This window comes from Pan paniscus, chromosome 6 (assembly GCF_029289425.2).
Source record: "Pan paniscus chromosome 6, NHGRI_mPanPan1-v2.0_pri, whole genome shotgun sequence".
Lineage (NCBI taxonomy): Eukaryota > Metazoa > Chordata > Mammalia > Primates > Hominidae > Pan > Pan paniscus.
The window spans coordinates 162,072,211-162,144,299 of NC_073255.2; the positions used below are offsets into that span (position 1 = coordinate 162,072,211).

Here is a 72,089-nt window from a genome sequence, read left to right on the forward strand (position 1 = left end):
AAAGTGGCAAGACAGTTGAGAGGATAGGCAAGTGAGGGATTTTAAATTTGGTTATAAATTTCAAGCTATAGAAATGGGATAATGACATGAATAGTGTGAGTGCTTGTGAAAATTCAGTAAGATAAATGGATTGTAATTCTGGATGGGGCGGAAGAAATGGGGAGGAGGACTAGAGAGCTTGAGCTGCAAAGATAGAAAGTGATGACTGGAGAGTGGTAGGTTTGAAACAGAGACTATGGGGTTGGGTTACTTTGATTAGTAAAGACAATGTTTACAATATGAATATGGTAGTGAGTGACTGTGGTGGAGTTAGAAAAAATTATCTTGGAAATTAAGAGGCCAATATATGAAGAAAATTATCTTCGTGATTTGATATCAACAGAAAAAAGTAGAGGAGTAGTTTTAAAGACAGTAATTGTGAGTCAGGTGTCAAATCTTCAAGGGATGAGGAGCAAATGACTTGTGTCATTTGAACTTAGGGTCTTTAGAAAGAAAGAGAAGATAATATATTAGAATTGACAATTAGAATAAGATGAATATCTACTACATCTCCAGGCCCAGTAGTTAGAGGTGGTAAGAAAGGAGACAAACAGCAGGTACGTGAGCTGTGTGAGAAGCCAGAGGGCAGTAGAGCAGGAAAATGGCAGGAATACTCAGAAAAGTTTGAGAATATAGTGAGGTCTAGAGACCAAAAAATAGAAAGGCTTCAAGAGTTGGGAAAGGGAGAAAAAATAGATAGAAAAGAGGAATTAGAATCTGGGGTATGAGGAATAACCTGGAGACCTGAGATTGCTGGTGATTAAGATAAAAAGAGACAAAGTTTAATTATTCTCATACGGCAATCCAATTTTCTCAGCATCATTTGTTGATAAGGTGTCCTTTCCTAGTGTACGGTTTTTTGATTTTGTCAAAAATCAGTTGGCTGCAAGTATGCAGCTTATTTCTGGGTTCTCTATTTTATTATGTTGATCTATGTATCCATTTTTGTATCAGTACCATGGCGTTTTGGTTACTATAGGCTTGCAGTTGAAATCAGGTAGGTGGGTATGTAAACTAGTATAACTTCTATGGAAAGAAGTATGAAGAGTTCTCAGAGAACTAAAAATTAAACTACTATTTGATCCAGTAATCCCACTGCTGGGTATTTACCCAAAGAAAAATAAGTCATTATATCAAAAAGTTATCTGCACTTATATTTTTATCACAGCCCTATTTACAATAGCAAAGATATGGGCTCAGCCTGTGTCCATCAATGGATGACTGGAAAAAGAAAATGTGGTATACAATGGAATACTGTTCAGCCATAAAAAAGAATGAAATAATGTCTTTTGCAGCAACATGGATGTACCTGGAAACCATTATCTAAAGAAAAAAGTCAGACACAGAAAGACAAATACTGCATGTTCTCACTTATAGGCAGATGCCAAGTAACACATGGACATAAAGTATGAAATGATACTGTATATTCAGAAGGTTGGGGGTCTCTGAGGGAGCGGATTATGAGAAATTACTTAATGGATACGATGTACATCATCCCAGTTTGAATATGCTAAGAGCCCAGATGTCACCCATGATCTGGTTTGCTGTGTCCCCACCCAAATTTCATCTTGAATTCCCACGTGTTATTGGAGAGACCTGGTGGGAGGTAATTGAATCATGAAAGCAGGTCTTTCCCATGCTGTTCTCGTGATAGTAAATAAGTATCACAAGATCTGATGGTTTTACAAAGGGAAGTTTCCCTGCACAAGCTCTCCTCTCTTGTCTGCTGCCATGTGAGATGTGATTTCCACCTCCCACCATGATTGTGAGGCTTCCCCAGCCACATGGAACTGTAAGTCCATTAAACCTCTTTTCTTTTGTAAATTTCCCAGTCTCAGGTATGTCTTTATCAGCAGCATGAAAATGGACTAATACAACCCCTTAACAAAATTGGACTTAATACCCTTAAATTTATACAGATAGAAAACAGTGATAAAGGTTATAATTAGTTTGGGCCCAATGATTCCAAATAGATAGCGATGAAATTCAGAGAAAGAGGAAATGGCCTCACACCTGTAATCCCAGCACTCTGGGAGGCCGAGGCAGGTGGATCGCAAGGTCAGGAGATCGAGACCATCCTGGCCAACAAGGTGAAACCCCGTCTCTACTAAAAATACAAAAAATTAACCGGGCATGGTGGCAGGAGCCTGTAATCCCAGCTACTCGGGAGGCTGAGGCAGGAGAATGGCGTGAACCCGGGAGGTGGAGCTTGCAGTGAGTCAAGATTGTGCCACTTGCACTCCAGCCTGGGCGACAGAGCGAGACTCTGTCTCAAAAAAAAAAAAAAAGAAAGAAAGAGGAAATGGCATTAGAGGTTGGTTCATATAAGAGGAAGTTCTGGACTGGTCCTCTCTAGTGGAGGTCTACAGAGGGTAAGTCTAACTTTGAGTGTGTCCAGGAAATTCATGAAGGAAATGAAATAATGTACCTGGCATGAGAAAGAGAATTTAAGTAATGCACAATTCAGAAACCCTTCATATTGTACTCACACTATATAAATTACACATCTTTCAGTTTATATTTAATATATTTTCTTTACATAGGTGAATATTATATTTCATTAAGTAATTATATTTTCTAAATGTGGCTAATTTATAACACGTATAATTTAATTTATAACATTTTATAAATTATTTTATAACATTTGTGGATGATTTTGAAAATGATATGATGTTTCTAAAGATATGTAATCTTGTGTAAAATATAGGCTGAAACTCTTCCACAACCTAAATCATAGCTGATCCATCAGTGTCTGCTGTGTAAGTTGGTTATTAAAAAATAAATAAATCATAAATTCTATGAGCAAAGTTAATAACAAATATGAGGGCTGTGGCAGGAGCCAGACCAGCCTCTCTTCTTCTGATTAAATGAGAGAGATTGATTTAAAATTTATACTATCAAGCAAAAGGCAATTTCTGTATTATCCTCAGGCAGTTAGTTACACATTGGTGAGAACACAGCCATGTTCCAAGTCTCTCCATTATATACACTTACTTTGAAATTGTTAGTTCATTTCATCATCAATCACCTACACTTTCATTCAGGAAACATAAACTAGCAATGCAGTTCATTTGTGGAACACTTTTCATACTTTGCAAAATGTGAAACTGAATTCTTCACATTGTTAAATTCAGCTTTATTTTTCACAAGGGAATTGTAAACACGTGTTAAGGAGAATCACCAAAGCGCTGAGGCAGAGGGTGAACATAGAAATTATTTTCTTGATTCTTCTCTAAGCACAGTACTCTGAAATGATGATATTTAGTTGTAAACTGTCTTTTTCTTTTCTCCTAATGTAAATGAGAAACTGTGGTTAAAACCAGATTTTCTAAGCATTTAAGACAATGAACTTAATATACTGCAAAAAAAAAAAGCAATCTCTCATTTCCTCTTTATCATTTGTAACTGCTTCTTTATTCAGTTTTTTTTTTGTTTGTTTTTTGTTTTTTTTTGTTTTTGTTTTTACAGAGTGTTGCTCTGCCACTAGGCTGGGGTGCAGTGGTGCGATCTTGGCTCACTGCAACCTTCACTTCCTGGGTTCAAGCGATTCCCCTGCCTCAGCCTCCCGAGTAGCTGGGACTACAGGCGTGTGCCACCATGCCCAGCTATTTTTTCTGTATTTTAGCAGAGACAAGGTTTCACCATGTTGGCCAGGATGGTCTCCATCTCCTGATCTCATGATCCAGCCCCCTCAGCCTCCCAAAGTGCTAGGATTACAGGCGTGAGCCACAGCGCCTGGCCTATTCAGTTTTTTAACAAGGATTTCCGAAGCACACAGCACATAGCACACAGACAAAATGAAAGCTTATGTAAATTCTAGAACACTCAAATAAAAGGTAGAATATTTTAATTATGTAAAACACTTTCTATCATTTAGAGGCTTGACTTTTCCCATTATTAATTTAGATTAGTTTTAAAAATATTCCAAATAATTTATATACTTATAAGTTTAATAATCAGTTTGACAAAATTTGAAAAAGAATACATTCAAGTCATACTTGGGTATGTAGGGGGAAATGTTTCCAAAGAATCAACTGAGGAGATTTTTTTCTCTTTAACAATTGCTTTATATTGAAATTTTTTCCTCTATTGCATTTTTTTTTCTTTGCACTGCTGATCTAACTGTTTGCTGGCATATCCATTATCTTTTATAGTCACTTCAAATAGCAAAAGCATTAGTTGCATATAATTTTCATCACTTCTTCTCCTGGACTTGAAACCAGTTCCCCCGATTGCTTCATTTTAATAGCCTACACATTACACTAGAATGCTCCAACATCACATTGGTGCAAGGTGACTGTGACCAATGCAGAAGGCAAATTAAAGACCTTGAAAATGACACTGTGTACATAAGAGAAAACTACTTCCCTTGGTGGAGAAGCATGAACAAACAAAGTCACAAACATCTGGAAAATAGAAAGGTATTATAGGGAGAAAAAAAAGAACAGAAATGTTTTTATTGAGACCCATGCCTTTATTGCAAACTTCCAAAGTTAGTTTGTCAGCCACATTTGTGAGATTACAAAACATATTTTCAAGGGCAGAAAAACGCTTTTATTGGCATACCTTTCTATTTGAATAGAATATATATCAGCAGTCACATCTTCCATTATTCTAAATTATAGTCTAGTGACACTTTTGAGGATAATAATCACATTAACATAATCCTAAATTCATTTTAAAAATACACCACCCTCAATGAAATATGTCTTTGTGAAAGCAACACAAATGTTTTATTTTTATTTTTTTTAAGACTGAATAAATAAGGCTGTTTGATCCTGTGCAGACATGAGCAAAATGCTGTTGTTGGGTTATTTTTCTCCTTTTTCTTTTTCTTTCTTACTTTTATTTTTCAAAAATGTCATATATTCTTTCCTTAAGTGACTTGGATGGTTCTATGGCTCAAAAGAATACATCAGCTTTATTTGCAAGCAAAATGCCTAAACTCTGGCTATGTCCACTGGAAGTCAAAGGGTATAACAAATATTCAAAGTTAAATTTTTTTGCTTCTCAACAATTCCATGAAAACCTTAGAATTTCTATTTGATTATTCAAAACAGGAGGCAGAGCATTTAATGGTGGGATCTATTGTTAAAGCAAGATCAGTAACTTTTCAGCCCTGACTGCCAGAAGAAAACCAAAAGTATAGTTGGAGGAGGAAGAGAAAAAAGAATGAAAACAAAATCAGAAAAAGGAAAGTAAGACAGTAAGAGAAGTAGAAAAAGTAAATGACTTTTTCAGTATGTTAATAAGTGAATGACACAAAGGTATCATGAAGGAACATGAAAGAGTGCCACTGAGATCACTTCAATCATTTGTACGTGATACCAGCTCATTCACCCACAAACTTTTATGGTGGGACCAGTATTAGCAGACTGCTGCATCAATAGAAGGAGCTTGGTTTCTAGGCTTTTAAGCTTCTACTTGATAAACAACCACACAAACAAACAAAATGTCCTAAGGTAGGCAAGAACAGAGCTTAAAACAAGTAAAAATGCAATTGACATCAATGACTGAAAATCTAATTAGAGTAAAAGTTAAAAAAGACACAACTGGGAGCTGGAAAAGTTAAAATCTGGAATGCAACTAGCAAAAATGACAGAAGATTGAGTTTGAAAAGCATAGTGAAACAAATAAGCACTCTTTAAGATGGAATGACTACTTTGAACAAAGCATGGGTTAGCATAGAAAGTCAGTTGTCAAAGCTGAAATTTATCACTCATATTTCATCAGCAACTAATTCTCACAAGGAACTAGAGAACTTTAAATAAATTAAAAAAAAACACACACTTAATGTGAGGGAAGTGCAGAATTCATTGGTCTTTCTGAAGTCATAATATCCAATGGCTTAGGTGATCAGGAAAAGGAACATGTCAGTTTAAAAATTTGCAAAACAATGAATTACTTGATATATTTGGGGGAAAAGTGACAAATCTTTTCTAATTCAATTTTTAAAAGTTTTTTTTTTTCAATTCAAGCAAGGATCACTTTTAGGTTACCATTAAGAATTATTTGATATGGCATAATAGTACAATTTACTGGAAAACAAAAAATAAGCTAATTCAATTTTTCAATTAAGTATGTACTAAATATCTACTGTATAATTGACTTTTTCCTTAGAAGTATAAAATAAACTATATTCCTAAACTCAAAGAAAGAGTAATAGGAGATACATAATTTGGTTTACTGTAAAAGTGAGTCAAATATTTTGAAAACAAGTTAAAATCTCTTTTGGTTAGATTTTTAAAACTCAAGGAGAAAATTTTGAAAATCAATAAAAATCTATAAACATTAAAAATCATTATGTTCAATTATTTCAGATAAATTAATCATAATTGAGGCCTTTACTATATTTGCAATTTTTTTATGTGACATAAAGTTTTAAAGAATTAAGAAATGGCATGAGTAAGATATAAAATCTCCATACTTATCCTTTCAAATGGACAATAGACAATGTGCAAAGCTATTGTTGAATGATAATATTAACTTTAGAGGGCATGCATTAAGGCAGTTGTCATACTTGGAAGAATTTGAAAATTATTTTATCCTACCTACACATAAAATATCTCCCATGTACAATTCCAAGCACTCCAAAGCTTACCAGGCAAAAGAGCATGGTGTTTAAGTATGGTAGATATGCTATACTCATGTTAGGTGGATTCCCTGTTTTGCTTATTTTTCTCTTCTCATTTGTCTCATTTATGGAGTTTGAATCACAAAAGAGCTCTCCTCATAGACTTATTGTAATGACTAAATGAATAAATCTATAGCTCAAATCATGAGCAAAGAAAGTTCATTACAAACATTTAGATATTATGTGAAGTATTATAGCTACACTATGAAGATAAAGGGAATTTTGCAAAATTTGCACTGCTTTACTATATTGCCACTTATAAGTTCTCCATCACATGATATATAAGAGTTTTTATTTTTCTTTATCTGTCTTGGAATACAGACAATTCTGGTGTAAATTTATTTTAATTTAGTCTTGAGAGTCATCCCTGTGGCTGCAAATTTCCTTTCCATTTGCATCAAATGTATGGAGATTTAGGTTGTCATTTCCTACTTTTCTTCCTTGTGCATTTTGTAATACCCAGTCAGCAGCGTGGTCACTTATGGGTAGTTTTCACTTCAAGTCATTCAATCCCATGAGAACAAATATTTTTATAATCTTTAGCTCCTACTGTTAACAAATGTTCATGGGAATACACTATAGCAGATTAGAATGATTTGCATATGTTGAGAAGATGCTAAGTTAAAACCATTAAATTATTATTTTAAGCAAAAAATAGCCAGCATGGGACTTAGTCCTGTCCTTTATGTAAACGTATAATTAAATTGTTAAAATTTTTTAGTGACTGTGTTCATGACTATGTTCAAATGTGACAATTTCTCAAACCGCTTTTATACTTCCACTCACAAACCTTAACTTTAGTAACATATTTAGAAAGACTAGAATTAATCCACATTCCCTCATAAGTCAACCAGGATCCTTATCTCTCACATAAATGTTGATGTGAACTATTTATCTGATATCCGTAACTTTGATTTTTTTAAAGGCACAAGGAAGGTAAGAAGATTCATAAATAAACACAGCAAACTTAAAAGAGAAGTTTATAAAGAAAAAAATGTACTCAATAGACATAGTTTGATCATGTGTTGGTTAATAGTTTTGATAAGGATCACTTACGGTGAGAAATTTCTACATAGTCTGAAATATATTTGCTATTAGATTACAGTTGTATTAATTCCCTCAAAATGCCTATAATGCATTCTAAAAGAGTGTTACTGAAAATTCTTGGATTTTAGAAGTATTAAGCAAACTTAGATTGGTGGTGAGTTGTTTGGCACAGAAACTGACCCTGGAAATCTATTTTTGAATTCACACATAATTAATTTGGACCTTAATGATGTGTAACATAGCATGACATCTGTTTTCAGCAGTGCTGCTGGCTTAGTGTCAGGACTATCATTAAATATTTAATAATATTATATATCTATGAATACAAAATCTAATCCTGATTCTTAACTCATTTTACAAAATGCCTGCTCAGAATGCTGCTCACTTTAACTCTACATGAATCAACTATCTAAAATATTCAAAGGTCCTTGTGCAAGATGGCTGACTAGAAGCAGCTGGTGAGCACCTCTCTCACAGAAAGAAATCAAGATAGCAAGTAAATATTAACACTTCAAGTAGATCACCTAAGAGAGCACATGGAATTCAACAGAGAAGTGATGGGAATCATGGAAAGCAGAGGAGAGCAAAGCCAGGCAGCCTGCTGACATGGGACCAGCCTGAAGCTGGGAGAGGCTCCCTGATGCAGGGAAGGGATGAATGGTGTATTGGGCTGAGTGAAGAGGTTCCACCCTGAAGTCACTCCCACGGAGAACCATGGGACAGGTGTTTTCCGCGGGTCTCAGATACATTGTGGCCATGAGATAGATGACAGTGTATGTCTGAATTGACAGTCATGAGCCTTGGGACAGGGATGTAATAGAGAAACAGATCACATTCATGCCTGTCTAAGAAGTGAAGCTACTGCGGCCATCTCACCTCCTGCAGAGACCTTGGCACATTTCAGCAGGAGATCCCCAGCCACTCCCATCAGGAATTGTGCCCATGCTCAATATTAGAGTATTTGTGGGGAAGCCAGGTGGTCCAACTCTGCCTAGCTTCCCCACGGCTAAAACTGAACAGGAAACTCAAGCACTGGGCATTCCAATGTCCAGCCCATCACCTGAAACAACAGAGAGCACACAGTAAATAATGATCAAGTACGTACCCATCTGGATTTGTCACAGCCACCTTTTACCCATAAGAACCACCTTACTGGCATGGAGGCTGAACTGCACGACTCAATATAACACCTGCTGACAGAAGTTCATAGGGCTATAGAAGCCAAGCCAAAAGACTGTACTCAACACTGCAATCATCTCTAAGGAAGGAAAAAATTCCATTGAAATGAAAATTAATTCAAAAACAAGGATGTCAGCTTCTCCAGATGAGAAGGAAACAGCATAAAAACTCTGGCACCTTGAAAAACACTATCAAAGTATTATACTTGCTCTCTAGCAATAGACCTTAACCAAAATGGAAATTCTGAAATGAAAGATATGCAGCCAACACAGGAACATGTAGATGCAAAATACAAATACTGTTAGACCTAAAAAACAGACAGCAACATAATAATAGTAGGGGACTTCTATTCTTCTCAACCCATTGAGAGCACTAGACAGATCATTGAGGTAGAAAAGCAACAAAGCAACTTTGGACTTAAACTGAACTCTAGAGCAAATAGACCTAATAGACATTAACAGAACATTTCATCCACAAATCACATACATTTTCCTCATCTGCACATAGAACAATCTCCAAAATTAACCAGATGCTTGGCCGTAAAGCAAGTCTCAATGAATTAAAAAAATAAAAATAATATCAAGTATCTCCTTGGATCACAGCAGAATAAGATTAGAAATCAATACCAAAAGGAACCGTCAAAACCACCTAAATACATGAAAACTAAATAATTTGCTTCTGAATAATATTTGAGTAAACAATAAAATTAAAAAAGAATTAATTTTTTAAATGAATAAAAATACAGACACAGCTTATCTAAACCTTCGGGATTTAGCAAAACCAGTACTAAGAGGAAAGTTTACAGCATTAAATGCCTACATCAAAAACATAGGAAGATCTCAAATTAACAACCTAACATTGCACCTAAAAAAAACCAGAGAAACAAAACCAAACCAAACCCAAAGCTAGCAGAATAAAAGAAATAACAAAGATCCCAGCAGAGCAAAATGAAATTGAGACCAAAAATGTTATCCAAAGGATCAACAAAATAAAAAGTTGTTTCTTTGAAAAGATAAACAGAATTGATAGACCAATCACTAGATTAACCAAGAAAACGAGAGAGGCATCAAATAAGCACAATCGGAAATGGTAAAGGTGATTTTACAATGAATATCACAGAAATACAAAAGGTCATCAGAGACTACTATGAACATCTCTTTGTGTACAAACTAGAAAACCTAGAGAAAATGGATACATTCCAGGAAACATACAAGCTCCCAAAAGTGAGCCAGGAAGAAATAAAAATCCTGAAGTTCCCAAAAATGAGTAACAAAATGGAAGCAGTAATTAAATTCTCCTTCCTTCCCCCCAAAAATAAGCTCAGGAAAAAATAGATTCACAGTTGAATTTTATCAAATGTACAATGAAGAGCTGATACCAATCTTTCTGAAATAATTTCAAAAAACTGAGGAGGAATGATTCCTCTCTAACTTATCCTGTGAAACCAGTATCACCCAGACACCAAAATCAGGGAAGGCCACAATAAAAGGGATAACTACTGTCCAATATCCTTAATGTACATAGATGCAAAAATTCTCAACAAAATACTAGCAAACTGAATCCAACAGCACATCAAAACATAATACATCATGATCAAGTGGGTTTTATTTTAGGGATACAAGGATGATTCAACATATGCAAATCAATAAATGTGATTCACCACATAAAGGGAATTAAAAACAAAACCCATATAATCATTTTAATAGATGCAGAAAAGTATTCAATAAAATCCAATACCCCTTTATGATGACAACCCTCAACAAATTAGGCATCAAAGGAACATATGACAAAATAATAAACACCATCTATGGCAAGTCCACAGCCAACATTACAGTAAATGAGGAAAAGTTGAGAGCATTTCCCCTAAGAAAGGAAGAGGACAAAGATGCCCAATCCCACCACTTCTATTCAACAAAGTACTGGAAGTCCTAGCCAGAGAAATCAGGAAAGAGAAAGAAATAAAAGGCATCCAAATTGGAAAAGAGGAAGTCGAATTATCTCTGTTCATGGATGACATAATCTTATAACTAAAAATCCCCACCTCCTCTCAAAGACTCCTAGTCTTGATAAATGACTTCAGTAAAGTTTCAGGATACAAGACCAACATATAAATTTCAGTAGCATATCTATACACTCATAATATTCAAACTGAGAACCAAATCAAGATTTCAATTTTATTTATAATAACCACAAATACACACAAAGAATCTAGGAATACATTTAACCAAGGAGGTAAAAGATATCTACAAGGGCAACTACAAAACACAGATGAAAGGCATTATAGATGACACAAACAAATAGAAAAACATTCTATGCTCATAGATTGGAGGCATTAGTATCATTAGCCAGAAGTGAACAATCTGTAAAAGAAATTTTAAAAATCCCATTTACAATAGCCACAAAAAATTAAATACCTAGGAATTAACTTAATCAAAAACATGAAAGATCTCTACAATAAAAACTATAAAATACTGATAAAAGAAATTGAAAAGGATCCAAAAAATAAAAAAGATATTCCATATTCATAGTTTGGAAGAATCAATATTGTTAAAATGTTTATACTGCCCAAAGCATCTACAGAGTCAATACAATTTTTATCAAAATACCAATGACATTCCTCACAGAAATAGAAAAACAATCCTAAAATTTATATGGAAGCAGCACAAAAGACCCATAATAGCCAAAGCAATTCTAAGTAATAAGAACAAAACTGGACAAACCACATTACCTGATTTCTAATTATACCACAGAGCTATAATAATCAGAACAGCATGGTACTGCCATAAAAATAGACACATAGACGAATGAAACAGTATAGGAGAACCTAGGAACAAATCCACAAACCTACAGTGAACTCATTTTTGACAAAGGTGTTATGCACATTCACTGGGGAAAAGACAATCTCTTTGGTGATTGGTGCTGGGAAAACTAAATATTCATGTGAAGAAGAATGAAACTAATTCCCTATCTTTTGCCAGATACAAAAATCAAATCAACGTCAATTAAAGATTTAAATCTAAAACCTCAAACTATGAAACTGCTACAATAAAACTTTGGGGAAAATCTCTAGGACATTGGTCTGGGCAAAAAATTATTGAGCAATACCTCACAAGCACAGGCAACCAAAGCAAAAATGGACAAATGGAATCCCATCAAGTTAAAAAGACTCTGCACAGCAAAGGAAATAATCAACACGGTGAAGAGACAACATACAGAACAGGAGAAAAATATTTGCAAACTACCCATCTGACAAGGGATTAATATCAGAATATAGAAGGAGCTTAAACAGCTCTTAAGAAAAAGATAACAGTCTGATCAAAAAATGGGCAAAAGATTTGAATAGACATTTCTCAAAAGAAGATATATAAACAGAAAACAGAAATATGAAAAATTGATTAACATAATCATCAGAGCAATGCAAATCAAAATTACAATGAGATATTATCTCACCCTACTTAAAATGACCTCTATCAAAAAGACAGGCAATAGCAAATGCTGGCAAGGATGTGGAGAAAAGGGAACCCTCATACACTGCTGGTGGGAATATAAATTAGTAGCACTAATTAGTAAATTAGTAACACTATGGAAAAGAGTTTAGAGGTTCTTCAAAACACTAAAAATTGAGCTACCACATGATCCAGCAAGCCCACTATTGAATATATACTAAAAAGAAAGAATATTAGTATATCAAAGGGACATCTGCACTCTCATGTTTGTTGCAGCACTGTTTACCATAGCTTAGATGTGGAAGCAATCTAAGTGTCCATCAATAGATGAATTGATAAGGAAAATGTAGTACATATACACAATGGAGTACTATTGAACCATAAAAAGATTTGAAACTAAAAATTCTAGAAGAAAATCTAGGATGTTCTTTTTTCAATATTAACCTAGGCAAATAATTTGTATTAAGACCTCAAGTGCAAATCCAATAAAAACAAAAATATATGATACTTCATTAAACTAAAAAGCTTCTGCATAGTAAAAGAATCAACATAATAAATAAACACTTTACACAATGGGAGAAAATTTTGTAAACAATGCGTTGGACAAATGGCTAATGTCCAGAATTTACAAGGAATTAACTAGAAAAAAACAAATAATTCCATTTAAAAAATGGGCAAAGGACATGAACAGACATGTCTCAAAGGAAGGCATACAAGCAGGCAACATATATATGTACGAAAAAATGCTCAACATCACTTGTCTTCAGATAAATGCAAATTAAAACCACAATGAGATACTATCTTACACCAATCAGAAAGGCTATTATTAAAAGGACTAAAAATTAATAGAGATTTGCAGATAAAATGGAATGCTTATACACCATTGGTGGGAATGTAAATTACTACAACCTCTTTGGAAAATAGTATGGCGATTTCTTAAAGAACTAAAAACAGAACTACCATTTGATCCAGCAATACCAGTACTATCTACCAAGGGAAAGGACATCATTATGTCAAAAGGATACCTGCACTCATAATTCTCACAACACTATTCACAATAGCAAAGACATTGAATCAAAGTGTCCATCGATGGAAGATTGAATAAAGAAAATGTTTTGTATATACACCATGGAATACTATGCAGGCATAAAAAGAATGAAATAATGTCTTTAGTATCACAGCATCAAGGAAGAAGTGAGCCTTTCCCTGAACTGCTGTAATGTATGAGCCTTGTCAGCTCTCAGGGCATCATGAGCTCCTTTCTAGCTCTTGCTAGTGCCATGTTTCATGTAGTGGGTCTTGGCCCAGTTCCAGCTTACTGGCAAATACAATATCACCTGTGATACAGGGTACTTGATAATCACAGCTGAGCAAGTTAAAATAGCATGTCCTCTAAAAATACATGGCTTCCATATTCTTTAGACTAATCTTGTACAACAATCTCTGAAAGAATAGTTGCCAAATGAATTCCTTTCCTCTAAGTTCTTATAAAGGGTCCCATTTTGATATCCAAATACAATGAAATCTTGTTTTAAAACTCATCCTAGAATGGAATTCAGAATAAGTCAGATCCATCTAAAGCTTCACAGAAATAATTTTAAATATAAAAATATTAAAATAATCTCATTGTGTTTCTTCTATATCGATGTAATTCAGAACAGATTACTCAGGGCATTACATTATAGAAGGTCCATTATTTTGTTGTGGCACAAGTTTGCTGATAGTCTTGACTATGCTTGCTGAGAGAGCCCCAAATTATCTGTATCTGTGATTTATGTGAATTTATTTGAATCCAGAATACAAGCAAAGTGAAACTCAAAGCTGTAATGAGGTTGACGAAAAATAATAATAAAAGCAATTGTTCTCAGTTTGAATTGTACTTGATTAGTTTGTTAACTTAAAAGAATACCTGGGTCACATTTTGAAGCATTAGCAGTGAAAATCCATAACTGAACTACATAAATTACAAATTGATTTAGATGAACCAGGTCTGGCTCTAATGTCTAGCATACATGATGTGCTAAAGGTGTTTAATGATCCATGCACAGATGCAGCAGTGAGAGAATTTAACAAAATTGGCATTGGCTTTTATTAGATCTCACATGGTCAAATAGCATTTATCTGATGTGAAGAATGGAGTCAGTGAATTATCAAGTCAACGGATGCTTTTTTTTTTTTTTTGATGTGGTAAACCTCTTTGGATTTATAATAGAATAGCTCATTGGAGAACATTGCAACCTCTAAAATTTTGCTGCAAGGTGAGAAAATACCAGGCAGAGACAAGTTATTAAAAAGAGAAAATACATCACTTTAAACCCTAAACACTTGTTCTTAACACATGATGCCTCTTACAGATGACAGATGTGCATGATTTATAAAACATTTTCTTGTTTAGGAAAACAAAGTGATAAAATTGAGTTGATGGATGTGGTAGCTGGGAGACAAAATCATTCTGTGTCTATGTTAGCCATATGCAATAAAAACTCTAAAATAATGTCCTCTATTTTTTAAACTCAGTAGCAGGTGCTATTTATATTATTCAGTCATTTGGCAAGTAAATCTTCTCTCAATACTCAAAATCTAAATCATCACTGTTGATATTCAGGAAATTGAGAATTATGATTGCTAACTCATAGAAAGGTTTGAATTGTGTTTTTTTTTAAATGTAAACAAAAGTATTGTCATGGTAGGTAGAAAAATGGCCTTCTCAAGATGCCCATGTCCTAATCCCTAAAAACCATTAATATGTTACCTTACATTGCTGAAAGCATTTAGCAGATGTGATTAAATTAAGGGTCTTGAAATGGGGAGATTATCTCGGATTATCTGGGTGAACCTAATGTAATCATAAAGGTTCTGATGAGTGAAAAAGAGATCCAGGAGAGGCAGAGTCAAAGAAAGGATATATGACAACAGAAGCAGAGGTTTGAGTGATTTAATTGCTGCCTTTTACTGAAGATGGAAGGGGCCCATGAGTCCAGGAATAAAGGTAGCCTCTAGAAACTGGAAAAGGCAGGGAAGCTATTTCTCCCCTAGAGCTTCCAGTATGAATGCAACCCTGCTGACACCTTGATTTTGGCCTCATAAGACCCATTTTGAACTTCCAAACTGCAAAATATTTTTTTGCATTGCTTTAAGCCATTATACCACTAGATTTGTGGTAATTTGTTACAATAGAAAAGGGAAACAAATGTAGTCATTTGCCTTATGGCTATTGTGGATTTTGCATAAAGAAGTCTCTTATATTTGTCATCATTGTCCTGCAGCACACTGGAATATGTGGAGAATCACACATATGTACACTTACATGTTTGGAATATCAAGTTTGACATATCAAGTCTAAGGTTAGGCAATGCTTGTATGTGCCATAATATTCTGCTCAGAAAATGCTCAACACTTTGTCTGAACATGCTGTGCAATGCTACCAGGAGGTTCCTTTGTTCTTGCTTCTTGTTTATTTTTTTACATCAATAAATGAAAGACATTCTTTGTGGTCAACAACTGAACTTAAGTTATATACCAACAACATTCTCCAAATTGGCACTGCAACAACAAATAACACCTCTTTCCAATGGATTCATGTTCTTTGAAAAACAAACGAGTATTCTTTCTGCCCATTAAAAAAATCAACTCAAAAGTAACTTTAAAACAACCAAAGGTGTAAGTGTAAATAAATACTTTCTGCAGTTTAAAGATTAGATTGTAATTAATGAGTGAAAATAAAATGTTCTTTTAAAAAATGATTGTATAAGTTTCAAACCACTTGGCAATAAAGATGAAATTCTTTAAAAAAATAATAAGATGAGTGCTCCCCAAAGTTTGCTAAGAGAAATTAGCCCCAGGAAATTCACAAAAAAAAATAAAATGGACTTTATGTATTTGGCAATCAATGCATGCTGGCTTTTCTGTCTTCAACTTTCACAATGGCATAAGAATTCCCTGAAAAGGCCAGAAGTAAAGAATCTTGTTCAAATGTAACTAAGCTTTTCTTTAAGATATTTAAATATGAGACACTTTTATTATTAACTCTAAAAAAGTATTGAGGTAAATGATCATCAAACTATTCTCTGAAACTCATGGTAAATAATATAATGTAGTCATCAACTTGGAATTCAGGCAGACATCCTTAAAATTATTGTGATAGGCATAATAATTTCTATCAGTTCTACCTTGAGATTGTCTTCTTATTTCCATTTTAGAATTGTAAAAACTGAAACACAGGTAGGTTACATACCTCTTCATGATTATCTTATATTTGAATGGTGACGATGGAATCAATGGGAATAAAACCAGTCTATGCCCTTGTGTGCTCTGATACCTTGCTTTTTTTGTCATTTCTAAGTCTCTACTGTCTGTCATCCAATTTTTTTTTTACTTACATGAATGAAAGGCTTTAATTTTATTTTAAAGCAAACAAAATTCCAGGGAAAAGTGAAAAGAACCGTATTGTGTTTCAAGTGGTTTATGTGTCCCCTGCAATTGTCAAAATTCGTCCTTTTCATACCATAAATTAGGGAATGTGATTAATCTGTGGTGGTTTTGCATAGAAAATTTACATAAAAGCAGGCGTTATAATTCATACACTCTAACATAATCGACAATCTGATGGTAAAATTTTCACTATGTGTATTGCAGAGCTGAATTTTCAGTCATACAATTTCAGTGATTTCTAATTCAGCTTTTTGGAATCCTAATCAGTTATTGAGTTAGCATTTTTGACTTCATTCAATTTAATACTTAATTGGTCGAGATATATATATATATATATATAACTTAATAGCTAGTTAGACTCCAAACACTATATGTTCCTGATGTGAAAACCAGCAACTTTTTATATAATTACTTTGCAGATTTTCTGTGGTTCAAGGCAGTGACAGCCATATCCTGCTTGCATGAGGCAAGTATAGACTGCAGCCTTGAATCCGTTTTCATTCAGGTCCATCATCTTGAAGTACCAAAGTATAGTAATGGTTATGACAGTTAAGATTGTTTGGCACCAGGTGACCTTATTATTCTTGCAAATATGAAGCTTAAAATTGTACCATATATAGAAAGTTCAGGTAAATTTGCAATGGTATGATGTAGTACTTGTTAGTCTTAAATTACCATTGGTGTAAGATAATATTATGGTAATGGTTATAACTAAATAATAAAGATACTTTTCATATGAGTTTTTATAAGACTTGTGCTGCCACAAGAATTGCTGAAAGTGACCTCACATGCTCACCTTGTATTGCCTGTATATTAGCAACTTGAAGGTAGGGATTCCCTTACCAAATCATCTTCCCATAGGCCTGAGGCTTCCTCCCCCAACAGAAGGATTTCTTGAGATCCAAGATCTCTAGGTTTTGAAATGTTAGTATTTCCAGAACACCTTTGGAAATAGATGGACCCTAAATCCATCCATTCGTTTATTCCTTCAGTGATGATACTGTTTCCCTATACTTGTTATATGAAAAAGGAAACTCATATTAGAGGGGACTCAATGATTTAACAGGCTCAGAGATTGAGCACATTTCTCTGTGGAATGATAAGAGGATAAGGGGTTCCTAAAACTTCGCTTGCTGACCTTGGGCATACACAGATTTTCCCAATAAAGTGTATTCCTTAACTCATGTTATACATTCTGAAATTTATCCAGACTTCTGCTGCACTACAGGTAAAGACGAAGAAACGATATAATTTGTATGGCAATGCTCTTTGTGATTGTTCAAACTTAAATTATAGTGTCTGTGTTGAAAAATGGCTATACATTGACTTTTAAAAATAAATTTTATTGTGCATATTTAAGGTATAAACACGTTGTGGTATAAATAAAGATAGTAAAGAAATTACTGTAATGAAGCAAATTAGCACATCTATCATCTCAAATATTTACCCACAGTTTTGCTTTTGTGGCAAGAACCACTTAAATCTACTCATTTAACATCAATCTCTTACATGGTACAATTTTATTACCTATGGTCCTCATGCTATACATTAGCTCTCTAGACTTATTTTGTTTTCTTTGTATATTTAATTTTTTTTGGATTCTACATCTAAGTGAGACCATGCACTATTTTTCTTACTGCATCTTGCTTATTTCACTTAGCATATTCTCCAGACTTATCCAGTTGTGGCAAATGGCAAGATCTCATTCTTTATTAGGTGTGAATAATATTACATTGCATATATGTACCGTGGTTTCTTTATCCATTCATCCACTGATGAAAACTTAGGTTGTTTACATATCTTCACTACTGCGAATAATGTTGCAATGAACATGGAAGTGAAGGTATATTTATGAGGTAGTTATTTCATTTCTTTTGGGCATATGCCCAAAGGGAGATTGCTGGGCCATATGGTAGTTCTCTTTTTAATTCCTTTAGAAGTCTCCATACTGTTTTCCATAATGGCTATGCCAATCTATATTCCTATCAATAGTGTGTAAGAGTTCCCTTTTCTTTACACTCTTGCCAACATTTGTTGTCTTTAGGATTTTTCTAATGGGTGTGAGATAGTATCTGACAGTGGTTTTGACTTGCATATTCTTGATGGTTAATAATGATAAGTACCTTTTCGTATAATGGTTGGCTATTTTATGTCTTCCTTAGAGAAATGTTTATTCATGTCTTTTGCCCATTTTTAATCAGGCTATTTGTTTCTTCACTATTTAGTTATATAAATTTTTATAAATTTTGAATATGAACCACATATGAGATATATGGTTTGCAAATATTTTTCCCAATCTGTAGGTAATTCATTCATCTTGTTGATTGTTTCCTTTGCCATACAGAAGTGTTTGGTTTGATGTAGTCTCCTATATTTATTTTTGCTTTTGTGGTCTGAGTTTTTGGTGTAATAGCCAAAAAACTGTTGCCAAAGCCAATACCCAGGAGCTTTTCCCGTATGCTATTTTCCAGGAGTTTCATAGTTTCTTATCTTAAATATTTGGGTCTTTCATCCATTTTGAGTTGATATTTGTTTATGATTTAAGATAAAGATTTAATTTCATTCTTTTGCATGTGGACCTCCAGTTTTCCCAGCACCTTTGTTTGAAGAACTCTCCTCTCCCGGTTGTGTCCTCTTGGTGTCCCTGTCAAAAATGAGTTGACCTTATATGTTTCTGTTTCTGGAGTTTGAATCTGTTTCTGGAGTTTGAATCTATTCTGTTCCACTTGTCTATGTGTCTGTTTTTATGCCAGAAGAATACTCTTTTGATTCCTTTAGCTTTGGAATACACAGTAATTTTAAACCAGGGAGTCTGATGCCTCCAATTGTGTTTTTCTTTCTCAAAATTGTTTTGGCTATTCAGGCCTTTCATGGTTCCACACAAATATTAAGTGTTAAGTGTTTTTTTTTTTTTTTGGAAAGCCTTTTGTTCTGTCCTCCAGGTTGGAGCACAGTGGCGCGATCTCAGCAGCTCACTGCAAGCTCCGCCTCCTGGGTTCACGCCATTCTCCTGCCTCAGCCTCCCGAGTAGCTGGGACTACAGGCGCCCACCACCACGCCTGGCTAATTTTTAGTATTTTTAGTAGAGACAGGTTTCACCGTGTTAACCAGGATGGTCTTGATCTCCTGACCTCGTGATCTGCCTGCCTCGGCCTCCCAAAGTGCTGGGATTACAGGTGTGAGCCAGTGTGCCTGGCCAAATTTTAAGGTTTTTGAAACTTTCTGTGAAGAATACCATTTGATGGGAATTACACTGAATCTGTATATGGCAATATACATGCCTTTGGTAGCATGAATACATGAAGAAAATCAACTCCTCTGATCCACGATCATGGGATAGCTTTCTATTTATTTGTGTCTTCTTCAATTTCTTTAATCAATATTATATGGTTTTCAGTGTACAGATCTTTAATCTCCTTAGTTAAATATATTCCTTCATATCTTATTTTTTGACACTATCATAAATGGGATAATTGTCTTGAATTCCTCTTCAGTTAGGTCATTATTTGTGTATAAAAATGCTACTGATTTGGTATGTTGATTTCATACCCTACAACTTTACTGGATTCACCTACCAGTTCTAACAGTTTTTTATATAAAAATAAATCAATAAAAAACATAGTTCCTCATTTTTTAGCAGTGGGGAAAATGAAGCAGTTGGCCTTAAGTGAAGACCAACATTTAACAATAGCACTTTGTCATATTATTCATCAAAAAAATAAAATGTCATGACAACCGTAGATTCAAACAATTTTATAACATGCTTCCTTTTATTGAATAAAAGCATTCAATATTTTTAAGTAAGTTTTTAAGCCTTGTAAAATCCTCTTCAATGCCTTATATACGTTACTCTAAACCTTATAGATTAAGTCCATAATGCTGGCTATACAAAATTGAAGTCAGATTTTTAAAGCACATTATCCAAAATGCCACTATACTATATGTAAATGACCAAGTGTAATGTGCTGTTTGTTATGAGCAACTGCACATTTTGGTTTGCTTGGGACAGGTCTGGTTTCTGTCTATTGTCCTGGCATCCATCTAGTTTAGCATTTGTCCCAGATTTTCATTTATTAATCAAGATTTTTTTAAAGTAAATAGTTGCTTTAGAATAAATCAGGATAGGTGTGGGAAAACTCAAAGCATCTTATTTCTAGCTTTTGTCATGGTCTCATTGTCTACTTCTAAATTTTGGTTATTTAAGAAGATTGGACACAAAGCTGCAAAGGCTCCATTTATGCATTTATGTATTGTATTATTCCATTTTCACATGCTATAAAGATACTACCTGAGACTGGGTAATTTATAAACAAAACAGGTTTAATTGACTCAGTTCAGCATAGCTGGAAAGACCTTAGGAAACTTACAGTTATGGCAGAATGCGAAAGGGAAGCAAGCACCTTCTTCACAAGGTGGTAGGAAAGAGAGAGAGCACAAGGGAAACTTTCACTTTTAAACCATCGGATCGCATGAGAACTCCCCACTGTCATGAGAACAGCATGGGGAAAACCACCCCCATGATCCAATCACCTCTCACCTGGTCCCTCCCACATCACATGGGGATTACAATTTGAAGTGAGATTTGGGTGGGGGCACAGAGCCAAATCATATCATTCCACCCCTGGCACCTCCCAAATCTCATGTCTTGACATTTCAAAACCAGTCATTGCCTTCCCAAAAGCCCCCAAAGTTTTATCTCATCCAGCATTAACTCAAAAGTCCAAGTCCAAAGTTTCACCTGAGAAAAGACAAGTCCCTTCCACCTATGAGCCTGTAAAATCAATAAGCAGGTGTTAGTTACTTCCAAGACACAGTGAGGGTAGAGTCATTGGGTAAATGCTCCCATTCAAAATGGAAGAAACTGGCCAAAACAAAGGGGCCACAGGCCCCATGCAAGTCTGAAACCCTGCTGGGCAGTCATTAAATTTTAAAGGTCCAAAATCTCCTTTGACTCCATGTCTCACATCCAGGGCATGCTGATGCAAGGAGTGGGCTCCCACAGTTGTGGACAGCTCCATCCTGTGGCTCTACAGCATACAGTCCCCCTCCTGGCTGCTTTTATGGGCTGGTGTTGAGTGTCTGTGGCTTTTCCAGGTGCATGGTGCAAGCTGTAGGTGGATCTACCATTCTGGGGTCTGGAGGATATTGGATTTCTTCTCACAGCTCCATTAGGCAGTGCCCCAGTGGGGACTCTCTGTGGGGTATCCAACCCACACATTTCCCTTCCACACTGCCTTAGCAAAGGTTCTCCATGAGGGCTCTGCCCCTGCAGCACACTTCTGCCTAGACATCCAGGTATTTCCATATATCCTCTGAAATCTAGGTGGAGGTACTCAAACCTCAACTCTTGTCTTCTGTGCATTTGCAGGCTCAACACCACATGGAAGATGTCAACGTTTAGGGCTTCCACCCTTTGAAGCAATGGGCTGAGCTGTACTTTGGCCCTTGTATCCGTGGCTGGAGCTGGAGTGACTGGGATGCAGGATGCCACATCCCAAGGTTAACCCAAGAAACCACTTTTTCCCTCTTAGGCCTCCAGGCCTGTGATGGGAAAAGCTGCCTCTAGGATCTCTGAAATGCCCTGGAGACATTTTCCCCATTGTCTTGGTGATTAACATTTGGTTCCCTGTTACTTATGCAAATTTCTTCAGCTAGCTTGAATTTCTCCCCAGGATTTTTTTTCCCTATTAAGTATAATGGCAAAAACCGCAATTACTTTTGCATCAACCTAAACCAAATGGTCAGACTGCAAAGTTTCCAAACTTTTATGCTCTGCTTTACTTTAAAACATAATGTCTAATTCCAAACCATCTCTTTATGAACACATATGACTATGCTTTCAGGAAAAGCCAGATCACCTCTTGAATGCTTTGCTCCTTGGATATTTCTTTTTCCACATACCCTAAATCATCTCTCTCAAGTTGAAAGTTCCACAGATCTCTATAGGGCAGGGGCAAAATACCTCCAGCTAAAGCATAGCAAGAGTGACCTTTGCTTTAGTTCTCAATAAGTTTCTCATCTCCATCTGAGACCACCTCAGCTTTGTCTATATCATCATCAGCATTTTGGTCAAAACCACTCAACAAGCCTCCAGGAAGCTCCAAACTTTCCCACATATTGCTGTCTTCTGAGCCTTCCAAACTGTTCCAACCTCTGCCTGTTACCCATTTCCAAAGTTGCTTATACATTTTCAGGCTATCTTTATAGCAGTGCCCCTCTCCTTGTACCAATTTCTTGTATTAGTCCATTTTCATGAAGAATGATATGATAGATGTGAAATGTCTTGGCTCCATTTGTGCAAGAGAAACTTCAAAAATAAATTATTCTAGTTTTTTTTTTAATAGTGTTTTCAAATGCTTCTTTTTCCTATATATTCATTGACTGAAAATATGGATGTAGAAGTTCAATTTGTTAAAAGTGAAACAGTTACCATGCTATTGGAATATCAGTAAAAACTGACCGGGAATGATACAAATATTTTAGCCAATTGGCAAGGCAAAGCTTTGTAGTAAAAGGAATATTTTAAATTCCTTTGTAGTAAAAGGAATAAATAAATTAAACCTATGGAGCAGAAGTGTAGCTGGAATTGGTTTTTGGACACACATAAGTTATACTCAAATAAGATGAATGTTCTACTAATGGACATAGAAGCATGAAGTTGTAAACATTTACAATTTTTCTAGTGGTATATAGATACCACTAGAGTAAATAAACTAAAAAACTTATAGCAAAACTGATGTTGAATGAACCCATATATGAAAGCTCAGTATGGTGATACGTGCAGCCTTTCTTTTTACTTTCTATAATACTCATGTTTCAGAAGTAGTTACAACTTGTTGTATGAGTTTTATTTTGTGAAAATATTTATTGAAGGAATATACTCTGATTGGCGATGAAAAGACAATAACTGAAATGTCTTATGCTTAGTAGAAATTTTTTTTTCTCAGCCTCCCAGGGACTTCAGCATGTAGAGAGATTTTCATAATTTAAAAATATGTGAAGACTCTTCAATATAATTTGTTAGCATTTTCCTATTTGTTAACTATAAAATACTATTTTCAGAACAAATATAGGCAGTTTTATAAAAAATATTAAAAATATTAAGAACATATTTAAAATGTATTTATATTAGCATCATTGGCATTGTACTAGAAACAGATACGACTAAGAAACTGAATAAAGTATGTAAATTTATGCCCAGGTGAATTTGTAGTATTTTTAAAGGCTTAGAAAATTAAACACTTTCAAAAATTTTCTTTAATGTAAATAAATATGTGGATATATTTAAACATTTTTAAGAAATATATTAATTTCAAAAATATTTTAAAACATAATTCTGTTAAGGTCTACCAATATAATGAAACCAATAGCTAGTCAATAAAATTTTTTATAAAATTATATTTTATAATTATTTTAGTAACCCCATTCACTGCAAAAATTTCCCAATTTGGATCAGTAAGCTATCTGGTCACCTAATATTGAATTGAATATTCTTTCTTTTCTTTGCAATTGTTCTCAACCAGGATCTGGTAACTTGGTTACAGATTATATTACTGCTTCTTGCATTTTACTTCTCTCCTCTAATTCAATTTGCAATTATTTGTAATTCTTTTAGCAAGTATGTGTTAGGGCTAAACTGTTCCAGTATTTGAAAGAAAATGTGTTTATATCATCTATGCTCCTGAATGATAATTGAACTGAGTATAGAATTCTTAGGTGATATTCATTTTCTCTTAGCACTTTTAAGATATCGTTCTGCTGTCTTTGAGCCTCTTGTTGCTGTCAACAACTGTCAGTCTAATTGTTATTCTTTATAAGTAATTCATCTTTATGGTTATTTTCAACATCTTTTCTTTCTTTCCTTTTTTTTTTTTTTTGAGACAGGTCTTACTTTGTCACCCACCATGGAGTGTGGTGGTGCAAATGCGGCTCACTGCAGCCTCACCCTCCCAGCCTCAACCCTTCAAGTAGCTGGGACTACAGGCACATATCATCACGCCTGGCTCATTTTTTGTATCATCATGTTGCCCAGGCTGGTCTTGAACTTCTGGACTAAAGTGACCTGCCTGCCTCAGCCTCCAAAAGTGTTGGGATTACAGGTGTGAGCCACCGTGACCGGCTTCAATACTTTTTATTTGCTTTTGTGAGGGTTATTTTAACTATTAATTATATATGAACTCTTTTTATTCATTTTGCTTGGGAATAAATGGCATATTTTAATGTGATAATTCATATCTTTACTAAGTGCTGAATGATTTCAGTCATTATTTTTACAAGAATCGGTTCTGTGACATTCCTTCTATACTATGCTGTTGGAGCTCCTACTAATGAATGTGGTGGATTCTACCACTGGCCAGTATACTCCCAGACCTCTTCTTCCTTACACCCTTTCATTAAAAAGACCAGCGCTGCTAAATATTTACTTTTCTAGCCTCTTTTAAAGGCAAGACTTGCCAAGTACAGTTTTAAAGATGAAATGTTAACTGGAATTGTGTTGTTGGAACTTGTGGGAAGTTCTTTCTTTCATGATGAAAAGAGAAACCCAATTGGTGGTATTTCCATTCCTCTTATTCCTGCTACAAACTTAAATACAATGACAAGAGCTTTAGCCTTCATTTGGATTTTAGTAAAAGGTCAAGATAACATCAGGGATGCATCTGTGACATCTCTGAGACAGAGATCTGGTGATTGTTAGCTGCCTCCCTCCAAATTTTTAATTATGTGATAGTGTAACCTCGGTTTCTTTCAACTGAGTGCATGGAAACACCTAAGCGCTAAGACTTTACTTAAGAGAAACACACACAGAGTATATGGGTGATGAAAACACGGCAACAAAGGAAAGGAAGATGCCAAGTAAAATAATGCAATGTATCTCTCTCTGCGTATCTGCTCACCAGGAGGCATAGTAACACAAGAGACAGTACAGTTTTTCACTTGCCACGTAACAATTTTTGAAAACATGGAATGGAGAAATTTTACATCAGAGTAGTTCACTAGAGAGGAAACGGAGGGAGGCTATTTGTCTAGTGCTTTCCTGCCTCCTGCTTCCCATGAGATCACATGATGCAGAACATTTGGAAATAATCACCTCTTTCACTTCTGTGTGATGATGTCCAGCCTCTGGGTGACTGGTCAGTAAGCCATATCCTATAACCTGTAGTATGATATTTCATCCATGTCTAAAAATGGGATGGAAATGAAGTTCTGAGAGGTGGGATATGGACCAGGAGAAAGAGGAAAGGAACTAGTTGGAAGAATATTCCTAACATAGAACCTTTTCATTTAAAATTCCAAACCCTTTTCTGAGACTTCTCATATTTCTTCCCCTTTTTTTTACTTTATATGATAGGACTTAATTCTAGATAATACCATGATACTATATTTATATGGTTTATTTATTTGTAATCTTTTACTCTCTAATAGTTTGTAAGCTAATTCATGAAGGCGGTGAATTTTTTCATAGGATATTAATGAATTGCAGCCTTAGTGCTTTGCCCTACCTTCTTGGATATTAATACGTATTTGAACCAGATTCATCTTTCGGAGATTTGGTCAGCTTGGACTTATTCGTATTGGAGATAATTACAGGTGACAGGGGTGATTTTTATCTAGTATTCTGGTGGTCAGGAGCATTAAATTTAGAGTCTGTCTGAATTCACATTCTCACTCTGACACTTATAGTTGTGTGACATGGTGAAAATTATTGAATAACTTTAAAGTTGTTTTCTCATCTACCAAATGATTCTACTAATATTATCTATATTTATGGTTGTTGTAAGCAATATATGCAACATCATATATAAATCATTTTTATGGTGCCTAGCACCCAGTAAAACTTGCTAGTCATTTTAATCAGTTCAAGGTGCTATAAGAAACTACCATAGATGAGGTGGCTTAAACAACATAAATTTATTTCTTATGGTTTTGGAGACTGAGAAGTCCGAGAGAAGATGCCAAAAGACATGGTGTCTGATTAGGAAGTATTTCTGATATGTATAACACCTTCTTCTCTTTGTGTCCTCGTATGGTGGAGAGGAGAGAAAGAGAGAGAGAGAGAGAGAGAGAGAGAGAAAGACAGAGAGAGCTTTCTTGTCTGTTCTTATAAGGGCGCTAATCCCATTCATAAGGGCTCCACCCTCATGAACTCATTAACTCCCACATACCATCACATTGGGGATTAAGATTTCAACATGTGAATTTTAGGGGAACACAAATATTTGGTTCATAACTATGGTGTTTATATCCTCAGTGTCTAATGAGAAAGACAGTAAACCCTCTGTTTTGATGTATACAGCTTTTTACACAAGTGGTGGAAAAGCTGAAAAAAACTGTGGTGAGGCAATCCATAAATCAGCAACAGCAGGATGCCGCTACCACCTCTAGGCATTCTGGACAAAGATATCAGGCAACATGAGAGCTCAGGGGCAAAGTCACATGATTGGAAGCTGCTGCCTTGAAGGAGATGGAGGCACTGCCTGATCTTGATGACAAGATGGACCACAAATACCCTGCTTTCTCTCATCTTTTCACCTTCTATCCTCCCATTCAAGGAACCTAACCAGAAGTCAAGTGATAAGAGAACCTTAAAAATCCAGCTCATGAAATCAGCTTGCCAGTTGTACAGAGTGTTCAGAGAGAAGGGCAAAGAATGGATCTGAAGGCAAATAGGTCCAAACTCTGGTCCATATTCATTATTATTGTTAGAATTATTATTGCCAAGATTTCAGCCTTTCTCCATTCTATTATTCAATGTAATGCAAAGGCTTTTTCTTATTTCCTTGGGATCACCTACAAATTACTTTTTATACTATTTCATATTAAAGCAGAAACCATACTTACTAGTTTTAGTATAACCCATGTTGCAAAGTGCCTCTCTCATGGAAAATACTTCTGTTACAGGAATAAATTAGATTGAATCTATAAATCCATATTAGTACTTTATAATTAAACCTTGATCAGTTCAGCCACTTAGCAGTTCACCTACATACCTCTAATTTCATTTTATACTTCCCTGTTTTAGAATAAATTACTATTTTTATGCAAAGCAAATGAGTGTTTCATTTCCATTACTGACTCTTCATATCAGAGAAATTGTATGATGAAGGGTTATTGTCATGATAAAAAGTTTCTAACATTTTTTCCCTTTATGCTCTTTAGCAGTTATTATAAATAAATGATTCCTTATATCTAGATACTACTCTTTGTGTGTTTTTTAAAAGCTAATTAATTTTAGCATTAGTGAGTAATATTTTCTGTGAAACATTATCTGATTCTGTTCATCGAACAAATAGGAAGATTTAAGAGTACTTCCCCCTCGAACATTTTCTAATTCATGAAATTTTATGTTGCTTTCAAAAAACAAATCTTATTTTTTAATTTTAAAATGTTTTCGGAGAATTTCCTCAAAAATAATGTATTTTCAAATGCAGTACTATTTGTACATAGGACATTCCACTATAAACCCTCTACCTCTCCAGGTTTTAAATAAAAGCCTGACCTAAAAAAGACACATCTGAATATAATATATTTCTAAAATCCCTCTGCTTTTCATAATGAATACCATTTGTGTGCTTAAAACTTTTACAGATTTAAAACCTAATTCATAATGTTATGATCAACATAGTACACAATCCCTCTGGCATTTAGACCCCCTTTATTTTACTCATTGCACAAATACATTGGTTATAATTGTGAAGCTCTTCTGTTATATACCAGATACAGAATTTCAAGGATAAAGAGGTAAAAATAAATAGCAGTCCCAATTTCTTCTATTAAATTGAAATTTATAGGACTGATTTTTTTAGAACAACTACAACTCATATTTATGCATTTATTATAAGTGAATCACCCTCAAAAGGACTTTTTAAATCCCCTCTTTCTTTCTACTGTGATACTTATAATATGAGGTATATTTTGAATATTTCCAGAAATTTGCTCAGTGTTTCAAACATTACTGGTAATTAGTGATAGACAGTGCAACATCTTTCATCACGCTTTTACCACTTCAATGACCATAGCTATATTTATAGGATAAAGAATAGAGAATCTCACCCGGGCACTGTGGCTCACGCCTGTAATTCCAGCACTTTGGGAGGCCAAGGTGGGGGGATCACCGGAGGTCAGGAGTTCAAGACCAGCCTGGCCAACATGGTGAAACTCATCTCTACTAAAAATATATATTTAAAAAAATTGGCTGGGCATGGTGGCAGGTGCCTGTAATCCCAGCTACTCGGGAGGCTGAGGTAGGAGAATTGCTTGAACCTGGGAGGCGGAGGTTGCAGTGAGCCGAGATCGTGCCATCACACTCCAGCCAGGGGAACAAGAGTAAGACTTCATCTCAAAAAAAAAAAAAAGAATAGAGAATCTGAATATTGCCTAGGTAGAAAACTATGGCTGAGCAAGAGTGTTTCAAGTAAAGCCATGGAGAAAGAAATTAAAGATAAAAATATAAGGTCAAGTCAAGGTCATGGATAGAAAACAGATTTTGGATCGTTTTCTTAAAGTGAAAATGAACTAAGATGGAAAATAATTATATAGAACAGACGTTAAGTCAAGAACTATAACATCTATAGGATGTCCTGGGATATTTCTTTTTTCTGTCCTCAAATTGATTATTATTGTTCTCTCACTGTTTGTTGATCATTTCATGTTGCCAGCTTTTGGCTTTGACTTTCTCTATTTTTTTTTTCCTGTTCTGATGTTTATTGATTTCTGCTGTTATTTCCATGTTTCTTTTTTCCATTTTTTTTTCTCTAGTATGGTGTGGTAGAATCTTAGTTATTTGTTGTTAACTTTTATAAAAGTTATATTCTAGTATTAGCATTTAATAATGTAAGTTGTCTGATAAGTATTGCTTTAACTATGTCCCACAGTTCTATTTGGTTTTCATTAAGTTTAAAGTGCTTTCTAATTTTCATAGTAACATGTTACTCTGACACATGAATTATTTAGAAATGTTTGTTTAATTTTTTAATATTTAGGGGTTTGACAGATAACCTATTGTGGTTAATTTCTATTTTTAATATTTTATGGCCCTAAAATATATTCTGCATAATCACAACCTTTCCAATCTTAATTAATTTTGTTTATGTCTAACATATATATTTTGGTGCATCTGCCATGTGCAGAAGAAAATAATATTTATTCTGCAAATTTAAGGTACAGTGTTATATAAATATTAATTAGATCGTGGTGGGTAGTACTATTCAGATTACTTATTTCTGTATTAATTTTTTGTTTCCTTATTCTACTGTATTTCAGAGAAGGGTATTAAAATCTTTCTTAATGGTAGAATTCTCTATGCCTTTAATTCAAATTATGCTACATGCACGTTGAGGCTCTGTTCTTAGATGTTTATACTTTCACAATTGTTATGTGTTCCTACTGAATTGAACATTTCATCATTAAAAATGTTTCTTGTTATCTTTGCCAATACACTTTTTCTTGAAGTCAATTTTATCTCCAGCTTTGTATTTTATTCTTTGCATGTTTTATCTTTATCCATCTCCTCCTCTACAATGTATCAGTATATTTAGTTGCATTTCCCATAAATAGAATGTTATTTACCTTTATTTCCTTTTTGTTTACCTAATTATTTATTTCATTTACATTTATGATATAATCATAAGTATGGCTGGATTTGTATCTATTATTTTATTTTTATCTTCAGTGTGTTCTCTTTTTTTCTCTCTTCTGTTCCCATCTTTCCTTTTTTATTCTGATTTTGAATTTTTAGCAGTTACATTTCAATTAATGTATTGACTTTTTAAGTATGTATCTTTCCTTCAATTTATAGTAGATATTCTTTAGAATATCTAACTTCCTTTAGGGATTACAAAATGTATCCTTAAATTTTAATCAACTACTGAAATTTAATATTATATTATTTTTCAGAAAGTATAGAAACTTTGCAATCATACAGGTTCATTCATTTCTGCTGCTTCTTCTTCTTTTTTTTTTTTTTTGAGACGGAGTCTCGCTCTATTGCCCATGCTGGAGTGCAGTAGCACGATCGCGGCTCACTGCAGGCTCTGCCTCCCGGGTTCACGCCATTCTCCTGCTTCAGCCTCCCGAGTAGCTGGGACTATAGGCGCCCGCCACCACGGCCAGCTAATTTTGTTTTTGTATTTTTAGTACAGATGGGGTTTCACCATGTTGGCCAGGATGGTCTTGATCTCCTAATCTCGTGTACGCCCTCCTCAGCCTCCCAAAGTGCTGGGATTACAGGCGTGAGCCACTGGGCCTGGCCTGCTTCTTCATTTTTAATGTCGTTTGTTATATATATATAGAGGCATGTCTCATTTTATTGGGCTTTCCTTTATTGTGCTTTGCAGATAATGCATTTTTTTACAAATTGAAAGTTTACGGCAACCCTGCATGGAGCAAGTCTATCTGTGCTATATTTTCAACAGCATATGTTCACTTTGTGTCTTTATGTCACATTTTGATAATTTTCACAATATTTCTATCATTATGCCTGTTGTAGTAATCTATAATCAGCGATCTTTGATCTTATCACTGTATTGTTTTGAGGTTCCACAAACTACATCCATAAGAGATGGCAAATTTAATAAATATTGTGTGTGTTCTGACTGCTCTATCAACAAGTTACTTCTACGTCTCCTTGTAGATGTACAAACTATAGTTGCTTCTACATCACCTATTCCTTGAGAAACAGAAATATTGAAATTAAACCAATTAATAACTTTACAATGTCCTCCAGGCGTTGAAGTGAAGAGCCGCATGTCTCTTACTTTAAATCAAAAGCGAAAAATGATTAAGCATAGGGAGAAAGGCATGTCGAAACGTGAGAAAGGCTGAAATCTAGGCCTTTTGCACCCTATGGTTAGCCAAGTTATGAATACAAAAAAAAGTTATTGAAGAAAATTAAAAGTATGCTACTTCAGTGAACAAACAAATGATAAGGAGGTGAAGTAGCCTTATTGTTGATATGGAGAAAGTTTGAGTGGACTGAATAGAAGATCAAACCATCATTTCCTTAAGACAAAGCCTATTCTAGAACAAGGCCGTAACTCTTTTCAATTCTGTGAAGGCTGAGAGAGGCGAGGAATTTGGAGAATAAGAGTATGAAGTGACCAAAAGTTGATTCATGAGGTTTAAGGAAAGAAGTTGTCTCAATAACATAAAAGCACAAGGTAAAGCAGCAAGTGCTGATGTAAAAGCTAGAGCAAGTTACCCAGAAGATCCAGCTAACAGCAATAATGATGCTGGACACACTAAATAACAGATTTTCAATGCAGTCAAACAGCCTTCCATTGAAAGAAGATGCCTTCTGGGACTTTCATAGCTAGAGAGGAGAAGACAATGATTGGCTTCAAACCTTCAAAGGGCACTGGTACTCTTGTTAGAGTATAATGAAGCTGGTAACTTTAAGTTGAAGCTAACATTCATTTACCATTCTGAAAAACCCTAAGGCTGATAAGAATTACACTAAATTGACACTACCTGTGCTCAGTAAATAGAACAACAAAGCCTGGATGTCAGCACATTGGTTTACAGGATGGTTTTCTAAATATTTTAATCCCACTGTTGAAACCTACTACTCTGTAAAAAAGACTCTTTTCAAAATATTACTGCTCATTAACAATGTGCCTAGTCACCCAAGAGCTTTGATGGATATTTACAAGGCAATCAATTTTCATGTAAGCTAACAAAACATTTATTCTCTAGTCCATGGATCAAAGAGTAATTTTGACTTTCAAATCTTATGATTTAAGAAATACGTTTTGTAAGGCTACAGTTGTCGTAGATAGTCATTCCTGCAGTCAATCTGGGTAGAATAAATTGAAAATCCATTAGAAAGAATGTACTATTCTAGATGCCTTCAAGAACATTCACTATTTGTGTGAGGAGGTCAAAGTATCAACATTAACAGAAGTTTGGAAGAAGTTGATTCTAACCTTCCTAGTTGACTTTGAAGCATTCAAAACTTCAGTGGAGGAAGTAACCGCTGATATGGTAGAAATAGCAAGAGAACTAAAATTAGAAATCGAGTTGATGATGTGACTGAATTACCACAATCTCCTGAAAAAACTTAATGGATGATGAATTATTTCTTATGGATGGGCAAAAAAAGTAGTTTCTTGAGATAGAAACTACTTCTAATGAAGATGCTGTAGCATTGTTAAAATTACAACAAATAATTCAGAATTTTAGATTAATTTAGTTGATAAAGCAGCAGCAAGGTTTGAGAGGATTTACTCTAATTTTGAAAGAAGTTAATACTGTAGGTAAACTGCTATTAAAGAGCATCACATGCTTAGAGAAATCTTTTATGAAATGAGTCAATCAATGCAGCTAATTTTATTGTTTTATTTTAAGAAATTTCTACAGCCACCTCAACTTTCTGCAACCATCACCCTGATTCATCAGCTGTCATTAACTTGAGGCAATACCCTCCACCAGCAAAACTATTTTAACTCACTGAAGACTCGGGTGATGCTTAGCATTTTTAGCAATAAATTATTATTATTTTTATAATTATTAATATTATTTTGAGACAGAGTCTTGCTCTGTTGCCCAGGCTGGAGTGCAGTGGCGTGATCTCAGCTCCCTACAACCTCCGCCTGCCAGGTTGAAGCAATTCTCCTGCCTCAGCCTCCCAAGTAGCTGGGACTACAGGTGCACGCCACCACACCCAGCTAATTTTTGTATTTTTATTAGAGATGGGGTTTTACCATATTGGCCAGGCTGGTCTCGAACTCCTGACCTCGTGATCTGCCCGCCTGGGCCTCCCAAAGTGCTGGGATTATGGGCATGAGCCACTGCACCCAACCCCTAAATTATTCTTTAATTAAGGTATGTACATTGTTTTTAGACACAATGCTATTGCACACTTAATAGATTACACTCTAATATAAACATAATTTATATATACACTAGGAAACCAAAAAGTTTATGTGACTTGCTTCATTGTGATGGTCTGGAACCAAACCTGTGATATCTCTGAGGCATATTCATGTAATAATTACATATATTAGAAACCCAGAGTCAAAGTTATAATTTTTAAGCCATTATATGTATTTTGCATAAAGAAAAATGCTGTTTCATACTCTCACATATTTATGATTTCTGAAATTAATTATTCCTGACCATATGATTTTTCTTTCTAGTAGTCATTTTCTTTTAGTCTGAAGAAATTCATTTAGCCCTGGGGTATTTCACCACATGCTGGTATAGTCTAGTTAATGAGCTTTGAGCCCCCATGGATAATTATTTCAGAATTGTAGGTGCATCATGGAGATGCCAGATTATTTAAGCTGTAAAGCACCCTTAGAATTGAGATAGTTGTCCCACTTTCATGTCATTTAAGGAAAAATTCTCATTTTCCTTATTCATCCAACACCATCCAAGGGTGTTGGATAAATATATACTTATTTGCTGGACTCTCTTTATTTTTCTATATTATTTTTTGATTGTCAGAGGCTCTCTTTAAAACGATCTCATGGCAGATAAATCCCAACTGAACATCAGCTTACACTTTATGTTAGTAATCTTTCAGAATGTTTGTTGAGGATTTTCAGTGTTTGTGTGTGTAGTTTCAATATTAATGTCAATCAATTTTCCTTTGTTTCACTTTCAGTTCTCAAAGTAGGATTTTCTGAGTTTCTAAAAGTATGTTCTTTCAGGTTACTATACTGTTCTATATGTTACACAGATGATTTGCAATTCCGTAGGACAGAAAGTCCACTACATGTTTATGTCCATGATTGGGAGTCATCCCTTTTGCTCACAAGCTCTACTGTATTGTGCTGTGTATTTTACTTTCTGAGTTTCTAGAGATGACCCCGGGGAAAAGTCAAATAAGTGAAGTCTGTCTTCATTTTATACTTATTTCTTGATTTATATTTTCTCTTTTTCCCTTATGAAAACCATCACTGTGGAAACACTTTGAGGAGCTTATTAACATTAATCACTTTAATTATTATTCTATCAAAGGGAATTTGCTTTAACAGAGGTTAAAGGAGTAAAGCAATAATAATAGTGAAATTTTAGCACTTTTAAATCAGTTGGAGGAGGGCTCTTTAAGAAAAAGTACTGTATAAAAGAGAAAGAGGATGATGCTTTTAGAAATATGACATTTGGGAAATTTCCTCATTCTAATCCAATTTAAAAGGACTCCTACACTAAACCACTTACCTTGAATCTGTTTTTGCCTTAAAAACAAAAACAATAAGCTGAATATATGCAAAATCAAATGAAATGCACAGTCATCAGCTATTTTTATTTATCAATGAAGAGTCTTAAATCATCACTGAATTTTAATACCTAGGATAGTATATTTATCTGATACAAGATGGTTATTTGCTGTCTCTGGATTTAAGGCAACAGAAGGCTGACTATACATCAGATACAGTAGAATTACAAATATCAGAATATAAAAAAGAGTTCAAATAATAATGTACTGCTTCAATCAAATTCAGTCGTATATTTTATTTACCCAAGAAGACTTTAATAAATATTAACTGATTATTCCCATATTATTAAAAAAACTCATTTGGATATATCAATATGGATAACTCTAACGTTGAAAGGCAGGGTGGAAAACTTTATACTAGAAACCAATTCTTTTGTTGTTGTTGTTGTTGTTGTTGTTGAGACAGAATCTCGCTCTGTCGCCCAGGCTGGAGTGCAGTGGTGCGATCTCGGCTCCCTGCAACCTCCGCCTCCTGGGTTCCAGCAATTCTCCCTGCCTCAGCCTCCCGAATAGCTGGGATTACAGGCACCCACCACCATGCCCAGCTAATTTTTGTATTTTAAGTAGAGATGGTGTTTCGCCATGTTGGCCAGGCTGGTCTCGAACTTCTGACCTCAGGTGATCTGCCTGCCTTGGTCTCCCAAAGTGCTGGGATTACAGGCATGAGCCACCATGCCTGGCCATAACATACTAATATTTTATTGTTATTTCCTCTTTAAAAGATAATAATGTCAATCTGGGACTCATGCTATTTATTTCAAAATATATATTGTTGGATCATCAGTAGAATCCAGTGAACCAGTTATAGAGTATCCAGAATTCAAACTCTTTCAACAAAAGTGGCATATAATGTAGATATAAAATATAAATAACATACATATAAACAATATACATAGTGTTATATATAAAGGGTAGCTCAATGAATAAATGAGTTACTAAATAACATTTTTTCTATGTCAGTATAAAAGATCGTATAGTATTTCGCTGATGGCAGAGAAAGTATCATTGCAGGATTTCAAGAGTAAACTAATCTGTGTTAGAAATGCATCACTTTTTACTTTCCTGACTAGTTATTCCTGTGAAAATGTGTTGACCCCTTCAAATCCAGTAGAGAAATGCACACAAGGAGAGCCGTTATTTACATGTGGTGAAGGCTTAAAGGCTAGATGATATCAGACTCAGTCCCTTGTGATGAACCTTAAAAAGTCAGTGGTCTTCACTGATGTCCAGTTAAAATGTTAGTGTCCAAGGGATCAAAAGTACTCAGACGTGAGTTTTAGCAGTTTTTGGCAATTGTTTCAATACTGACTAAAAGTCTTTGTGAGGATGGGTGCGGTGGCTCACACCTGTAATCCCAGCACTTTGGGAGGCCGAGGCGGGCAGATCACGAGGTCAGGAGATTGAGACCATCCTGGCTAACACGGTGAAACCCCATCTCTACTAAAAAAAACAAAAAACAAAAAACGAAAAATTAGCCGGGCGTGGTGGCGGGTGCCTGTAGTCCCAGCTACTTGGGAGGCTGAAGCAGGAGAATGGCGTGAACCCGGAAGGCGGAGCTTGCAGTGAGCCAAGATCGCGCCACTGCACTCCAGCCTGGGTGACAGAGTGAGACTCCATCTCAAAAAAAAAAAGTCTATGTGTGGCAAAGAGAATGACACAAGGAACAACGGCATGATAAAGTACTTCAGTTTTTATAAAACTACTGTCCACACCATTGGCATTAACTTCATGTTCAATTTGTGTATGCAGCCTTTTTGTGCCAAGATGGAGAACCTGGCTGAGAAGATATGTACCTATAAAAAGTCCACTTAGAGGCAACTCTTTACATTGACTACAAAGAGAAAGAACAATGAGCAATTAAAGAACATTGGTTTTGGGGAAAACAGTACTGTGTTTGTTCCTTTTTGTTCCTTTTATTTAATTAGATGACTATCAAATTATCTGGGTAACTAAAAAATAGTAGTCAATCTGACAGGAAAGAAAAATAATGCTGGTAGCAGAATTATGCTAAACAGCATTCAAATACGCTCTAATGGAAAGGTTTCTCAGTTCAGCTGACCTTCATATTTTTACTGGTACAGAGGAAACATACAGCATTTAAGTTGCAATTTGCCCTGACTAGTTATAATTTATGTATATCTTATTTATGTTTAGCTAATATTATAATTCATTGCACACAGGATTCCCATTTATCTGGGACCCATCTCTAAACTGATATTTTGAGTTGATAGTTTTGAATTAATTGCCTGATATTTCTCAGGCATCATGATATAATATAATCAGAAGGCTTGTGCTGATTCTTGAATTTACTAGCAGTCAAACTTGGAAATGTCTCTATTTCTTAGTGTCCTAGTTCTCTCAGCTGTTATATGTGAATAATTTGCATTGCATTCCCTGAAGATAAAATATCATAATAGATGGGGAAATGGTTTTTACACTGCAAAGTGATGTACAAATATGTGGTCCTATCATCATCAACAACCTGCTCACATAAGCAGGTCATTTCAGCCACTCAGTGGCTAACGAGAACTGTCTCCTCTTTTCATATATTGCTGATAAACTCTCATGCATTGTGGATATTTTCAGAAGTGTCACCTGTAGTGCATAGGATGTGGCCAGGTGTGGTCTAAGGGATCATCTCTGTGGTTGGAATCAACAAGGCAGAGAATAGAAGCAGTCCCAAGTTTCCCGTCATACCATGGAGTGTGAGATTCATTCTGATACTACTTCCACCTGTGGATCTCTTCATATAGAAGACATTCAAGGAACAGATCTGCACAGGAGAAAATAAATAGGCTGTTTTGCATAGATAATTTCTATTAAGGGGTGTTGCTTGCTAACAGAGTGTCTGGGAAAGCCAGGTAACCTGCACCTGTTGATCAAGGGACAGCTGAGAAACAAAGTCCTTGGGATGCTACATGCCAAAAGGAGGGCACCACTGATCCTATGAAAAACTGGGTTTGGTTTGCTCTCTAGCTGAGAAAATTAGTCTCCTGAAATCCAGCTAGCCCTTTGTTTAAGGAACACAGAGTGAGCCCCTAAGATCTTACTCAAACAGTCCTGATTCTTGTGTGATACAGACTCACTATTCTCTAAGAAGAGACTATTTTACTCCTTAATTCACCAAAACTGGGTCTGTAGGAAAGCATCTCTATCTTCTGCATCCTGCCAAGTCGTGTCAATTCTGCCTCCTTTGTAAGAGGTAGTTTGGTATATAGAGTAAGAGTGTTAAGAGTGCATGTGCTCTGGATCCAGACTGCTGTGGCTCAAACCCAGCTCCTCTGCTTATTATTCTGTCATCTTCATCGTGTTACTGTCTCTGGGCCTCAGGTTACTCACTTGCAAAGTACAAATAACAGAAATACCTATCTTATAGATTTTTACATATATCAAACAATATAAAAGATTTGGAGCACTGAGGAGAACACCTCCTATATATTAAGAACTCAATAAAAGTTGCTATCTTTATGGACTTATACAAATTTGATTACTAAGCATTTAAGACCTTAAAAAGCAACACTTGCTGACTGAGGTAGGAAGTTTCCATTTATTGATTACATAGATTGATTCCCTACACTGTGCCAAGTATTTCATCCTCAAATATGTATACTGTATTTGCAGGTAATTTGAAGCCCTGAATAACCTTTTGAGGCTACATAGCACTTAGTAGATGAAGGAGATCTCAGGATCATCTGACTCCAAAGTACTGGCTTGCTTTCTTATTCTATGTTCAGAAGCTCTGTTCTTCCTTCAGTTTTCTGTTTCATTTCCCAATGAGAATGATTTTAAAGCATGCTAGTTTTTATGTGCGTGCCCAGAGGCACTCTAGCAGAGACACAATTACCCAGAAAAAGATGCGCATGTCTTCTTTATAATCCTCATATATCTATAAAGAAAAAAATCCTTACAAATACACATATATATTCCAATCTTTACAATTCCAATAGTAGATACTCACATAGAGACAGAAGAAAGCATTCTTCCATTCACTAATGTGGACATGCACATAAGCCTATTAGAAGGTGTCTGTGGGCCAGGTGCGGTGGCTCATTTCTGTAATCCCAACACTGAGAGGCAAAGGTGGGAGGATCACTTTCGGCTCAGGAGTTTGAGACCAACCCAGGCAACATGGTGAAATGCCATCTCTACAAACAACCAACCAAACAAAAAAACAGGTGTGGTGGCAGATGCCTGTGGTCTCAGTTACTCAGGAGGCTGTGGTGGGAGGATCATTTAAGCCTAGTAGGTAAAGGCTGCAGTGAACTGTGATCCTGTGACAGACTCCAGCCTGGGTGACAGAGTGAGACCCTGCCTCAAAAAAAAAAAAAAAAAAAAAAGAAAGAAAAAAAAGACTTGGTGTGAGGAGAACTGGCAGATAAAGCAAGAGTTTATCATAGTATGTGAGATTATGCAACTCAAACTTAGCTATTTAGTTTCAAATGTCATGAAAAATTAGTTTTGAATCTAGTTTGCTGCTTGAGTGTTGAGAGAAGGAGCTGACCAATAACTACAATGAGTAAGCATAAAAACTGGCTTCTGGAAGACAGTATGGAGGAGTTCCGTGGACGACAGTGGGGAAGAAGAACAAACATTGCTTCCTGATCTGTGAAGGTGCCAGAAGTTAAACAACAACAACAACAACAACAACAAAAACAAGACCCCAGAAAACAGAATCAAGTCTACAATAACAAAAAAAGCTCAAGTCTGTGGGCAGATATGGTCTGACCTGGAGTCTAGGTGTGTGCAATGTGACTTCTTTGAGTGAGTTTTTGACTTGGGGTGAGGAGAAAGGAAATGTGGGAAAGGGCACAGCACCTCTATGTGAGGAGTGGTGTGTGAACCATTCTAGCAACTCCAGTCCAGCAGAACACAGGGTTTGCTAGCCTTAGGATCAGTGAAACAGATACAGCTGTAGGAATTCAGCACCTGCAGTGACCATAACAGAAATTATCCCTCCTTATAACCAGCATCCTTGCAGAACTAACATGACAGCTTATTTGGTGCTGCATTCCAATACATGAGACCCAGAGAATGACAGCTTTTACAAAAATATAAGGACTTTCTGTGACCCACAATATCAACCACTGAATCAAAGTAAATGAATGGGCTGGATTGAGTTGGGATTCCTTAAGCCCAGATACAAAGTAAGGCATTTTAAATTTGCTTGTACACTGACTATACATCCAGGCTTTTGTAGCCTGAGGGACCAATTTTTATAAACACACTGCACAATATGGTCATAAATATTCTTTACAATACATATATATCTACTTGAGCCAAGGGTCAGGAGTCTTCTACTACAATTTAGAAATCATCCGTGAAGTGCTGATAATGTAGGTCTACATCAGAGTCCTGAGAAGACAGATGAAACTACATTTCAATATGATTGATTTCCTTTATAATCCTGTGTATTTAATTTAATACAGCTAAAATCAATATTGTGAGACAGAGTCAGTAGGCTTTGCCCAACTATCACAAGGTAATAGCAATAAATATGTGAACAGAGGAAGAGAAATTGGCAGCTATTGCAGATGCAATTCAAACCTCAGAAATCCAGAAGTGATAGGCAGGACAGGATCCATGACCATGGTAGACATGTCCCATGGTAACATAGCTCCCTTTAAAATGATGGCTGGCCCTCACTATAAACATCTTCTCTACTATTCTTTCAAATAATCCATATGCTATGCTTACATTTATATCTCCTGAGGCTCTCTTTTGTGAAATGAATATTCTATTTATTTCAAATAAAACTCTTTTAAAATTATCACGTTATTTATACTAGCATATTCACTTATTAGATTTGTAATAGCTCTCCAGAGATGGTCGCAAACATGCATGAGATTAATTTAAGCATCTACTATTTTTCACACATGTCAAAATAAGTTATATCGGGGAAAATAATGCATATTTCTTACCTGATTAGAATTTTCAGGATCGTATATCATCTTCAGTGAGTACTAATTGCTACTAACTGGCATTTGATTGAAGTGGTGAAAAGGTGGATTCATTCTGTTTCACTAATTGATTCAAGTTGGATTTTGCTCAAGTCTTATAAGCTAAATATCCAATAATAAGGGAATGATTAATTGAATCTCAGCACATCCATATGACAGAATAATGTGAAGCCATTAAAATGGTATTTTAGAAGAGTGCTTAGTAAAATTGGGAAATGCTTATAATAAATTTATTATTACTACATGGAGAATAAAATCTACATTCATCATTCTGGACTCTAAGGTCCTACATAATCTGTCCCCTGCTTAACTCTACTTCCTATCTTACCCATCTGTCTCCTTCCATATCACAATTTATCCACACTGGTCTTTGTTTTACTTCTAGAACATACCCTGACTTTTCTGCTGTCAGAACTTCACATTAGCTGTTCTCCATGCCTGGAACGCACCTCCCTATGTCTTCACCTGAATGATGCCTTCTTTTCACCGAAAAGGTCCTTTTGTAACCACTATATTTAGTATAGTGATATACTAGACTTACTTTCTAGTATATCACTTTGTATTTTCTAGTATACTACTTATTAACTTCTCACTATCTGATACCACCTTACTTATTTTTAGGTTTTTTTTTTTTTTTTTTTTTTTTTTTACACTTCCTACTAAAATGCAAGCTTCTTGAAAGCAGGGACATAGTCTATGTTAATTTTTTATTTTTTTATTACATAGTAGGTGGTAGGTGTATATATTTCTGGGTTACATGAGAGATATTTTGATACAGGCGTATGATGCATAATAATCACATCAGGGTAAATGGAATATTCATCACCTCAAGCATTTGTCCTTTGTGATACCCAATCCAATTATACATTTATTTTAAAATGTATAATTAAATCATTATTGTCTATAGTCACTCTGTTGCGCTGTTGAATACTAGATCTTATTTACTCTACTTTTTGTACCCATTAACGATCCCCATTTCCTCCCCACTTGCCCACTACCCTTCCCAGCCTCAGGTAACCATCATTCTACTCTCGATGTCTGACGTTGTCTCTCTTGTTCACTGTTTTATTCCCAGAACCTGGGAAAATGCCTGACACTTAGTAAAGATCCAATATGTGTTTTTTAAATAAATACACCTGTAATTTTTTTAAGTTTCAAAAGTAAAAATGCTCATTTTAGAATTTTTAATAATATAAAGAAGTAAAAAGAGAATTCAAAATTATCAATAATGACTTTATCTGGAGGTACTCATTGTACACTTGTTGGTGTATGTTAGGGCACAGACAAGTAAATGTATAGCAGCTGGAATCATCTAACTGCACCCCTGTTTTATAATCTTCCTTATATTCTTCCCTCTTTTCCCTTTAGCAAAATAAAATAAATTTCCCTCAGAGACTCATGTATAACAGTCTGGTGATAATTTCCTTGGAATCACTCTGCATAGTTTGTCAATGTAGTTTTTGCCAATAGTAAAAAAAAGCAAAAAGCAAAAAACAGTACTCTCCCAAAGAGGAATTTTGGCACTCATATTTTTCTGCACTTCCGAAATGTGGAATGGAGCACAATATGGAGACAGTGTTGAGTGCTGTGGGGACAGACAAGAGACACAAACACTTTCTCCTTTTTGGTGGGTCAGAGAATGCTTACCTTCAGAAGGATGTGAGTTCTCAGCTGAGACCTGAAGTATATCTTGATCAGCTACAGTAGATTCATAAGCTTTGGAACCTGTAGGTTGGGAGAGGCAGGGAATTCTAAAGTCCCTCTGACCTCTGGGTCATTAATCACATCTCCTTTTCTGACCCTGACTCTCCTGTCTCCCTCTTATAAAATCTCTTGTGATTACACTGAAACCACCTGGAAAATCTAGTATAATCTACCTGTCTCAAGACTCTTGACTTAGTCACATGTGCAAAATCCCTTTTTAGATGGAATATAACATATTTACAGGTTGTGAGAATTAAGCCATGAACATCTTAATTGGGTGGGGGAAGTTATTATTCTGCCTACTATGGTTCTGTATCATCAATCGAATCAATTCAATGGGGAGCTTATTTCTTTTAATTTTATGCTGTCATTTCCTCATCTGTAAAAGGTAATAAGAGTTCTACAACAACTTAGGTTTGTTCTGAAGAGTAAATGCTTTGAAGGTTCTGGCACATATCAGATACTTAAGAAGCTATTATTATTGCAGCGAATAATATAATTTTACAAATACCCTCATGGAGTTAAAAATTACACGACCCACCTATATTGATGGAATGTGGTAGGACTTATGAGGCAATATATGAGAATTTAATAAGATATAATACCATAGTAATTTATTCTAGATACATATATACCCAAATTATGAATGATATAGTTTTTGAATTACCCTTGAAGAGTCATTAATATTTTAGCAACTCTAGAAGAAAATGATGAACATGTTTTTTGGAACATTAACTTATTTTCCCATCTTTGACAAGGTAAAGATATCTACATTTGCATATTTTCAGTCTACTTTTTTTCTCTATGATCAAGAAGATTCTTATGTTTTTCTATTGTGATTCTATATCCTCATCCACATCTAGTGAGTACCTGCTTTGTGTCAGCTATGCCTTTGGGCTTTTTGTAATGTAGATTTATTTTTTTTGTAAGATGGAGTCTCTGTCACCCAGTCTGAAGTGCAGTGGTTTGATCTTGGCTTACTGCAACCTCCACCTCTCGGGTTCAAGTGATTCTTCTGCCTCAGCCTCCTGAGTAGCTGGGGTTACAGGTGATTGCCACCACGCCTGGCTAATTTTTGTATTTTTAGTAGAGACGGGTTTTCACCCTTCTGACCAGGCTGGTCTTGAACTCCTGACCCCAAGTGATTCACCCACCTAAGCTTCCCAAAGTGCTGGGATTACAGGTGTGAGCCACTGCGCCTGTCCTGTGATGTAGTTTTAAGATAACAAATAGAGATAGAAACAAGGAGAGCATCATGAATTTAGGACAACAAATAGAAAGAGACACACCCAGCTGGGCGCAGTGGCTCATGCCTGTAATCCCAGCACTTTCGGAGGCCGAGGTGGGCAGATCATGAGGTTAGAAGTTCGAGACCAGCCTGGACAACAGAGTAAAACCCCATCTCTACTAAAAATACAAAAATTAGCTGGGCATGGTGGCACGTGCCTGTAGTCCCAGCTACTTGGGAGGTTGAGGCAGAAGAATCATTTGAACCCAGGAGGCTGGGGTTGCAGTAAGCCGAGATCATGCCACTACACTCCAGCCTGGGCAGCAGAGCAAGACTCCATTTAAAAAAAGAAAGAGACAAACACACAAATTGAGCATCACTGAAAAGGGCCTGCATACTCCAAAAAGAGTATCATGGCTAAAAAAAAACCAGTAGGAATTCAGAGTTGTAGTCGGGTTGTAGGGGAGAGATTTTGAGGAAATCGGTTGTGATTCAAGGGAAAGATATTGCTAATGACAGAAGTATAAAATTTGGTAAAGCTGTTCAGAACAAAGAGAATATGTTTCTTACCCTTTGACATGATCTGAGAGATGACAGTAAACAGCAATGTTTTTTTCATTACTTTCAGTTGCTAGATATTATTTTGTCCCATCCAACTCCATGCTTGGGCTGGCATGTGGGGCTTCATTTTTGTTTGAATTATACATCATCCAGTGGATATGTTATATTCTCTTCAAGTCTCATAAACCCATTGCATGTCATTCATACTCATCAAACCATTTGCAGTCCATCTGTCTTCTCCTCCAGCAATCTTTATCATTCCCTATATCTTTTTTTCTGAACAGAGAAACTGACCCTTCCTCTGTTTACGTTCACTTTTTCCAACTGTTCAGAAATATTAATCTCACCTTCAATCTACAAACATGTCCTCTAAACACACAACCATGTTTCCTTGTAAGCAGCTACCCTCATTTTCTCCCTTCTATAAACAAACTTTGTTAGAGAACCTACAAAACCACTTATTTTCTTTCATTTCCTATTTTCTAGTAAACTCACTTGGATATGATTTCTGTTTTTAATATGATAGACATGCACCTGCAATCATTAAATCCAGTGATTGCCTTTTATTTAGTTAGGCTGCTCTATAGAATGAAAACATTGATCATGCTTTTCTTCCTTCACTGTAACACATTATTTTATTACCCACCCTTCAGCTCACTGATCATTGTCTTTCTGGCTTTCTTCCAGCCGTATCTCAATAGTTGGTGCATCCCATGGTTTCATCTTTGCTCCTTAACTCATATAGACATGATTTGTGTGTGCTATTATTCTCTTATGCAGATTTTCTTAACAGCAATAGACATTCTTAAATAAGCAAAAGTAAAAAGGCCAAAGTAAATTTGTCCCTAAAGTTTCCTGTGTTTCCTGTTTCATTAAATGAAGCCAATGACATTATTATTCATGAGGTGTCCAAACACAAATGCTCAAACATTTTTGAAATGCCTTCCTTCAACCTCGTATCAGTTGTTACCAAGTCATTCTTATTATTCTGCCTATGTTAAATATGAAATTCCTTTCCTCCACTCCATAGCTCTATCAGTGCAGGCTTTTTTTCCCAATTGTCTCAGTTATCCCTGAACTGAGAGATCTCTTGTAATGTCTCATCCTCTATGTCTTCCTTTCCATAGATTTGAGCACAATATTCTCTACTTTAACACTTATTTCAAATATTGGACAGAAAAGAATGATACATAAGACCTTTACAATATGGCCACTGATATGGATTAAATATTTGTGTCCCCCTTTTCCCAATTTTTATGTTGTGGTCCTAATTCCCGATGTGATAATGTTTGAAGGTGGGACCTTGGAGAGGTTGATTGGATTTGGATGAAGTCATGGGGATAGTGCTCCTGTAATGGGATTGGTGCATTATAAGCGCATGAGGAGACCAGAACTCTCTCTGGGAGATGTGAAGATGTAGTGAGAAGGTGACTGTGTATAAGCCAGGAAGAGGGCCTTTAGCAGAACCTGACCATTCTGGCACCCTGGTCTTGGACTTCCAGTCTCCAGACCACTGAGAAATAAACATTCGTAGTTTAAGTTACCCAGTCTATGGTATCTTATTATATCAGCCTGAGAAAATTAATACAACCACAAATTCCTTTTCTTAATTTGCCAAGCCACATCTCATTTTTAACTATACTAACTTATTTTTTAAACATATGCAGAGCTGAGGGGTACCACTATTCAAATATCATTAAAAAGCTTTCTAAAGGCACACAAACGCACGAGTTCAGGCAGTGTACCACAACTGTAAATGCTGGAAAGAAGCTCTAATGGACAAAGCACTTGAGTACAGGCAGTAGCAAGAGGCTGGCTGAATCTGTGACACTCCAGAGGCATGGTCGTAAACATTTGACAGCACTAGTAGTGGTTCAGAAAGGGCTAACCACTGGCAACAGTGGAAAAAAAATAGTTACTCCACATTTTTACAACTGACATTGCTATTTCTGAAAACTTCCTCTTCTTTCCCTTTCTCTATGTTGTAATAGGAATTCAGGTATTGACATGTCTCAAGTATGATTAATAAGCAATTCATGCAAGAAATAGTCTATGAATATGAAAAATATTTGAGGGCAAAGAGTGATTACTTTTGTTCCTGTTAGTCTCGTAATGACAGCCTGTTCTCACATAAGTTAGCTCTGGCTAGTCTCAACCAAAATATTTTCAGGTACAGTTCATCTGAAGTTTTAAGTTATTCTCAAATAGATGATATCATCTACAGTAGCATGCTCAAATACCGTAATACTCATTGTGTGGGGGAGCAATTAAAACTGAAGATGATTCAGGTGAATATATTGCTTGGCTTTAGAAACTGGAACTGCAAAATGGATTCTTAAGAATGTGAGTCTAGTAAAAGAAACAAGAGAATGAACACTGACAAATAAGAGATGCATAGTGGCAGAAAGAATTAGAAGTCATAATGATACTTTTAGAAAAGGAAATTAGAGCAGAAAAAAAAAAGTAACCCTAGCAACAAAAAGAACTGTAAACATTTTTAGAGATAGGAAGAAAGAGAAAAAAAATCATGGTAACTGAAAAAAAAAAAAAAAGGTCCTTTACATTAGAGGAGTGTATTTTTCACTAATATATTTACTCACACACACACTTAGAATAGGAAATTTATCCAACAATTTCAGCAAAAGAGAACAAATTCTTTTAAGAAAGCCAAAAAGTAAAATAAAAAAATTCCGATTAATCTTCTTGGAAAAAGTATTCTAATATCAAAACTTTATTATTTTTTCTTTTTTACTAAAAAAAAACCTCTAGAGTTAGAAGTTAACCTTTAATTGCATAGTGTCATTTTACATTCAGCATTACATAATTTGAATAGTCTTACTCAATTTTATAAGCTGACAATTATAAGGAGATTGCTTTTAAATGGCCTCGGGCTTTAACTAGGCTAGGATCCTCTTTGGTTTGGAAAGCACAACATCTCATTGAGCATTACCCAGGAATCTGATCATTATTTCAAAAAAAAAAAAAAAATCTCATTTTTTATGGCCAGAGAGAATCAGGTAGGAGAATTTCTGCATGAAAATGTAATTGTATCATCCAAACTGATGAGGTGGAGGGGGAAAATGTAATCATTTGAAAGACGGTTTGGTTGTGTGTTATATGAAGCTGAACATAGACTTACCATACAATCCAGAAATCACACTCCTAGTTATTTACTCAATACCCAAGAAAGGGTGCAATTGGGCCCAAAGACGTAGAAGAATAAATGTGAAAACAGAATCGTGTTAACTATATTAAATTCCTAACATATATTCAATGCCTTTTAAAAAACTCTCACAAATGAAATCCTGATACCAGATGCCTCCACTAGTGTATTCTTCCATTTATTTCTGAATAAATTACCCTGATCTTAAACAAACTCTTCTGAATTATAGGAAAATGGCTCTTTTTTTATGAGGTCACCACAATCTTGATTATAAAATCTGACAAGGATATCACCCTCTCTGTAATTACAAAAGTTTCTCTCATGATATAGTTATAAAAATCCTAAACAAGATAACAAAGCAAACTCACAGAATGATTTAACACAAAAAATATGTCAATGCTATTTACCATAATAACTACAAAAAAGATTAAAAATGATTATCTCGAAATAAGTTTTTAAGATGCCTTTGCTGAATTCAATACCCATTCATAATTTAAAAGCAATTAATAGTATGTTAGGTGTACAAAGAATTGTCTTTTATGAAATAAAGACTGTCTGCAAAAATCTAAGAGCATTCATATTTGATGTTAAAATATTAAAACTTTCTTCCCTTCTGCCCTGTTTCTTTTCCCACTACTTCAGATAGTGCACAAAGGAAAAATCACCCCTATCATTACTTTTGTTCTACATCTCACTATACGGTTTAGCCAGGACAATATAACAAAAGAAACAAAATAAAACAAAAACAAATACAAAATAGAGAAAAGAAAAAAAGAAAAAACAAAAGTAGAGATCATGTGCATAGAAAAGGAGAAAGAAAATTCTTATAATTTGCCTATCAATGGTTATATAGTTAGAAAATAAAAAATCTATGAATTATAATAAATTTAATAAGATTGCTTTACATACTGTTTTGCACAGTGCTTACAGATGCTTTACTAAGAAAGGTGAAAACAGCGAATACACAGATAAAACTCTGTGTCAGCATTTGGCAGCATTTAGCTGTCATGAGACTTCCTGAAGGTAAGACTTAAATCAGTAGTTCATGTAAACTGTGCTGGTGTGCAATGTTAATGCCACCCATCTCACTGCCGTGTGAGTGCAACATGATTCTTTACAGGGCTGACAGGACTGGAGTGCATTCTCGTATTTTCAAATTAATGTTAATTCTATCTCATTTTAAATGTAGACATTTTATCACCAGCTTTTGTATCAGCAAGGGAGATTCTAGTCTTGGCAATAGCCTCAAGTCTGATTTCAACATTACCCAAATGATGGTGATGTTCACTCTTCTCAGCAAATGAAACTTTCATCTGTTTTTAAAGCAATCTACAGAATATTTATCTTTCAGTTGCTTCACCAAAAAGAGCTCCCAAGAGGTGGTAAAAATGATTTTCACACTATCACAGTGAGATGTAATGACATTTTAAATAAATAACAATATCCTGTTTACACATAATAAAGTATTACATTTATAGCGTTTTGGCTTAGATTTATAAAAATGCACTAAATCAGTGATGAAAATCAGGATTTATAATTGTTCTATTATTATTTCTGAAACTATTTATGGTAGGAAAGGTTAGTGACTGCTGCTGGCACTGTGGTAGCAGAAAGTTAATGATTCTCTTGTCTTTTAGTGGAGTTAGACTGTAGTTCATGTGTAAAACAATACCTCCAGGCTGTGCTTTAAATGCTGAGCTCATTTATCTCTCATCAGTTAGGTAAATGAGATGCGGAAGTGGCTCCCGGTTTCTAAATAACTTTTTATACTCTACTGAAAGCCTTAAAGGGTACTAAAATGCTTTCTCTTGTTAATGAAATTTCACTCATATAATCCATTCCTTAGTCTAGGAGACTTTTTTTTTTAAGCTTCCAGGCAGGCTGCTGATTTCACACTTATTATGCCAATGTTTATAAGTTCATTTTTATTACAGATTTACTTGTTTATATGAGGATATTTCCAAAATATATGTACCATAGTTATGTAAAGTGTTAACTTTAGGGGTAGCTGAGTGAAAGCTATGCTGTCTTTTCATCTCTTTGGTAAATCTGAAATTATTCGAAAAGAAAAGATCTAAAAAATTACACACCAAAATACTCTCCTTTTATCCCCCAAAATAAGAAGATAGTTCTGATCAGCATATTTTGTACTTATTTTATTATTATAATGTGGAATGCTTTCAAATTTACGTTTCATGCATGTGTGACTAGCATAAGTTTTTAAATGTGTATTCAAGAAGTTTATAAAGATTGCCACAAAAATAATGCCTAGTAAGTAGTTACAGCCCAAACATTCCAACTGCCACTCTACATTTCTTTCTCACACATCACTATCAACACTATGATAGTTGAAGACCAAAAATAAATATCGTTGAGTGAGTGTCTCTGTGTAATCTATAGTATGATCCTCAAGGGCCACCATTATTGTGCTGGAGAGAGCACAATGTCTTTCATTCACAGAAAGAAAATTAACTTTATTGCAGTCCCTCAACCTTTTAGTGTTTCCTATTCCACAGACAAAAACTCTCAGGCAGAGCAGAATTATTTTCTCTCCTTCACTTAGATAAATTCTAAGGACAAAGGAAATACTTACGAAATTGTTTTTGGATAGATCAGTGTGTGAGTATAAGTGATTGCGCTATACATTCAGAAAAAAGTAAGACACAATTTCCAATTTAAGACCTCATCTCTGTATGGAGGTTGTGATCCTTAATTTTGTGTGGCCTGGGACATAGGAGGCTCCAGATATTTGGCTGAGCATTATTCTGGGTGGGTGGGTGAGGGTGAAGGTGTTTCTGGATAGGATTAACATTTGAATTGGTAGACTGAGTAAAGCAGATTACCCTCCCACACGTGTGTGACCCTCATGCAATCCACTGAAGGCGTTAATAGAAGAAAAAGTCTGAGAAAGGAGAATTTACTCTGTGAACCCCAAATATCTGAGAGAGGTCTCAGTTAATTTAGATTGTTTATTTTGCCAAGATTGAAGATGCGTGCCTGTGACACAGGCTCAGCACATCCTGATGACATGTGCCCAAGGTGGTCAGAGCACAGCTTGGTTTTATACACTTGAGGGAGACATGAAACATCAATTAAAATATGTAAGATGAACATTGGTTCAGTCTGGAAAGCTGGGACAACTCAAAGCAAAGGAGGGGACAACTCACAGCAGGGAGGGGGCTTCCAGGTCATGGGTAGATAAGGGACAAATGGTTACATTCTTTTGAGTTTCTGATTAGCCTCTCCAAAGGAGGCAATCAACCATGCGTTTATCTCAGTGAGAGGAGGGGTGACTTTGAATAGAATAGGAGGCAGGTTTGCCCTAAGCAGTTCCCAGCTTGACTTTTCCCTTTTGCTTAGTGATTTGGGGGCCCCAAGATTTATTTTCCTTTCACAGTTCTCTCTGCCTGACTATCTTCAAGCAGAGACAATAGTCTTCTCTTGCTATCAAACTCAGAATCAGACTTAGACTCAGACTGGAATTCACGCCATTAGCTTTCCTTTTCTCAGACCTTTAGGCTCCAGACTAGTACAATGGCATTGGCTCTCCTAAGCCTTCAGATTGCTGATCTCAAGTTGTGGGACTTAAGTCTCCATAACTGCATAAGCCAATTCCTTATAAAAATAAATCTCTGTGTGTGTGTATGTGTATGCATATATATGTGTGTGTGTGTGTATGTGACAAGATGTACATAGATAGGTGTGTGTGTGTGTGTGTGTGTTTCTATGTGTGTATATATATTTTTATGATTCTATTCCTCTGGAGAACCCAGACCAATACTGAGATGATTCATAATTAAGTTTAAATTAAAATAACTCTGAGCTTTTTTAGTATGTCATTTATGTCAGGCCTCTGAGCCTAAGCCAAGCCATCGCATCCCCTGTGACTTGCACGTATACGCCTAGATGGCCTGAAGTAACTGAAGAATCATAAAAGTAAAAATGCCCTGCCCCGCCTTAACTGATGACATTCCACTACAAAAGAAGTGTAAATGTCTGGTCCTTGCCTTAACTGATGATGTTCCACCACAAAAGAAGTGAAAATGGCCAGTCCTTGCCTTAAGTGATGACATTACCTTGTGAAAGTCCTTTTCCTGGCTCATCCTGGCTTCAAATCTCCCCCACTGAGCACCTTGCGATGCCCACTCCTGCCCACCAGAGAACAACCCCCCTTTGACTGTAATTTTCCTTTATCTACCCAAATCCTATAAAACGGCCCCACCCTTATCTCCCTACACTGACTCTCTTTGCGGACTCAGCCTGCCCGCATCCAGGTGATTAAAAGCTTTATCACTCACACAAAGTCTGTTTAGTAGTCTCTTCACACCGACAGGCATGAAAATTTAAATATATTCGAATGCTATGGGTCTAAGATTGTTTTGGATTTTAAACCAAGGTTGAATTCCAATTTGGTCTTTGTTATGGTTTTCTTTGGAAAGGCGTTATGCCATTGAGTCAGTTAAAAGTGAAATTTACTCATAATCCTTGGTCAAGGGTTTTATAACCCTCCCATCTTTGAATTACTTATAACTTACTTTAGAATTATTGCTCATCCTCTTCCCTTTCTTTTACATTATCCATGCTCCTCATATAACATGGCTATATTTAATGAGTTTTACCAAGTCTGTTTCTTGAGTCTGTAAATCCGGGGGGCATATATTTCCATACAGCATCTAGTGTTCTAAAAATGCTTATCTAGGCGATTGGGTTCCCACCTCAGCCATCCTGTTCCCTCATGGGATTCTGAAGTTATCATGTCTATAATTTACCATCATTTCAATTATAGTAGGTTTCATCACATCAGCTGTGATGGCTTGGAGAAACAGTGTAAACCGGCAGTGTAAACAAGAATAGGGCAAGTATGAGTAGTTGAGAACAGTGAATAGGAGTATGACTAGACAGAAGATAGTAGGGATGACAAGTTTTTTGGGGCACAGTCTAAGTTGGTCTGGTGTCTGGAATGAGACTGGGGCCTAATAAAAAGGAGCGTCTGTACAGGAGCTTAAATGGGCTGTACCCTGTAGCATTCCGAGGACAGGCCTGAATTCTGAGAAGGGAAAGTGGTAAAAGTATTGTCCAGTCCTTTTTGGTGGCTGAACTTGGTGAGGTGTGTTTTTAAAAGACCTTCAGTCCATTCTACTTTTCTTGAAGACGGAGGACTGTAAGGGATATAAAGATTTCACTGAATACTAAGCCTGAAAAACTGCTTGGCTGATTTGACTAATAAAGGCTCATCTGTTATCAGACTGTATTGAGGTGGGAAGGCTAAACTGAGGAATTATGTCTGACAGAAGGGAAGAAATGACTGCGGTGGCCTTCTCAGACCCTGTAGGAAAGGCCTGTACCTATCCAGTGAAAGTATCTACCTAGATTAAGAGGTATTTTAGTTATCTGACTCAGGGCATGTAGAGTAAAGCTAATTTGCCAGTCCTGGGTGGGGCAAATCCTCCAGCTTGATGTGTAAGGAAGGGAGGGGGCCTGAATAATCCCTGAGGAGTAGTAGAATAGCAGATGGAACACTAAGAAGTTATTTCCTTGAGGATAGATTTCCACGATGGAAAGGAAATGAGAGGTTCTAAGAGGCGGGCTAGTGGCTTGTACTATAGTGTAACCTGCCTTTGCTGGTGTGTGGCGATTAGGCCTGGTGGAACCACCATCAATAAATCAAGCATGATCAGGGTGAGGAACAGGAAAGAAGGAAATTTGGGGAAATGGGGTGAATGTCAGGTGGATCAGAGAGATACAGTCATGGGGGTCAGGTGTGGTATCAGGAATAATGTGGGAGGCCGGATTGAAGTCTGGGCCAGGAACAACGGTAATTGTGGGAGACTCAACAAAGAGTGAGTATAGCTGAAGGAGCCGGGAAGCAGAAAGTATATGCATCAGGTATGAGGAAGAAAATAGATTTTGGAAGTTATGAGAACTGTAGAGAGTGAGTTGAGCGTAGTTTGTGATTTTGAGGGCCTCTAAAAGTATTAATGCAGTGGCAGCCACTGCACGCAGACATGAGGGCTAGGCTAAAACAGTAAGGTCAAGTTGTTTGGACAGAAAGGCTACAGGGTGTGGTCCTGGCTCTTGTGTAAGAATTCTGACCACACTAACCATGCCTAGGAAGGAAAGGAGTTGTTGTTTTGTAGAAGGTGCTGGGGTTTGAGAGATCAGTCGGACATGATTGGCAGGGAGAGCATGTGTGTTTTTATGAGAATTATGCCGAGATAGGTAACAGATGAGGAAGAAATTTGGGCTTGATTGAAGTAATGGGGGCTGTCTGTGAAGCTTTGCAGCAGTACAAGGTAATTTGCTGAGCTTGATGGGTGTCAGGGTCAGTCCAAGTGAAAGCGAAGAGAGGCTGGGATTAAGGGTGCAAAGGAATAGTAAAGAAAGCATGTTTGAGATCTAGAATATAATAATGGGTTATAGAGGCAGGTATTGAGGATAGGAGAGTATATGGGTTTGGCACCACGGGGTGGATAGGCAAAACAATTTGGTTGATAAGGCGCAGATCCTGAAGTAACTTGTAAGGCTTGTCTGGTTTTAGGACAGGTAAAATGGGGGAATTGTAAGGAGAATTTATAGGCTTTAAAAGGCCATGCTGTAGCAGGCGAGTGATAACAGGCTTTAATCTTTTTAAAGCATGCTGCAGGATGGGATATTGGCATTGAGTGGGGTAAGGGTGATTAGGTTTTAATGAAATGGTAAGTGGTGCATGATCGGTCGCCAAGGAGGGAGTAGAGATATCTTATACTTGTGGGTTAAGGTCGGGGGATGCAAGAGGAGGACGCAAAGGAGGCTTTGGATTGGGATGAAGGGTGGCAATGAGATATAGCTGTAGTCCAGGAATAGTCAGGGAAGCAGATAATTTAGTTAAAGTGTCTCAGCCTAATAAGGGAACTGGGCAGGTGGAGATAACTAAAAAGGAGTGCTTAAAAGAGTATTGACTAAGTTGGCACCAGAGTTGGAGAGTTTTAAGAGGTTTAGAAGCCTGGCCATCAATACCCACAACAGTTATGGAGGCAAGGGAAACAGGCCCTTGAAAAGAAGGTAATGTGGAGTGGGTAGCCTCTGTATGATTAAGAAGGGGACAGACTTACCCTCCACTGTGAGTTACCCGAAGCTCGGCATGCGTGATGGTCTAGGGGGCTTCGGAGGCAATCAGGCAGCATCAGTCTTCAGCCGCTAAGCTGAGAAGATCTGGGAAGGAGTCAGAGAGCCTTGGGCCAGAGTTCCAGGGGCTTGGGAGTGGCTGCCAGGTGAGTTGAACAGTCTGATTTTCAGTGGGATCCCACACAGATGGGACATGGCTTAGGAGGAATCCCGGGCTGTGGGCATTCCTTGGCCCCGGGGCCAGATTTCTGGCACTTGTAGCAAGCTCCTGGGGGAGGAGGTTCTGGAGGAATGCCTGGCTGCTGCGGTTCAGGCGTTTGGAAGCTTTTGTGTGCTGGAGATGTGGCTGGGGTTTGTCTCACAGTGGAGGCAAGGAATTGCAACTTTTTTCTATTATTGTACACCTTGAAGGCGAGGTTAATTAAATCCTGTTGTGGGGTTTGAGGGCCAGAATTTAATTTTCGGAGTTTTATTTAATGTCGGGAGCAGATTGGGTAATAAAATGTATTTTAAGAATAAGACGGCCTTTGACTTTTTAGGGTCTAGGGCTGTAAAGCGTCTCAGGGTTGCTGCCAAACAAGTCATGAACTGGGCTGGATTTTTATATTTGATGAAAAAGAGCCTAAACGCTATCTGATTTGGGATAAAGAAAAAGGAGCATTAAGCTTGACTGTGCCTTTGGCTCCAGCCAACTTTTTAAGAGTAAATTGCTGGGCAGGTGGGGGAGGGCTAGTCACGGAATGAAACTGTAAGCCGGACCAGGTGTGAGGAGGGGAGGTGATAAAAAGATTATAGGGTGGAGGAGCAGAGGCTGAGGAAGAATTGGGATCTAGCTTGGCCTGGTGAGGAGCAGCCTGGGGAGGAAAGGAGAGGTCAGATGGGTCTGTAGAAAAGGAAGATTAGAAAGACTCAGCGACCCTTGGGGTTGGTACTGAGGGGACAGGCGGGAGGGAAAGAAGGAAGATTTGGGACGAGTTGCACTGGGCACAGAGACTAGGAACGGACTGATGTGTAAAAGAATGCCTGGACGTCAGGCACCTCAGACCGTTTGCCTATTTTACGACAAGAATTATTTAGATTTTGCAGGATGGAAAAATTCAAAGTGCCATTTTCTGGCTATTTGGAACTACTGTCGAGTTTGTACTGGGGTCAAGCGGCATTGCAGAAGAAAATAAGGCATTTAGGTTTTAGGTCAGGTGTGAGTTAAAGAGGTTTTAAGTTTTTGAGAACACAGGCCAAGGGAGTAGAAGGAGGAATGGAGGGTGGAAGGTTGCCCATAGTGAAGGAAGCAAGCCCAGAGAAAAGAGTAGAGACACGGAGAAGGGGTAGGGGTTTCTTGCCCTCCAGAAAAGCAGAGAAAGGGTTGGGGCACGGAAATAAGGGATTGGGGCACGGAGATAAGAGGTTGGGGTGCGGAAATAAGGGATTGGGGCGCAGAGATAGGTTGGGGCGTGGAAATAAGCGATTGGGGGGTTCTTGCCCCCTAGGAAAGCGGGACTTGCTGCTAAGGGTGAAGGAGAAGGGATTGAGGGTGGTACCTGCCCCTCTCCCAGAAAAGCAGAAAAGGGGTAGAGACAAGGAGAGAAGGGGTTGAGGTACTTGCCCCTTCCCCAGAAAAGCGGGACTTGCTGCTAAGGGTGAAGGACAAAGGCAGGCGTCCCTGCGTGGTCTGACACCCTTGAAACGTGGATGTATGATCAGAGAGGTGTCCCTGCAATGATTAAACACCAAGGGAAGGCTGCCTTCCCAGTCCGTGACCGGCGCCAGAGTTTTGGGTCCATGGATAAAACGTGTCTCCTTTGTCTCTCCCAGAAAATGAAAGGAATTGAAATGAAGAGAAGGGAGAGATTGAAGTGTAGCACCAAGATTGAAAGGAGAAAGAGGTTGAGGGATAGTGAGGGAGGTTGGAGAAGAGAGTAAAAAGAGGCCGCTTACCGGATTTGAAATTGGTGAGATGTTTCTTGGGCTGGTCGGTCTGAGGACGTGAGGTCGTAGGTGGATCTTTCTTATGGAGCAAAGAGCAGGAGGACGGGGGATTGATCTCCCAAGGGAGGTCCCCCTATCCGAGTCACGGCACCAAATTTCATGCGCGTCCGTGTGAAGAGACCACCAAACAGGCTTTGTGTGAGCAACATGGCTGCTTATTTCACCTGGGTGCAGGCCGGCTGAGTTCGAAAAGAGAGCCAGCGAAGGGAGATAAGGATGGGGCCGTTTTATAGGATTTGGGTAGGTAAAGGAAAATTACAGTCAAAGGGGGTTTGTTCTCTGGCGGGCAGGAGTGGGGGTGGCAAGGTTCTCAGTGGGGGTGCTTTTTGAGCCAGGATGAGCCAGGAAAAGGACTTTCACAAGGTAATGTCATCAGTTAAGGCAAGGACCGGCCATTTACACTTCTTTTGTGGTGGAATGTCATCACTTAAGGTGGGGCAGGGCATATTCACTTCTTTTGTGATTCTTCAGTTACTTCAGGCCATCTGGGCATATACGTGCAAGTCACAGGGGATGCGATGGCTTGGCTTGGGCTCAGAGGCCTGACAGTAGGTACTGGTGGAATCACCTGACTTTTCTTATCTCCTTGCCTAAACATCCTTCTCAGGAATAAGAGCACCACAGGCCTGAGCTGAAGCCCAGAATCCAGAGCTAATCTGAGTGGGGTAGATGAACCTGTATCAGTAAGACATGAAATTAGAAACTAATGGCAGACAGGAAACTATGGGCTCTTGGACCAAGAGGGACTTTCGAAAATGGCAAAACTAAATCAAAGATGAAGACACAGGATAAAGATTAAAAGCTGACTTGGGTACAGCTACAGAGGACTTGCAATGACGTTCAGTGAGATTGATCAGAAAGCATCAGGGGTGCATAAGAAGCTCATTCATTCAGAGATTCCCTGACAAAGGAATCCTCTCATAAGACACTTGGGCTTTTACCCATGAACAGTGGAAGAAGAGATATGGTCTGGCTTTGAAAACGATTTTATTAAACACTGACCCTTCTAATATACCCAACAAGACCTAATTGTGCATGAATTCTAACTTGCAGAATGTTTTGTTCTTCAGAAGCCACAACATAAAGAAGTGAACATAAGTAAGATTTCAGGACAAGCAGTATCAAAAGTGTACAGGTGTATATAGAACTTTTTCATAGTTTTCCTTAGTTAAATATTAAGAAAAAAAGCAAGAGTTATATTTCCTTAAGCAGACAGTTTCTTTGACAATATAATTTGTACAAGAATGGTAGAATATGATATAGAAGATAATTTAGGCATAGAAACATGTTAAGTGTATCTAAAACTAATATCTATGAATTATTAATTTAGTAAAATTTGTCACTGTGTTTAGGAATATTAAGCCATATTAAGTAGTATATCTTAATTTAAAGTTATTCACATATTCCAATAAGTATGAAGAGTTAGAAGAATATTGTTTAAAAATATAGATGGCAAAGATACTAAAGTTGCACCGTTATTGTAGTTTTGGAATACAGAATAGGAAAACAGCAATGTGAAATATTAGAGTTTATTTCAATGTTTTAAAGTCCTGCAATCTTCATTATGTAGCTATTAAAAAGCAATTTTTTGTTCATATTACTTTGACCATATCACCTTAGGCCTTCCAAGGGTGTTTTCCTGCCAAGAAACAAATTAAGCATTTATTAGAGGTCACTAAGGCATCATTACAGGAGTAATTGCTCACTATAGGTTCTTGCCATTAGTTCATTTATTACTCTCTCTGTCTCTTACAAGCTTTATAGAATCATGGATTTTTAATAAGTCTTGCACTCTGTGGTGATCTCAGGTTTGGTGTTGCTCATATAATTTGTTTCCTTTTTGATTCTGACAGCTTGTTGTTTACAAAATGATAAGTTCTTCCTACAAGAAAGTCCATAAAATGGCCTGAAAGATGCTATAAAATTGCTAACACTGTAGAATATGAATTATTAACAATACGAATTCTTTGTCTCTTCTGTGACAATTACCTTCCTTCTTTTCTTTATCATCTTATAATTTCCAAATTATAGGTAGATTATGTAGCTTTATAGTAAACCACAAGGCCATTCATAGGCTCATTCTGGAAAGTTTCTATACTTTCCATGGTATACCAATGTGGAAACTGTCCAACATGGTACTCTCTCTACCCCTCACCAAAGGCCATGCCACTGTGGCTCAGACAAGTGCTTGGGAATTCCAGTGGGACAGGCACTAATAGTACTGACCCTAAAATAAAAACCACAAAATAACTAATTTCCTGATGCACCATTATATTCCCTTTCCACTTTTCTGAAAAGAAAACTCACTGACTTTGCTTTCACATATAAGGTTGTTATTATGCAACTAATTTTTATATGAAAATGATCTCCTTATGAGATAGTCCAGCATCTTTTCATACAGATGTAAATAAATGTGGTAAACTGTAGTTTACACTCTCATTTTCTAAAGCATTAGCAATATTGCATGATAAACAGTGTCATTTCATATAAATATTGTAATGTATAAAAATGATATTTTAATGACTTCCTCTATATTTCTTGGAATATGAGACTAACTGCAATGTAAAAGTAATCCAAGCATAGACAAAGTAATGGTTTTATCATTAAGATTCTGTATCATACAGTACAAAGAAACTCTGTTGTGTTTTGCATTTCAGAACATCACACAGTTGAATATTGGTGGTATGCAGTTATGAATAATGCCTAAATTTTCTCTTAAAAAGTCTGCTTTTCATTTTCAACCAGAAAACTAAATGTATGAGTATCACAACTTTCATTCAAATAATGTATGTGGTAGTCATGATTGCTGTCCATATCAGTTATGTCTGGGCCTTCTTCCCTGCCACCTTGCAATTGGGAAGCTGTATGGTCTAGGTTGCTTTGGACAATGAAATGTGAACAGAAGTGACTTGTATCATTTATGAACTGAGATTTTTAAAGCAGCAATAATCCACTACATTTTTTTTCTCTGCCACAGTGATATAGTTTAGCTATGTCCCCACCCAAATTTCATCTTGAACTGTAGTTCCCATAATCTCCACAGGTCATGGGAGGGACCTGGTGGGAGGTAATTTAATCATGGGGGTGGTTACCTTCATGCTGTTCTTGTTATATGAGTGAGTTTTCACAAGATCTGATGGTTTTACAAGGGATATTTCCCCCTTTGCTCGGCACTTCTCCTTTGTGCCATCATGTGAAGAAGGACATGTTTCCTTCCCATTCCACCATGATTTTAAGTTTCCTGAGGCCTCCCCAGCCATGCTGAACTGTGAGTCAATTAAACCACTTTCCCTATACATTATCCAGTCTCGGGTATGTCTTTATTAGCAGCATGAGAAAGAAGTGATACACAGAGTACCCAGGAAATATTCCAGAAAATATCTTCTTGTTTTCTAAGCCTAGGTCCCAAAATAAGAATGACTTAGAGAAGAGGCCTTAGCTAACCTTCATAGGACATAAAATTTGAGTAAAAAACTAACCTTCAGTGCTTACATCATTAAGTTGTTTGTTGTACATCTTAACCTAGTATAAATGAATGTTCCCATAAGGGGAAACACTTAAATATGTGGTATTTGTTTAGGGTCTGACTGGTAGATAGTGAATAAATAATGATTGGCTGTTGGAAAGCAAGCAATCTATGCTATGTAATGGCGAAAATGTTGGCAACATTTTTGCTATGATAGCTTGGAAGGCAGGTCAATTACTAATGAACCTGCAGCTTTGAGGGAAGAAGTTGGGATGTGCAGGGTTGGAAGCATATGTTGATTGCTATTGGCTATATTTGGTGATGTATTAAAAGGAAGAGATGAAAGGAGGAAAGAATTGATCAGTTTGCAACTAGAAATGAAAGAGAATAGAGAAAAATCACAAAATTAGGTATCTGCAAGTTTGCAAAAGGTAGATGCTTGTCAATTACCGAGTAAATAAAGTAAAATAAAAGTGATAGAAGACATTTGAAATAATTTGAAAAAATGAGATGTCACTGAATATTGGATATTATTTCAAAATGAATGAGATTAAGAGTAACATATTTGAAAATAATATAATATAAAATAAAATATTATAAAAAATTTGAGCAGGGAAGTCTATTTGAACCTCAGCCTTTCTGTTCAGATCCAATTAATGTTATAAGTACAATATTGGTACTTGAAAAAGTTAAATGGATTAAAGTGATGTGTATTAGGTCCATTCAACTGGACAAAATAGCACAGGGAAAAAAAAGGCCAAAGGTATAGTTCTCACTGTATTCATTTTCTATTGCTGCTGTAACAAACTACTACAAACTTAATGGCTTAAAACTGCACAAATGTATTATTTTACATTTCTCTTGGTCAGAAGTATAGCATTGATCTTACTGGATAAAATCAAGGTACCAGCAGAACTGTTTCTTTTAGAGGCTCTAGAGGAGAATCTATATCCTGACTTCTCCAGCTTTTAGAAGCTGATGAAATTCCTTGGTTTATTGTCCTCTTTTTAAAAACCAACAATGGCCAGTTAGGTCTTTCTCAGGATCCTGACTTCTGCTTCTGTTCTCACATCTTTTTCTCTGACTCTGCCTATCCTGCCTTTGTTTTACTTTTGCAGAATCTTGTGATTACAGTGGTCCCCCTGAATTATCCAGGACAGTCTTTCTGCCACAAGATCCTTAATCACATATACAAAGTCCCATCTGTTATGTAAGGTAACATAATCAGAGTTTTGTGGGATTAAGATGTGGATATCTCTGGAAGTCATTATTCTGCCTATCTTAGTGAATAAATGATGAATGGATGTTGGAAAACATGCCATCTATCTTATGTAGTGGTGAAAATGTTGGTGAAGTTTTTGAGATGATAACAAAGCAGGTCAGTATCTAATGAACTTGTAGCCCTAGGGGAAGAGGTTGCAATTTGCAGCATTAGGATCCCCTTGTATCCAAAGATTCATGTCCAATCCACATGCAAAATACTTTCACCTTATTTACTACAATATTCTCAAAAGTCTCAACTAATTACAGAATCAACTAAAAGTTAAAAAAAAACTCATCTAAATTTTATTAGCTCAAAGTTTCAGATCTCATTACCTAAAACATTTAACTCAGGTATGGGTGAGAATCTGGGTAAAATCCATCCACAGGGAAAATGTTCCTTTATTTTTAGACTTATAAAACTAGGAAACAAGTTTCCTGCTCCTAAAATACAATGATGGGACAGGAATAAGACACAAGTTATAGACATTCACATTAAAAAAGGAAGACAAGGGAAGAATAAAGGAGTCACCAATCCCAATTTCAAAATCTCAGATGGAAAACTCCATTGAATTTAAAGGCCTGAGAATAGTCCTGAGAGTAGTGGCTCTTTCCTTATAATTGTCCTCCTTTTTTCATGAAGGACGGCACAGTAGGTTAGTAGTTTTACCAGCCTGTTTCCTGCTCTTAGAATTTTGGAAGTCAACACCTTTTTTCATTACTTCATCATTCTATTCCTTTTAATAAAATTTGGCTATGTTTCTAGTGAGCCTGTTCTCCTCAAAATTCTTCCAGCCTATGTTCATTGCCCAATTCCAAAGCCATGTCTACAGGTTAGGTATTTTTACAGCAGCCACCCTCTTCTTGTATGAAAATTGGTTTTCATTTCCTATTGGATTAAAAGTTAGTTTTTAGTTTTTTAAGGATTCTCCATATTGTCTTCCGTAGTGGTTGTACTAGCTTACATTCCCACCAGCAGTGTAAAAGTTTTTCCTAAAAAGGAAATATTAAGGATGTGGTAAAAAACCACATGCATCACGGCATCTATTATTTTTGGATTTTTAAATTATGGCCATTCTTGCACGAGTAAGGTGGTATCTCATTGTGGTTTTAATTTGCATTTCCTTGATAATTAGTGATGTTGATTGAGCATTTTTTCATGTATTTGTGGGCTGTTTGTACATCTTTTTTTTTTTTTTTTTTTTTTTGAGAATTCTCTATTCCTGTCCTTTGCCCACTTCTTAATAGTATTATTTGCTTTGTTCTTCTGGGTTTGTTTGAGTTCCTCGTATATTCTGGATATTAGTCCTTTGTCAGATGCATAGTTTATGACTATTTTCTCCCATTCTATGGGTTGTCTGTTTACTCTGCTTATTATTTCTTTTGTTGTGCAAGCTTTTTAGTTGAATTAAGTCCCATTTATTTATCTTTGTTTTTGTTGCACTTGCTTTTTGGTCATGAATTCTTTGCCGAAGCCTATGTCTCTGAGAGTTTTTCTGATGTTATATTCTAGAGTTTTTATGGTTTCAGGTCTTAGATTTAAGTCTTTGATGCATCTTGAGTTGATTTTTGTATAAGGTGAGAGGTGAGGATCCAGATTCATTCTACATGTGGCTTGCCAATTATCCCAGCAGCATTTGATGAATAGGATGCCCTTTCCACCACTTTATGTTTTTGTTTGCTTTGTCAAAGATCAGTTGCCTATAAGTATTTGGGTTTATTTATGGGTTCTGTATTCTTTCCATTGGACTATGTGCTGATATTTATACCAGTACTCTGCTGTTTTGGTAACTATAGCCGTGTAGTATAGTTTGAAGTTGGGCAATGTAATGCCTCCAGATTTGTTCTTTTTGCTTAGTTTTGCTTTGGCTATGAGGGCTCTTTTTTGGTTCCGTATCAATTTTAGGATTGTTTTTTTCTAGTTCTGTGAAGAATGATGATGGCATCTGGCAAATCAGAAAGGAGGAATTACCTAAAGGTAGAGCTAGGGCATAAGAGACTGGGGAGGCCTTCAGTGGAGAAGAATTAGGACCTAATAATGATACATTTCATAATCTAGTGTAGAGGATCTTGCATAGTATGCAAATAGGTTATAGATTTTCTATGCATAAGTAACTGCTGCTTCTCCCATCATTTTTCTATCAAATGGAATATTTACTGTGAGTTTCCTTTTGATGCTTCATCATCATACATTAAGAGCACTGGAAGCAAACAAATTGGATTTTAAGTTTATAGATTTCTGTACCAAGAGGAATGGCAACCAAATCAAATGAAGACACAGCCAGTCATCATGCTCAGACATTAGACTTTGCGCCTGAGGCAGAGATTAAGTATAATTTTTGGTTTTTCTTTATGTTCTGAAATGTAGAAAGGAGCATAAACTGCATATTTGGCAACCCAGAAGGTAAATTGTTATAGTCTCTGATGCTGCCTGAAAACACTTCTGCTTCTTTTCCTTGGCAAGTTGATAGGCTCACATTTGCTTTTTACTTTGAATTTGGGAATGGTCATATTTCTTGATTTGACCAGAAAACTTAATGCAGGGAGAACATGAATCACTTCTAGATGGACGTTTATCCAAGTTATCATGCACTAGACTGTCTCTTCCTTCTGAGATGGAAATGATTTTCCAGGTAGTAGCTGTTTTATCACTCTGGGTTCAAGAGTGAGGGTAGCTTGGTGCAAGTGCCCCTAGCTAAATTATACTGGACATGAGGTATGAACAAAAATGAGCAGGAAAGAAAACTTTGTGGCTTAAATCCACTGAGATTTCAAGGCTTTTGTTTTGTCTTTTGTAACTATAGCATGACACAGCTCATACAAATATCATTGAAAAATCTCATTTTATTTTTCATATGAGACAACATGGGACAATAAAAATAATTGGCTTATCCTTGTCAGTCATCTTAAAAGGCTAATGCAAGTCGATTTGAAATCTGAGGGTAGACTGAAAAAAATAGGTTTTTGAAAAATATATATGTAATTAATAAAATATGTGTCATATTTCAAATTTACGTGCTAAGATGCCAGTAGTTATGTTTATGTAGTTTGGCTTTTTCAGATCCAGTTTTCTTACTGACTCTGAGGCATCATTCTGTGCAGTTGAGAGCATTTTTAGAATTTACCTACATAAAAGTATTTTGTATTATAAACTTATTTTGATTTTTTTGCTGTAAAATAAAAATTGGGCTTTTCTTTTCCCAATTAATTTGATGCTTTTTCAAATATACTTATAATGCTTGATATCTTACATTCCACACTCCTCTGATTCTGATGACAGATAGAAATGATCAGCCTATTATCAACTCAACAATTTCTTGTTAAAGACAATAAATGACTTTGCTGTTGTGTTAGCTGTGGATTCAACTTTTACTTTAAAAACATGTGATTCAACTTCCTACTTCATCTTCTCCCCAGCTCCTGACAACCACTGTTTACTCTCTGCTTTTCTGTGTTTGATTCATTTTATTTTTACTTTTTATTTTATTTGTATGAATTTATGAAGTGAAGTGTAATTCTGTTACATGGATATATTGTATAATGGTGAATTCAGAGATTTTAGTGTGTCTATCATCAGAATAACACACATTGTACCTGTTAAGTAGTTTCTTGTTTTATACGGTTCCCAGCCCCCAACCCTTCCAAGTCTACATTGCTATCGTTCCACACTCTATGCCCATGAATACCCATTATTTAGTTTCCACGTATGTGGTAATTGACTTGCTGCTTCTGTGTTATTTCTCTTATAGCCTCCAGTTCCATCCATGTTGCTGCAAAAGACATGATTTCATTCTTTTTCATGGCTGAATAGCATTCTATTGTGCATATGTACAACATATTTTTTAAAATCTATTAATCCATTGATGTAAACATACAGTGATTTCATATTTTTGCTATTGTGAATAGTGCAGCAATAAACATGAGTTCATGTATCCTTTTGAGGTAACAATTTCTTTCCCTTTGGGTAATTACCCAGTAGTGGGATTGCTGGATCATATAGTAGTCCTATTTTTAGTTCTTTGAGAAATCACCTCACTGTTTTTTTCAAAGGTTGTACTAATTTACATTCTCACCAACAGTGTACAAGTATTCCCTTTTATCTTCATTCTTGCAAACCTCTGTTAATTTTTTTTTAATAATTATGATTGGTATAAAATGTTATCTCATTATGGTTTTAATTTGCATTTCTCTAATGACTAGGGTTGATGACCTTTTTTTCCTGTGCTTGTTGGCCATTTGTACATCTTTTTTAGCAAAATGTCTGTTCATGTCCTTTACCCACTTTTTAATGGGATTATTTATTTATTTATTTATTTGGTTGAGTTGTGTGATTTTTCTCGTCAATTTTGACTATCAATCCCTTGTCTAAGGTACAGTTTTTCAAACATTTTCTTTCATTCTGCGAGCTGTCTGTTCACGCTATTGATTATTTCTTTGGCTGTAAACCAAATGTATCTGGTAGACATTTCATTTTATCCAGCAACTGAAAAATATAAATTTTTATCATCCGAACATGTAACATTCTCCAAGATACATCATAGGTAAGGATACAAAATCAGTCTCAACAAGTTAAAAAATCAAAATTATGTTAAGTATCTTTTCAGATCACAGCAGAATATACTAGAAATTAATACCAAGAGGAACGTTAGAAACTATAAAAATACATGGAAATTAAATAACATGCTTCTGAACAATTTTTGAGTCAATGAAAAAATTAAGACAAAATTTAGAATTTTTTTGAAATGAATGAAAATGGAAACACAACATACCAAAATGTCTGGGATATAGCAAAAGCAGCGCTAAGATAAAAGTTTATACCATTAAATGCTTACATCAAAAAAGAAAAAAAATCACAAGTCATCAACCTAACCTCACACCTCAAGGAATTAGTAAAACAAGAACAAACTAAACTCAAGGTTGGCGGAAGAAAAGAAATAACAAAAATGAGCAGAGCTAAATGAAATTGAGACCAAAAATAGAGTACAAGTGATCAACAAAACAAAAAGTCGGTTTTCAAAAACATAAAATTGATTAACTGCTAGCTAGACCAACCAAGAAAAGAATAGAAGATCCAAATAAACAAAATCAAAAATGAAAAAGGAGACATTACAGACTACTATGAGCAACTACAGGCTCACAAACTAGAAAATGTAGGGGAAATTAATAAGTTGCTGGAAAAACACAACTTTCTAAGCATGAGCCACGAAGAAATAGAACTCCTGAACAGACCAATAATAAGTAACTAGATTAAATCCATCATAAATATTCTTCCAACACAATAATAAAAGCCCAGGAGCAGATGGATTCAAAGTTGAGTTTTTCCAAATATACAAACAACTGATACCAATCCTCCCAGAATTGTTCCAAAAAAAAAAACACAGGAGGAGGGAATTCTCCATAACTCATTCTATGAGTTCTGTTATCACCCCGATACCAAAACTAGATGAGGACACAACAACAAACTGCAGACCAATATCCTGGATGAATATAGACACAAAATCCTTGACCAAATACTAGTAAAATAATTCAATGGCACATCAAAATGATAATACACCATCTATTTGATTATTTTAGATACCTCATTTTAGACTGTGCTGAAGTCTAACGTAAGTAATCTTTGTGGTAAATCCAATCATGCAGTTTATGGGAAGTTGCTATTCAATGGATATAAAATTTCAGTTAAGGTGGTTAAATTCTAGAGATCTGCTGCACAACATTGTACCTTTAATTAACAAAACTGTGTTACACACTTAAAAATTTGTTAGGAGAGTGTATTTCATGTATAGTGTTCCTACTACAATCTAAAAAATCTGATTCAAAATACTTATTTTTTTATTTGTGGAGCTAATATACTTTTGAGATTAGTTTGAAATTAATTTTGAGGTTAACTTTAGTAATAGTATTTTGAGAAAAATCTTAGGTTTAATTATGAGAGGTGAAGCCAGCTGGACTCCCTGGGTCGAGTGGGGACTTGGAGAACTTTTCTGTCTAGCTAGAGGATTGTAAACGCACCAATCAGCACTCTGTAAAAATGCACCAATCAGCGCTCTATGTCTAGCTAAAGGATTGTAAATGCACCAATCAGCACTCTGTAAAAATGCACCATCAGCACTCTGTGTCTAGCTAAAGGATTGTAAATGCACCAATCAGCACTCTGTAAAAATGCACCAATCAGCACTCTGTGTCTAGCTAAAGGATTGTAAAATGGACCAATCAGCTCTCTGTAAAATGGACAAATTAGGTCTCTGTAAAATAGACCAATCAGCAGGATGTGGGTGGGGCCAAATAAGGGAATAAAAGCTGGCCACCCGAGCCAGCAGTGGCAACCTGCTTGGGTCCCCTTCCACACTGTGGAAGCTTTGTTCTTTCACTCTTCACAATAAAATCTTGCTGCTGCTCACTGTTTGCATCTGCACTACCTTTAAGAGCTGTAACACTCACTGCGAAGATCTGCAGCTTCACTCCTGAAGTCAGTGAGACCATGAACCCACCAGAAGGAACAAACAACTCCGTACACGCCACCTTTAAGAGCTGTAACACTCACTGTGAAGGTCTGCGGCTTCACTCCTGAAGTCAGCAAGACCAAGAACACACTGGAAGGAACCAATTCCAGACACAGTATGATAGCTTTGGGAGACAAAAGTAACACCTATAGATAGCAGACCAGAAAAGACATTTCCTGTGATTATCTATAGAGATAATGTTGTTTGTGCTTATTCATAAAAACATTAAAAACTGAATAGCCTTAAATGAGTTTTAGAAATGGCCATACCTGAATTCAAGTCCTGGATCTGCCAATGTCTAACTATATGATTGAGCAATTAAAAAAAAAAAAAAACTTATCTAAACCTCAGTTTACTCATCTGGAAAATGAGGCAGAGGGGAAATATTTTTAAAAAGCCAAACATAGATTTTAATCTGTCAATTGAATGTGGTCCTTTTTGTAAAGTGTTTTGCATTAAAAGTTCAAAAACAAATACTAGATGAAATGATTGGTATTAGAAAGGCTATGTATATAATTCTGGGATTGTCTGAACATGTGCTTTACATTTTTCATACCTATTTGCAGTTGGAAAATCAGCTCTTACCTGCTGGTAGAAAGGCCTAGTTGATCAATTAACTTTATAATAATTACGCCTCCTGCTGTAAAGTTAATTAAATAATGGCCCAAGAGCAGATGTCAGGAACTGTTTTAAATTTTCTAAAGTAATTTCTTTGATTCAGCCAGCAACTATTCATTAGATTATGTATATAAATTCTAAAACTGTAATTTCAATGAAATTGGGTATTATACTACTTTCAGTTTATATTTTGTTGAAGATACAATTGTCCCTAAAGAACGATCAATTTAACTGCTTTCATCACAACCAGTGGGCAAATTAAGGCACAAACCTATCTAATAAAAAATAATTCATGAATTATAACTTTTTTTGTCAAATAATTATTGTGGCCCAGTGTAAAATAACTAGATGTTATCTTGAAACAGTTAGAATTCTTGATCAAACACTGATATGCCAATAATTTGTTATCTTCTACCTTTCTGTTACCATTGTTGAAGTTTTACCACAAATAACATTTTAGTAGGGAATAATAGGAGTTCAATTAAAGTGTTAAACCAAACATTGCATTTATTATCTACTATGTTTCTGGCAATGTAGATTTCTATGTGTATAATTTTGAATATATTATATTGTCTTTATTAGTCAGGGTTCTCTAGAGGGATGGAGCTAATAGGATAGATATATGTATAAAGGGGAGTTTATTAAGTAGTGTTAATTCACAGAATCACAAGGTCCCACAATAGGCCATCTATAAGCTGAGGAGCAAGGAAGCCAGTCCAAGTCTCAAAGCTAAAGAACTTGGAATCTGATGTATAAGGTCAGGAAGCATTCCACATGGGAGAAAGATGTAGGCTGGAAAGCTAAGCCAGTTTAGCCTTTTCACATTTTTCTGCCTGCTTTATATCCTGGCCATGCTGGCAGCTGATTAGATGGTGCTGTGACTCAGATAAGACTTTGAACTTTAGACTTTTGAGTTAATGCTGAAATGAGTTGAGACTTTGGGGGACTGTTGGGAAGGCATGATTGGTTTTGAAATGTGAATATATGAGATTTGGGAGGGGCCAGGGGTACAATGATGTGGTTTGGCTCTGTGTCCCCACCCAAATCTCATCTTGTAGCTCCCATAATTCCCATGTATTGTGGGAGGGACCTGGTGGGAGATGATGGAATCATGGGGAAGGTCTTTCCCATGCTGTTCTCATGATAGTGTATGGGTATCATGAAATCTGGTTTTAAAAACAGGAGTTTCTCTGCACAGCCTCTCTCTTTGCCTGCTGCCATCCATGTGAGATGTGACTTGCTCCTCCTTGCCTTCTGATTCATGACTGGGAGGCCTCCACAGCCATGTGGAGCTGTAAGTCCAATACAACTCTTTCTTTTGTAAATTGCCCAGTCTTGGGTATGTCTTTATCAGCAACATAAAAACAGACCCCACTCCTGGTATCAATTTGCTGTACTAGTCTGTTTTCATGCTGCTGATAAAGATATACCCGAGACAGGGCAATTTACAAAACAAAGAGATTTATTTGACTTATAGTTCCATATGGCTGGGGAGGCCTCACAATCATGGCAGAAAGCAAGGAGGAGCAAGTCACATCTTACGTGGGTGGCAGAAGGCAAAGAGAGAACTTGTGCAGAGAAACTCCTGTTTTTAAAACCATCAGATCTCATGAGGCCCATACACTATCACGAGAACAGCATGGGAAAGACCCACCCCCATGATTCAATCATCTCCCACCAGGTCCCTCTAACAACATGTGGGAATCATGGGAGCTACAAAATGAGATTTGGTTGGGGACACAGAGCCAAACCACATTATTGTTCATATTATCATTCATATTATTTTTATTCAGATGCTGAGAATAGGCTCAGTGTTTTATCTGACATGCTAAAAGTCACACAGTTGTTGGTAAGTGATGGTAAGTCATGGAGCTAGAATTCCAACCTGCTCTGTTTTATTCAAAACTCGATTATGCTAACTACTATGCCTTGATGCCCCCTTTAACAGTGTTCAAAAATAAGCTTTTAAAAATATTGAACCTCTTCAGTGTGCTGTATTATTAATACTTCAAAATTCAGTTCTTACCGTATGATTTCAATATAAAAATAACAGTACTAATATCTACCACTTACTGTATAATTAATAGGTATCAGATTCTGTACTATGTGATTTAATATGCAGTCTTAAAACTTAATACTTTTAATTACCATTTGAAGAAGTAGGTAGTGGTTTTTATCCACATTTTACAGATGAAAAAACTGAGCCTCAAGATGGGAATGTATTATTCATGGCTAGCAAACGGCAGAGATATGATTTATATCCAGAGCTTTCTGACTGTAAGTATTTACCACTTTATTTTCTTGCCTGTTGGTATTGTGAAGTTATATATAGCTTAATAATTCTCACAAAGAGAAAAACATATTCCCTTTTGGAGGCTGAGGCAGGTGGATCACTTGAACCCAGGAGTTCAAGACAAGCCTGGGCAATATGGCTAAACTCCATGGTTGCAAAAACTACAAAAATTAGCCAGGCATGGTGGCCTGCGCCTGTAGTCCCAGCTACCTAGGAGACTGAGACCAAAGGATCATCTGGGCTCAGAAGGCCGAGGCTGCAGTGGGCCATGATTATGCTACTGCACTGTAGTGTGGGCAACAGAGTGAGACCCTGTCTCAAAACAAACAAACAAACAACAAAACATCACCAAATCAAAACATATTCCAAGAACTGAGAGAGGAAGTTCTAGACATGAAACTAACTGAATACCCTGACAGGTAATTGTTAATAAGCTAAAATTCCTCAAATCAAGGTTTTCTGAGCTGTACATTTGTACTAAATTCAAAGATTCATGTTAAGAGTATTTGAAAGTTTAAGAAGCTCTTGGATGACATGGCCCAGTGATTTGGAGTTTTGGTCATCTATAAACATGTTGGTGTAAAATGGATACTCTAGAGACACAGATATTCACCTGAACGTGGCTGCTTAGTGCAGTAGTTATAAAAAATTATTAAGCTAAACTGCCTAGGTTCAAACCTCCTTATAGGTATGTGACCTTGTTTAACTCTTCTATTTATACCCCAGATATTTTCATCTGTAAAATTGGGATGATAATAATAAAGTTTCACAGATGATTGGTAGAATAATTAAATGGTAATGTCTGAAAAATATGTGGAATTATGTCTGGAACAAAGTAAGAGCGATACAAATATTTGCTAAATAAATAAATAAAAATAAAGTGTTCACTGATGACCCGGAGTGGAAGTAGTCTCTCTGTCTTCTGTGTTCTGATATATTGGAGTAAACTCATGGACGTTACCACATTACCCTTCCTTTTAATTACTTATTTACATACCTTTTTGTTATGGTAGGTTTTAAGCTTATTGAGAAGAGAGAGTATTTTTTTTTTCCTACAGTCTCAGAATATTGCTCAATAAGACTCATGCATAAGAGAATCAATGACTCTCCAGAGGCAGGAGTGTGACTTCTGTTTCCTTTCCTGGGAGGGAACATTGCTAACTGTGACAGTTTTACACCATCTGTCAGAATACAGTGGCAGTTAACATTGGTGGAAATTGATACCTTCTGATATAATCATTTAGTTCTTTCTA

The 72,089-nt window shown here is 36.3% G+C and overlaps 1 long non-coding RNA gene across 2 annotated transcripts; it reads right to left on the minus strand.

Moving 5' to 3' along the window:
* Nucleotides 1-20,428: 20,428 nt before the first annotated feature.
* LOC103785545 (uncharacterized) lies at nt 20,429-56,911 on the minus strand. Of its 2 annotated transcripts, none has more exons than XR_611240.3 (4): nt 56,646-56,911; nt 42,598-42,675; nt 40,912-41,052; nt 20,429-22,460 (listed from the first exon to the last, which is right to left on the minus strand). It is a non-coding gene; the product is annotated as an uncharacterized LOC103785545 (long non-coding RNA). The 2 variants fall into 2 exon arrangements; XR_611238.4 differs by lacking the exon at nt 20,429-22,460 and adding an exon at nt 35,570-40,345.
* Between the last annotated feature and the right edge of the window lie 15,178 nt (nt 56,912-72,089).